The sequence below is a fragment of the Eschscholzia californica genome, unplaced genomic scaffold (assembly GCF_041429995.1).
Source record: "Eschscholzia californica isolate CP2 unplaced genomic scaffold, dmEscCali1.0.p SCAF_2, whole genome shotgun sequence".
In the NCBI taxonomy this organism is placed as follows: Eukaryota; Viridiplantae; Streptophyta; class Magnoliopsida; order Ranunculales; family Papaveraceae; genus Eschscholzia; species Eschscholzia californica.
The window spans coordinates 43865846-43926186 of NW_028238309.1; the positions used below are offsets into that span (position 1 = coordinate 43865846).

The 60341-nt window shown below is 35.9% G+C and overlaps 3 protein-coding genes across 32 annotated transcripts; 1 reads left to right on the plus strand and 2 right to left on the minus strand.

Moving 5' to 3' along the window:
* The first annotated feature begins 11475 nt into the window (after window positions 1–11475).
* Window positions 11476–12611, plus strand: LOC147558174 (aquaporin TIP1-1). Its single transcript, XM_086659722.1, has 2 exons — window positions 11476–11901; window positions 11997–12611. Exons 1-2 carry the CDS (start codon window positions 11518–11520, stop codon window positions 12366–12368), a joined length of 756 nt encoding a protein of 251 aa, XP_086515848.1. The 5' UTR covers window positions 11476–11517; the 3' UTR covers window positions 12369–12611.
* Window positions 12612–25212: 12601 nt separating this feature from the next.
* On the minus strand, window positions 25213–27064 carry LOC147558175 (transcription factor FER-LIKE IRON DEFICIENCY-INDUCED TRANSCRIPTION FACTOR-like). Its single transcript, XM_086664548.1, has 4 exons — window positions 26405–27064; window positions 26110–26316; window positions 25769–25948; window positions 25213–25652 (listed from the first exon to the last, which is right to left on the minus strand). The coding sequence occupies exons 1-4, from the start codon at window positions 27020–27022 to the stop codon at window positions 25551–25553; spliced, it is 1107 nt and encodes a 368-aa protein (XP_086520674.1). The 5' UTR covers window positions 27023–27064; the 3' UTR covers window positions 25213–25550.
* Window positions 27065–33909: 6845 nt separating this feature from the next.
* On the minus strand, window positions 33910–48883 carry LDA (limit dextrinase). Of its 30 annotated transcripts, none has more exons than XR_015234296.1 (29): window positions 48360–48836; window positions 48100–48244; window positions 47953–48005; window positions 47764–47872; window positions 47052–47188; window positions 46761–46960; window positions 46487–46636; window positions 46127–46187; window positions 45726–45846; window positions 45510–45600; window positions 45324–45417; window positions 45134–45229; window positions 44836–44976; window positions 44097–44147; window positions 42428–42498; window positions 42176–42268; window positions 40290–40380; window positions 39544–39615; window positions 38597–38653; window positions 38139–38207; window positions 37793–37849; window positions 37634–37708; window positions 37444–37532; window positions 37180–37257; window positions 36463–36555; window positions 36048–36157; window positions 35843–35942; window positions 35585–35733; window positions 33910–34323 (listed from the first exon to the last, which is right to left on the minus strand). XR_015234296.1 is itself a non-coding variant. In XM_086659730.1 (29 exons), exons 1-28 carry the CDS (start codon window positions 48660–48662, stop codon window positions 35623–35625), a joined length of 2964 nt encoding a protein of 987 aa, XP_086515856.1. In that variant the 5' UTR covers window positions 48663–48883; the 3' UTR covers window positions 33910–34323; window positions 35605–35622. The 30 variants fall into 30 exon arrangements, 19 of the variants coding, with proteins under 19 accessions (XP_086515856.1, XP_086515854.1, XP_086515851.1 ...); XR_015234292.1 differs by having other exon boundaries at window positions 48100–48247; window positions 48360–48796; XR_015234301.1 differs by having other exon boundaries at window positions 47953–48015; window positions 48100–48247; window positions 48360–48756.
* Window positions 48884–60341: the final 11458 nt, after the last annotated feature.

The window sequence follows — 60341 nt, forward strand, 5'->3', positions numbered from 1 at the left end:
AAATGCGCGCGAGAAAGTAAATCAAGCAGACATGGATCCTAGTATGGCCCCTAACCTAGAAGATCTAATCACCCTTGGTTTCTTCTTGTTTCGCCTTTTGGTTCGTCTTAGATCGCCATCTTTGAACCTCCATTGATTTCTCCCACTCGCCTTTGGATTTCATCCTCGAGTTTCTTCAATGGACTCATAGACCCTAAACTCTAATTACAAGACTCTAACGATTCGCAGATCGTATAAACTTGAAATTAAAATTAATTACAAAGCATGCACCCATCCGTGCTTAAAACAAGAATAAAGAAATAAATCTATGGCCATACTAGTTTCCCGCATTCACATCACATGCAATCATATAATATATCAAGGCTAAGAATTATATATGCATGATTATCTTGGGAGATACTTTTGTTGACATCACATGTCACATTACGGACCTTCTACTAGTGGTGCTTTCCGGTTTTATCTTTTATGATTTCTAAAATCATCTTTAAGAAAAACTCCGTTTTGGGCTCGAGAAAGCCCGGGTCAATTTCGGAAAAAATATTGGTTCGATTCTTAATGATTTCATAAATCAATTTAAAGAGAAATCCGTTTTGGGCTATTGGATGGCCCGGATTGATTTTGGAATTATTTGGTTGGAATCGGAAAAAATTTTTGGCAAAAACTCCCACTCGAATGATGGTCCCTTTTCGTGGTCCGAAAAGCCTCGAAAAAGCCCGGGACAAGTCCTAGACAAGTCCCGGCCCAAGCCCAAAAAGGGCTCGGACAAGGTCCGGACATAGCACGGCCCATAGGGCCGGCATGTCCTGGCCGAGGCCTATCAAGGCCTGGTCTCGTCCTGGCCGGAGCCAGGACGCTAGTCCATGTACCAGACGCGTCCTAGACGTGTCTGGTACTGGACCGGACCAGCACTAGGTGTCTCGGACTAGTCCGAGACACCCAGAACCTCCCAGACGCGTCTGGTCGAGTGCTCTGGACGCGTCCAGGAAGCTCCTTCGCAGCTGCTGGTCGCGTCTTAGACGCGACCTGGACGCGTCTTCAAGACGCGTCCTTAGTAGCTGCTCTGGACGCGTCTCAAAGACGCGTCCAGAAGCTTCTGTCGCAGCTGCTGGTCGCGTCTTCAAGACGCGTCTCAGCAGCTGCTCTGGACGCGTCCAGAGGACGCATCCAGGAGCTTCTGGTCCGGCCAGGAAGACACTAGGGTTTTTCAAAACCCTAGTTTCCAAAAAGAATTTTTTTTTTTTTTTTCTTATGCAACTCTAAGTTGCTATTTTCCAATTTTAAAACTTTTCTTAAATTTTTGAAATTCCTTTTAGAACACTTCTAAAAATTTTTTATAACTTTTAGAAACTTTTAAATTTTTCCAAATTTGTTTTGAGAGCTTCCTAAAGTCAAAACTACTCTTTTAGAACACTTCTAAAATTCTAAAATTCCAAAATTTTGTTTTTCAAAAGTTTCCAAAACTTAAAAACAACTCTTAATCAAACCAATTTTGGATCAAAATCTAGGTTTTTGAAATTTTTCAAAGAACAATTTTGAAATCAATTTTGAAAAAACTTTGAATCCAATTCAAAATTAATCAAATTTTATGTTTTAAAATCTTTTTAAACATAACTATCAATTTAATCAAGCATGGATTAGTTTGAAATTCAATCAAATTGAGACTTTTAAAACACTTTTAATCATCAATGTGATTCTCAATTTGAAAATTTATTGAATCCTATCAAATTATGAGTTAAAAATACCTTTTAAAAATACTTTTATAAACTCAATTTTCAAACTATCAAGCATATGAATTAGTTCGATTCTTAGCAAAAACTAGTTAATAGCAAGAGGCTCTGACGCCACTGTAGGGATTTACACCCTTCTACTAGTGTTTATATCGGAAATATGACATCTAATGTCTACACTAGTATTCCCAGGATCACATGCAAAACTAGTAATTAATCTAATGGAGATAGTAGATTACCTTAATCGCTTTTCCCTCGAACTAGTTGAATTGATTGAAGAAGACCAAGAGCTTCAAGTGTAGCTCCTCTACTTGGGACACGAGCAATCAATTTGATCTCCCAACTTGTTGTATAGCTAGCACACCAATGGTGGTTGGAAAAGAAGAACACCTTCTTCTTTGACTAGATTGATAGTTAATGGGAATTAGCTCACTTTCTCCTCTCTACTTGATGTGGTAGAGTAAGAAAGCTTAGAGAGAAATTCCACACCTTATTCTCTGCCCTAAGAGTGTTTATATAGAACCCTAATAAGAATCCACCTCCTTTTAGGTTTCCTAAAACACCCTTTAGAATAAGATTTAGGGAAATAGTCGAAAATAGCAACTATTGGTATTTTCTCAATTCCCTAAGGAGGAGGTGTCCAAACACCACGAAAATTGTCAGATATAATTTTTATTATATCAGCAACTAACCCTCCAAAATTCAGCCCAATCCGAGTCCTAGAAGTACCCTAACCGGTCTAGGCCCAAAAACCCTGTTTTTGGCCTTTTTGTACTATCTTTGCCTAATTCCTTTTTAGGCCTATGAGATATGTTTATGGGACACTCCCATGATTATATCTCACTCCCACTAGTCATATCCTAGATCAATTTGTCACTCTTATGTGTAACCCGTTGTAGGATCCGATCGAAGTTAGCCGCGAATTACTTCGTAATTCGACGATCGTAGTTGGTCTCTAGCTACAACTCTACGATCCCTAAATCAATCGGACTTGATGATCTTCCACATCAATTGTCCTATCCGACAAATTGTTCGCATTGTCACCTTGGTCGAAGGACATCTCCTTCAACTCCTTCAACCAGATGCAATGCTTCACCATTTCCAAAGGCATAAGCAAACGCATAACGACTTCACAAAAGTGCTTCTTGTGGGGAAAATCTAAAGGTATATGTACGAAAGCCTGGTCAGATATATGTCTCCCTAAAAAGTCAGGAGGGTTAGGTATTCATCATCCTCATCTTGACAACACAACCCTTCTTAGTAAATTGGCTTGGAGGCTCAAGACGGAACCAGAGGCTATCTGGTTAAATTTCTCAAAGCTAAATATTTCAATCAGTCTCATTCTCCTGGTCCTGCTAAAACGCGTCATTCGTGGAACTTGAAAGTTAAGGAAGCAAATGGACTTATTGAGAACCTGATCACTTGAAGTTCACACGAGGGAGCAAATCAATATCTGCAAGGGTAATTGGATCTTAAATACTCACGCCTCTCTTTATAACAGTACTAATTCGAATCTTGTTACGGTTTCTCAACTTATTAATAATAACCAGTGGTGTGACGAGACCCTGAGAGACAACTTTGATAATAATACCTGCAATTTGATCAAAATCAGGGCTTTGATCAGATGAAATAGACTCTCACTCAATCTGAAATTTTTTCAGTCAAGTCTGTGTATCAAAATCTTAGTCTTATCCGGAATCCCCACCCCCTCCCTCCATCAACTGGAACTTCATATAGTTTATCCCGACTATCCCCCCGTATTCACCACTTTCTTTGGAAATGTTGCTCGGGAGCCCTACCAGTCCGTAAGCGTATTGTTAAATTCATAGGAAATTTATACACTTGTCCAAATTGTACTGAAATCGAGTCAATTGAACATGCGCTACTTCGTTGTCCTTTTGCTAAAAGCATATGGTTCCACTTTAATATTTTATCCACCAATATTCAATCCATATCCGAATGGATTCTGTCTTGGCAAGATCAATCACAAACCAATTACACCTCCAATGACATTCACTTGGTTACTATTATGTGGCATATATGGAAGGCAAGATGTGATCACTGCTTCCAACACACGATAAATACTACTAGCACAATTATAAAATGTAATATGGCTTTCCCAAAAATGAATAATATACTGAAGAAACCTTTGATGAACATAGTTGGAAAATGGCAACCCCCTCCCCTACCGTTTATAAGAATAAATGTGGATGCTTCTTTTACAAATATTAATAACAATATTGGAACCAGTATGATTATTCATAATAGTTAATCTAAATTCGTGAACGCGAAAGTACAGACGACTTAGGCAAGAAATAGCGAAGAAAGCGAGGCTATAGCGATTCTACAGGGCATCAAGTGGGCAGAGGAACATAATCACAAAGAAATTATCATCGAAAATGACAATCTCAATCTGATACAGCATCTGAAAAATCTTATGCACAAAATCCAATGCCAATCGATGGTCCACATACGAAAAATTAAGGAAATCAGAAACAAGCTTAACAGTATCAAGTTCAACTACATAAATCGCAATCAAAACACTCAAGCGGACAAATTGACGAAATTGACAAAGAAGAAAAATAGGTCGGAACTTTAGAAATATGTACCTCATTTTCCGTCTAATATGTATTGTAATGGTACTCTTGTTAATTTTTTTTTTTGTTGAATAGCTAAGATTATATTAAACAACAAGGGTTCTATTACAGTACATATTAGAAATAAAATAAGGGATATTCTTCCATGTCTGCGTTTTATTCCTCTTCCTCGCCCACTTTGCCAATTTGTCTGCCGCTTGATTCAATTTCCTGTTGACATAAGAAAATTTAACAGATTCCAGCCTGGGTATGATTTCTTTTATTTTTTGTATATTCTTCTTGGTTTGCCATTGTATTTCATTACTATTTTTCTGTAAGTATTGGATCACATTAATATTGTCACTTTCTATTATAATTTTCCTATAATTGTGGGCTAACGCCCATTCCATGCCTTTTAAAATGGCTATTGATTCACATTCCTCTACGTTTCTACTTCTGGTGGTTGATGCATGAGCTTCTATGTATATTGATTCATTGTTGTGTATAATGAGGCCAAAGCCTGCGATTTCATTAATGTTAATGAATGATGCATCTACATTTATTTTTACCCAGCCTTGCAATGGCGGTATCCATTTTTCTTGCGTCTTCTTAGTATTGTTTTCGGTATTCCTCGGGTATTGAGGAAAATTCATTATCATTGAAGTTATCTGTTCTAAGGAATTGATTTCATGCTGAAAGCAATGATCGCATCTAATTTTCCATATATTCCACATTATTGTTGCCAAGTGAATGCCATTGTAGAGTTGACTGGCTTCAGGGGTGTGTTCCCAAGTGAAAATCCAATCTCGAATTGAAGGAATCTTTTCAGAGATGATATTAAAGTAAAACCAAATGTTTTTAGCCAAAGGACAATGTAGAAGTGCATGCTCCAATGTTTCTACGACATTACAGTTAGGGCAATTCAGATTATTATCGATGTATTTTCCTATTCTATCCCGCACTGGAAGGGCTTTGACGCAAATTTTCCAAATAAATAATTTAATTCTAGGCACCACCTGGAGGGACCAGATAAAGTTCCAGTTGGGTGCCAAAGGAAGAGGAGAACTCATGCTGGTGGATAGATTATGGTACATAGATTTGACCGAGGAGTTTCCCGATTTGGTAAGGGACCATCTAAGTTGGTCCTCATTGTTACTGTCTATAGGGATGGACAAGATTAAATTTTTTATTTTTTCTTCGAATGTATTATTCAGAAGATTTATATTCCAATGGTTCCGCTCTATGAGTTGAGAAACCTTAGTAATCTGAGAGTTGTAGATATTTTCCGGGGGGTTGTTAAGTGTTGGAATCCAATTATCTTTCCAAATCTCTATGTTCTTCCCATTTTGAACCTCCCAAAACGAGTGTTTATCAATGTTATGCAAATGTTTACGAATGTTTTTCCAGTGCCACGAGTGATGCGACTTCGCTAAATTCGGGTGATCGCTATTATTATAATATTTAGATTTAAGGAATTGAACCCGTATAGCCTTGGGTTCTGATTTGATCTTCCAAGCTAGTTTACTTAACATCGCTTGGTTATCCAAATCCGTCTTATGAATACCTAGCCCACCCATCTTTTTGGGGGTATAAATGGAAGACCAACTTTTGGTGCAAATGCCCTTGGACCTACCCCACCAGAACGACTTTTGCAAAGTCGAAATGCTTTTGCAAGTGCCTTTAGGAAGGGCAAAGCATTGCATTTGGTATCGGGGTACAGCTGCCGCTATTGTCGAAATGACAACGGTGCGACCAGCCTGAGAGAGGAAATTATAATTCCATTTATCTAATTTGTTTTTAATTTTCTCAATAATATCATTAAATACCTTTTTTTTGTTTGCCCCTATGAAAAGTTGAGCACCTAGGTATTTTTCTGATGTGGAAGCGTATTTGACTTTTAGGGTTCTCGTAATTAATCTCTTGAATTTAGGGTGAGAATTTTTAGAATAAAAGATGTTAGACTTGCTGTAGTTAATCATTTGACCAGAAGAGTCGCAAAACGTCTTAAGAATGGATTTGAGGGTGTGAATATTCTCTAGGGAGTTCCTACCAAAGATGATGCAATCATCCGCGAAAAGGAGGTGAGATATATTAAGATTGGGGTTATTAGTAGGAAAACCTATAAATTTGTTTCCATTATGGTCCGCATTAATAAGTCTACTTAGTGCCTCCATGGCGATGGTAAACAGAAAGGGAGAAAGCGGATCGCCTTGTCTGATGCCTCTTGAAGGGTAGAAAATAGGACCTGGGCGACCATTAACCAGTACCGCCATGGAAGAAGTGGAAATACATTTAGAGATCATGCGAATCCAATGTCTAGAGTACCCCAGATTAGACATAATATCCGTCAGGAATTTTCATTAACCAGTACTCTTGTTAATTAATGTTATGTATCTTTCAACAAAAAATAAAAGTGCTTAAGAATATCTTTATACGACAATGAGGACAAAAGATATTCTAGTGTCCATTGTGTAAAATATTTGTGTTATGTTTATCCGGATAAGATTGTTAGCTTAATTAATCTCTCGCTTGCTAATAATTAAGCTTTTAATATAGTGGACGGTTCAGCTTTGAAGAAGATAACGGAAGAGGGGGCGAGACGAGAAAGGAAAATATTTCTTAATATTGTCACATCAATATGTCTATGACCTAACGTGTCGATGCCGACACGTGGCATGACAAGAGCGTTTTGGAGGCAAAAACCTTAGCTGTATGGGTCTACGTCCAAAAATGAGTGGTATCAACTTGTTAATGTACTGCACGGAGTAAGTTAATAAGCTAATGAAAACCTCAAGATTAGATTCTTCTCATTAATTGCATGAAGATGTGTGAGTCACTAGGGGTGGGAATTTTGTCCATAAGCCCGAACCCGCCCACGGGCACCCGAGCCCAACAAGGACCATGGACGCCCGCGCCCGTCTCGGGCACAACCCGCCCAGCCCGCCAAATTTTGGTGGGCGGGCATGGGTTAAAACCTCTACCCGCGCACCCGCCCATGCCCGCACCCACTTAAGCTCACCCATTGATAACCAACCAAATTACATCAACTTTATGGGTTGATGAAGCCCAACCGTCCATGTTGCTAGGCTTAGTTGAGATGGTAAACAATATGTTTAAGGGCAATCACACGAACCCAATGCATTTCCAGTGGCCCAAGAGAATTCCTAGTTGAATACTGAAGTAGTCTTTGGCTTTGAGGGAACAAAAAGTGGGATAAGTTTTATTATATCTCATGAGAATTCTTCATTAGTTTTCAATGTGAGATTAAATTCCTAAAAGAAACAATACAAATAATGTCTAGTTTTAATCTCACATTGTCTCTTTAGAATCAGGAAAGGCGTTTGGAGATTTTATAAAAGGAGAGGAAAAAGTGAATTTTTTCAAGTCATGAGATTACCCGCTACCCGCCCGCCCATACCCGAATTACCCGAGCTTCTTAATGGGCTTGGGCGGGTAATGGACAAGGCAAATTTTAAAATTGCCCGCCCGATTAACCCGCTTACCCTAATAGCCATTGAAATTTTGTGCCCGACCCGCCCAGCCCGATGCTTCAAGTGCCCATGGGCGCCCATACCCGCCCAATTCCCACCCCTATGTGTGACATAGAATTTTTGCCTTTCAAACATTTTATTCATTCCTCCATTTTGGTCCCTCCTCCTCCTCCAGCCCTCCGTTGTGACGACATATCACTAGAGTATATTTTTCACTATTTTCTCTCCAATTGCTCCACACTCCAGTGATATGTCGTTACATCAGCAGAGGGTTGGAGAAGAGATCAAAATGGAGGGATGAATAGAATTTTTGTCTTTAATTAGCAACCATATTTTGTCTAGCAAGTACTAACCTTTCAGATTGTGCGGGATATCGAGTATCACTTGAAAATTCGAATCGACCATTTGTTTCATTGGGTTCGTCGAGTTAAGATCATCTCTAGGTCTTAGATTCTGCCTGTCGCCTTTCCTCCTAAAATTGATTTTACTTCCTCTTTATCGTGGTCTCTGGATAGGGGTGAGAATTAGGCGGGTACAGGCGTCCATGAGCACTTGAAGCATCGGGTTGGACACAAAATTTAAATGGTTATTAGGGTAAGTGGGTTAATCGGGCGGGCAATTTTGAAACTCGCCTTGTCCATTACCCGCCCAAGCCCATTAAGAAGCTCGGGTAATTCGGGTATGGGCGGGACTGGTAGCGGGTAATCTTATGACTTGAAAAAAAACACTTTTTCCTTTCCTTTTATAAAATCTCTAAACACCTTTCCTGATTCTAAAAAGACAATGTGGGATTAAAATTAGACGTTATTTGTTTTGTTCCTTTTAAGAATTTAATCTCACATTAAAACCTAATGAAGAATTATCATGAGATATAATATAAATTTATCTCACTCTTTGTTCCCTCAAAGCCGGATCGCCCGAGGCCGATTGATATTGTACTGCGAGTAAGCCCGACCTACCAATTCCCATCCCTAAACACCACCATAAAAACATAAAAGGTCTTGACTGATGTGATATGATGACACACTCACCCAAAAAAAAAAGCTGTTTAAATAGACACATTTTGAATTTTTTAGTCTTTTATTGGAAGTTAGTCTTTAAATCAAATTATTTTTTGGGTTATTTCTCATATGGCCCCCAACTTTGTGAACAACTTCATGCCTAGCCCCTTACTTTAGCAAAAATACACATATGAGCCTCTTTTTCAGATTCCTTTATAACACCGTTAGCTAGTCATATTCCCTCTCTCCTCCATCTCATCTCTTCTCTCTACCACCTCATCTTCTCGCCACTTCATCATCTTCTACGGCAAAGTCGCCGGCCGACCAATTTTCCGACCGGCGACCTTCAAATTAAAAAAAAAAACTTTTTTTAAATTTTTTCTCTCTCCTCTCTATCTCTAATTTTTTTTTTAATTCCTCTTATCTCTCTCCCTCTAAATACTACGGCGAAGGGGAAACAACCTTCGCCGAAGAGATCTGATCGACCAGACCTTCAAGGTCTGGTCGAAATCAGATCCGAATAGACCTTCAAGGTCTGTTCGAATCTGGTTTCTGATTCGAAACAGACCTACATATGGTCTGTTCGAATCTAGTTTCTGATTCGAAACAGACCTACATATGGTCTGTTCGAATCTGAACCAGATTCGAAGAACAGACCTTGAGGTCTGTTTCGAATCTGGTTTCAGATTCAAAGAATGGACCTTGAGGTCTGTTTCGAATCTGGTTTCAGATTCGAAGAACGGACCTTGAGGTCTGTTTCGAATCTGGTTTCAGATTCGAAGAATTAGACCTTGAGGTCTGTTTGAATCAGTCGAAGAACAGACCTTGAGGTCTGTTTCGATTATGGTTTCAGATTCGACCAGACCTTGAAGGTCTGGTCGAATCATTCGAAGAACAGACCTTGAGGTCTGTTTCGAATCTGGTTTCAGATTCGACCAGACCTTGAAGGTCTGGTCGATTAGATCTCCGGCGAAGGGGGTTTCCCCTTCGCTGGAGTATTTAGAGAGACTAAGAAGAGAGAGAAAACAAGGGAGAGAAAGAAGAAGAAGAAGAAAGAGAAAACAAGAGAGAGAGAGAGAGGAATTAAAAATAAATAATTTAGAGAGGGAGAGGAGAGAGAAAATTTATAAAAAAAGTTTTTTTTTTTATATTTGAAGGTTGCCGACCGGAAAATTGGTCAGCCGACGACTTTGCCGGAGAAGATGACGAGGTGGCGAGAAGATGAGGTGGCAGACAGAAGAGATGAGATGGAGGAGAGAGAGAACATGACTAGTTAACGGTGTTATAACGGAATCTGAAAAAGGGGGCCATATGGGTATTTTTGCTAAAGTAAGGGGCCAGGCAGGAAGCTGGTCACAAAGTTGGGGGCCATTTGGGAAATAACCATTATTTTTTGGCTTTTGGTATAGGAAGATCAACGTTTAGTAAAGACAGTACATTAGAAAGGTCAATTTATGTGTTTGCTCTTGCTTTACCAAATTAGTTTAAGGAGAGCGTTATAAGGATCATTCAATAAATAGTGCTAAAATACAAGGACTTTGATAAAACTTAATAATAAATTTAATATTCTATTCAGTTGTAGTTTTCTCTCACATAAACAACTCAACCCTAATATCGTCAGTACTATCTACATCACCATTAGTATTAAAAAACTTCCAAAGTTTACCTATCACTATAGTCTTAGTTTCAAGTTTTTAATGATGTCTTAAAATCTCATGGATGGGGAACCACCATTAATGAAGAATAAGGCAACCTACATCAAGAAAGAAAAATCCTTTAACTTAAACGAAGACATCGACTTAAACGAAACTATCGACTTAAACGAGGACATAGACTTAAGCGAAGATATCGACTTAAGCGAAGATATCGACTTAAGCGAAGATATCGACTTAAACAACGACATATAATGAAGATAATATGTCTGAGGTAAAGAAAGATCATTTGAGCCGGCTGAAATTGTTCTGTTTTTTCATCCGCTCTGGATGAAATTTGTTTAAATTTTCAGTTGTTTTGGATGAGGAAGAACTCTTCACTTTCCTTCTTTGTATTCTTCATTGCTATATTGATACTTGAAATCTTCAAAAGTCACTTTAATCAGTGTTAAAACCCTAAAAACCGATGGAGAAATCAAGCAATAACAAGAATTACAAACTCTTTATGGAGATGAGTGTTGTGTTAGTCATCTAGGATTTAGGTTTCCATCTTTATCTCTCTCTCTTTGATTGAAATTAGATTTAGGGTTTTTTCTCTCTTTTGGTTGAACAGGTTCTAAGGGTGTTTGTCTCTCTTCTGTCACTTTGACCGACGAACAGGTTTTTGGTCGAACATGATTTTTTTCTCTTCTTTACTTTTTGGTCGAAAATAGTTTGAGGGGAGAGACTTTAAAGTTAGGATATTTAAGAAAATTGTGTTTATCTGTCCCTATTCTAAAAAGAAAGCCTATTTTTTTACAAATAATACTCCCGTTAGAATAAAATGCTACACGTAGTATCATATCAGGAACCACAAGACGACAATGTCGAGTCTTTTGTAGCTACTCCAAATAATTGATGACTGGTAAACTGGTTATCCCGGTCACAATAACCGTGACTACTTCAGTATATAACTAGACTAGTTAGAGATGTGGAAATCAGATCCTTCTACTAGTTCTAGAGAGACAAAGTTAGATATATCTATATATATATATAGAGAGAGAGAAATTTCTCTGTTGACCTAGAACAAAATGCCGATTAACCGGATAGCAATCGGAACAACCCAAGAAGCAACTCATCCTGACGCTCTAAGAGCAGCGTTAGCCGAGTTCATAAGCACAGTCATCTTCGTCTTCGCCGGAGAAGGTTCTGGTATGGCTTTCAATAAGCTATCAGATGGTGGTGGAAGCACTCCAGCTGGACTTATCTCCGCCGCTATCGCTCATGCTTTCGCACTTTTCGTCGCTGTTTCCGTGGGTGCTAACATCTCCGGCGGTCACGTTAATCCCGCCGTTACTTTCGGTGCTTTCATCGGCGGTAACATCACTCTCTTCCGTGGTATTCTTTACTGGATCGCTCAACTCCTCGGCTCCGTCGTCGCTTGTTTACTCCTTAAGTTCGCCACCGGCGGTTTGGTAATTAATTACCTAAATAGTTCGTTATTGCCGTTAATCAAAATCTTACTAATACATATAATTAACACTAATTAATTATTTTTAATAATTTGTAGGAAACTTCCGCTTTTGCCCTTTCGTCTGGAGTGACAGTATGGAACGCTTTCGTGTTCGAAATAGTGATGACATTTGGATTGGTGTACACCGTGTACGCAACAGCAGTTGACCCAAAGAAGGGTAGTTTGGGAACAATAGCACCAATTGCAATTGGTTTCATAGTTGGAGCTAATATTTTAGCTGGAGGGGCATTTGATGGTGCATCAATGAATCCTGCAGTGTCATTTGGACCAGCTGTGGTTAGTTGGACTTGGACTAACCACTGGGTTTACTGGGCTGGCCCATTGATTGGAGGTGGGCTTGCTGGACTTATTTATGAGTTTGTATTCATCAGTCGCTCTCATGAGCAATTGCCAACCGCTGATTACTAAGAGAATGAGTAGATCTGGTTGGTTGGTTGGGATTTGTTCAATGAAGGAGGTTTTTCTTTTGTTTCATTTGTTGAGGTTTGATGGGGTTATGTTTTAATCAATGAATCATGGTCGTTGATCTATTTTTAGATTAATGGTCGTTGACCATTTGTATTTCCTTGGTTTGTGATGTTTGTGTATGGAGTCTGATTTGTATTATCTCCTTTGAGTTGTTAATTCCATGATCCTAATGCTTCCTTTAAACCTTTTTTTTTTTTAATTATAGAGCATAATGCCCTTACCCACTTTGTTTAAGCATTTTTTAACAAACATTACAGTATCTCTGGTGAAACACTTGAGAAAAACTTTAAAAATCTTAGTTGTCTAGTGTAAAAAAAGATTTGCTTTCTTCGTTAGCAAAATAAAAATAATCAATTTCTTTTTTTTAAGTTTCCAATGGAGATCTTTAAACTAACTCTATTTAATATAATATCACTCTTAAATTTAATTGGAAAAACATAGTTACGAAATAATGTTTTCTCTTGATTTAAATTTTAGAATGCGTGAGGAGGTGACACTTAAAGAACTAAAGAAAATACTTTAATTTTACAATAATTATATTCATTCCTCCATTTTAGTCCATCCCTCAACCCTCCGCTGATGTGGCGACATATCACTAGAGTGTGGTATATTATCTCACCGTTCTCTCTTCAATTGCTCCACACTCTAGTGATATATCGCCATATCAGCGGAGGGCTAGGAAAGGGATCAAAATGGAGGGATGAATAAAATTTTTCTTAATTTTAGGGTGTTTTTCTTGAGAGTCGTCATATAATAAATGTCTTAACAACATCACAAAGTGTTTCATTGGGGAATTTATTTTAACTAAAATTCTAAACATCCTAAGTGACACTCTAAGTTTTAGATTTTGAATGTCCCATTAGAGATACTCTTATATTTAGCAGAGGACATCAACATGCGCCGATCTATCACATGAAACACAAAACTGTCATGAAACCGCTCGAGGGACTTTTATAAAGAACTTATTTAGATATTCTTAAGCAAAGTAATGCATATATTGTTCTGCACCTATCGATTACATGTAACTCTGTGACGAAAATGAGTGTTCCAATACTTGACTGAATGTACTCATACGAGTATAGAGTACAAGGAAAAAGAGCACCTATTACTTACACATAATGCATATTATATAATCCATGACTATATAAGAAGAGTATAGTAGTTCAACAAAAAAAATATAAGAAGAGTATAGTAGAAAGATAGGAAGATGGGTTTAGATGAAAGTATGAAAAGTTTAGAGAACAAATCATTTGGGAAAAAAAATGATCACATTTTCATTTGTTGAAATTAAAATAAATTAAAAGAAACAAAAAATTAAAATAATTAAAAAGTGAGATGTTGACATTATGTTACTTAAAAGAAAGAGACCTTTTGCTCAATAGTTGTATATCTTTTCTAGAATCCTTCCGATCGTCAATTCATTTCCTAATCAGAACAGAGGTACACTATATATCTCGACGGGCTTGTTTAGAGTTGTCTAGCATTTTTTGTTGTTCTATATATTAGGAAGATTTTATAGGGCCCCCTCATTTTTGTTAAAAGGCCTCCCCTCAGTGATAATTTAGCAAGTAAAATGGTTCATGGGGAGGCTTTTAACATAATTGGAGAGGCCTTATAAAATGAAATCATTTTGTACAAGGCTTAATGAATCTTCAAAAGAACACATAATAATTTGAATTCCTTTCCCTCTTTTGGTCTCATGATGAAACAAAGAAATGCTTGTAGAGACACTTGTCTAAATTGTTACTTCATCTCAAACTATTAGGAATTTAGGGTCAAATATTGACATATCTTCCAATCCCCCACAACTTTCTCGATGAACTTTTTTGAGAAACAAGAATCACGTGTAAGAAGTAAGGTCATGAAGTGGATGGGACCAATAGACCAACCGAACCTTCAATTAATAATAGGATGGAGAGTACTAACATGCACTGGATGAGAGAAGGGTAGGTTACTTTTTTTTGTTGTTGTTGAAGAGATAGGGTAGGTTACTTTGATTATCTGACCTTGTTAATACATATAGACACCTACCACCCCTTTCCCTCGTAAATATATTAAATGTGCGAAACTTTTGGCATGCATATGTAGTCGAAACGTTCCTCAATTAGGTATTTGGCATAGTATATTTACCTACTTTTCCGAAAAATAGATTGTCCACTTGTACTGAAACAATTTCTCATTTCGAATCCTATATTTTGTTTAGTGTCTATCATTATAATGGTAATGTATTTGAGTGACAAAACATGTTCGTATTCTCATCATTTCATAACTCAACACAAACAATGGCTCCTTCAACAAAAAAAAAGACACAAACAATTGTTAAATTGACAAGTTATACAAAGAAACAAAGAAGTTACTAGTAAAGGATCTTGGAAAGGAGATATGTGGGGCATTAAACCTAACCCCACCATGTGATTTGAGTGTAGGGTTCCATTATATATCTGGTTAGACAATGACATTTTCCACTCAACTTGTTCTAGTGATTTTGACTAATAGTTCTATTCATGCCACAATTTTACGTCCCACTTTATCACAACTTTATAATCAAATCAAATTTAAATTTACATGATTTTAGATATGTTCAAAATCAATTCAGAACGCTAGGATAAAAGATGATGTTAGTTCACTAGTTGCAGCAAATGGGATTCAAAATTGTGGTATCAGTAGTTTTCTCGTGATAATGACTTTGGTTCAAGATGTTTTTGCCTATTTCTCATTCCTTTCACTGAAACGTTGTAACTTGTCGGACCCGGTGTTTATGTCTTATTAGAAAGTGGCCTTGAAGAAAACATCCTTGTATTTGTGTTTACCTTCCATTTATGATTCTGACCTTAAAAACGTTTTTTTGGCCTAGAAATCTGCAGGTTGGATTAGTGCGGAAAAACGGATGGTGTCCTGTTAATGGATGATTTGCAACCATTGATTGGGTTTTTTTTGGTACTTGAAATGTATCATACAATTTCATAACTACTGGGAGGGGTTAAAATCCTAATTGGAACGGTTATCAAAGGCTCCGACTTTGGGGAATAGAGAAAAAATTTCGAAAAATAAATTTTTTTGACAGAATTGGTCAACTGTGATTGCCTTTTTTATTTCTATTTGTTGCTATAGGGCTACCAATTTTGGGAGTTAGAAAATTAAATTTTTAGAAGATCCCATAAAAATAATTTAGAAGGAATTTTTATAAACTATAAACTTTAACAAAATATTTTTATGGATCTAAACCCTAAACTCCTTCTAAGTGTTTCTTCTTTTCATCATCTTCTTCTCCAAAGCTTTGTTTGCTTCTATTAACTAAACCCTAAAAATATGAATAACAAACGTAATATGTTAAGAAGTGATAAAAAAATATGGTTTGAGGCTCAAAATTAACTGATTTCTAGGGTTTAAAATGTGTTTACCTCTCTTGGAGAGGATTAGTGAATGAAGAAACCTGTTTTGGACGTCCCATTGAAAATGTATTAAGAGCTTTATGAAATTTTGTTTGATGATTTCTAGGATTTAGAATGTTTTTTTCTTTTTTATCTCTCTGACTTTGTTTATGATTTAAGAGAAATAAGGGTAGTAGGGATTGGAGATTTGGGGAAGATAAGTAAGAGAAGTGATGGAGAAGGAAGAACAAAAAATCTAGTTAGAAGTTATGGATGAGTTTTTCTCCAGAGAAGAAGAAAGAGGAGGGGAAGAAGAAAAAGGGGGAAAACACTTAAAATAAAATAAAAACGAATTTTTTTTTTTTTTTACTTAAAGTTAATTTTGTAAATTGTAAATTATTTTTGTATTCCCCATGGGAAGATATTTCCTCGAGATTTTACAAAAAACTATGGATTCCCCTAGAGGATTTATTCCTCCAAAATTTTTCTTTATTCTCCCATAACCTTATCCAATTGATTTCCACCCTTGAAGTCTCCGAATTAGACATGACGTCATACCCCTTAAAATATGTTGATTATTACAAAAAAGAAAAACTGGGAGGGGTGGAAATATCTGGAACAACCCCTTATCTCTAATGGGTCTCGTAGCTACCCCTTCGTTCATAGGAAGGGAGTTCCATCGGCCACATGGCTTTTTACGGTGGGACCCTAGTAAGATTACCCATCCAAATTGGAGGTCTTATTAGTAAAAGAGGCGCTTTTAAAATTCGGGTGAAATTATTTTTGACGCCCAAAGCTTGAAAGACGCCTTTCACCACCATCATCTTCATCTTTATCACTACCTCCGATTACTACCATTTTTCCTATTTGTCATCTCTATCGTTCTCATCAATGTCTCATACTCTCAAACGCCCTCCTCTTAAACTTTTAATCTCTTCTTAATGTTTCAGTGGTTTTTTTCACCCGAATCCCATTCGTCTGAGAAAAGAGACGGATCTCCTTCTCGGGCAAAAGGTTCATTTTCAGACGAAGATGTATCGGTGAAGAAAACTCTTCACTTCACCAGAACATTGAGAAGAGATTTTTAGACGAAGAGAACTCCCACTTTACCCTGAGAAAGAGAGAGAAGAGAGGTTGTAGGAGGTCGTGGCTTTTTTTTTTTGTGAAAATAAATCTTCTATTGATAATGTCGTTTTCTTTTTTTACATTGATAATACAGTTACATATAGTTACAGTAGTCCATAACATAAGAAAAGCAAAATAAGGACTAAATTGTAATTAAAAGAATTTAACTATGAGGTGTTTTGCAGCTCCATAATATCTGTGAGGACTCAAGGTGACGTCCTCAGCATGTGAGCGGTACAATTGCATTCTCGGGGACCGAAAAGTAGCTCAAGCGTGAATAACTAGCAAAAAAAGAAAAGAGAAAGAACACCACTACCATCAATCGCCACCACCGTCACCAACAACAACCATCACAGATCACACCATCTCTTGCTTTCTTTTTTTTGCTTCTCATTTCATCAAACATTAGCTTCAATCTTCATAATACTTTAGTTGGATTTAGAAGAGACATATTGCGTGAGTGGACCAAGTCCAGAAGGTTTAGGGTTGGATGGTGACAACTTGGTCACCTTATAAATTTGGACACACACAATAAGCCCAACACAAAATTTTAATTGCTCAAAAAGGGCAATTCAACTCTATGACTACGGAAATTTTAGACACTCCCAAATCTTCCACCACTCTTAAACGAATCACTACATTAAATCTTCCATATATCACCCTACACTACCACTTGAAGTTCTTTGCTGGTTTTCTTAAAAAAAAAAAAATGTTTTTTGTTGGTGGGTACATCCCAAAATTTAAACCATTATCTTCTTCTAAAACCATATTAGCATTTAAGCTTTTTATTGGTGTTTTAGTGGCGAAAAGCGTTGAAAAGGAGGATGTCCAAATTTTTATTTTGATCCAAACAAAACTATAAAGGCATAAGAGGCCACCTAAGAATGTATAGAAGCATGGTATGAATCTTCATTTTAGTTTTCTCTTTCAATGCAAGCGGTGTTATTCTTGAAAAGCAAAAAACTTTATGACGGTAACTCCATAAGAAGCTACCTATATGTAGTGGAAACGTCTGTACTCATCTTATCGACAAAAAGTTATCAAAATTCTATTCAAACAGAAAACTAATCAACACTTTATTATAATCATGTATTACACATAGGTGGTGTGTTTCTGACCCTTTAAGTACAACATCGATGCTCATCTTACTGACAAATTCTTTTTTTAATTATAATCAAATGTTGCTATCTGTTATTGTGGGCGCCCTGTGCTACACATTGGTAGTATCTTGCTGGCCCTTAAAGGAATACATCTGTACATATCTTACCGATGAAAAACTTATCATAATAGTAGAAACGGGTACCTGAACTCGAAACCCTAGCTTCAAATCTTCATTTTCTGTTCGAGGGGTTTTAGAGAGAGATAGAGATTAAAAAATAAAAGATCTAGATAAGCGTATACTATTGGGGAAGTTTTAGAGGGAGAGAGGGAGCCAAAGAGAAATGAGATTTTTAAAGCTAGTCAAGCCATGCCATCAAAATGTGTGTGTATAGCAGAATTGAGTGTGTAAAGGATAAAATGGGCTAAAACGATAAGTGCTTCAATTAAACCCAATTCAACTCTGTAGCTAGTTCAGTGCTTCAGTTGGACCCAACTCTCTATATTCAATGGTGAAGCCCAATAGATTGATAGGACCAGTTAATGAGGGATAAATCATTCGGCATAAGAACTTTTTGGGCACTTCCGCTTCCATCTAAATATCTAACAAATGGGGTTTACCTCTTCAGGTACAGCACTACTGCACTAGTCTTCTTTATCTTTTCTACTTCCGTTACTTCTTAATTAAATTATGGGTTATTCAAATAGCCCCCAACTTTGTGACCGACTTCCTGCTTAGTCCCCTACTTTATCAAAAATATCCAGATTGCCCCTTTTTCAATTACCGTTATAACACCGTTAACTAGTCATCGCACCTCTTTCATCCAACCCATCGCCTCTCTCTGCCACCTCACCTTCTCGCCACCTCATTGTCTTCACCGGTCGGGCAATTTTCCGGCCAGCGACCTTCAAACATAAAAAAAAGAAATTTGTTTATCTCGCCTCTCTTTTTAAAAACACCATTTTTATTTTAAATCTCTCATCTCTCTCTCTAAAAACTCTGGCGAAGGGAAACCCCTTTGCTGGAGGTGGGTCTGTTCGTTGAACAGACCTTCATCACGAACAGATCTGTTCGTGAACAGACCCTCCAGCGAAGGAGTTTCCCTTCACCGAAGTTTTTAGAGAGAGAGAGAAAGAGAGGAGAGATAAATAAATTTTTATTTTTTTATGTTTGAAGTTCGCCGGCCGGGAAATTGCCCGCGCGGCGATCTTCGCCGCTGAAGACGATGAGGTGGCGAGAAGGTGAGGTGGCAGAGAGAGGCGATGAGTTGGATGAGTGAGAGGTGATGACTAGTTAACGGTGTTATAACGGTAACTGAAAAAAGAAACCATCTGGGTATTTTTGATAAAGTAGGGGGCTAGGCAGGAAGTCGGTCACAAAGTTGGGGGTTATTTGGGAAATAACCCTTAAATTATTATCTTAGTAATGTAAGAACAGAGATTTTGCTCCCGGGCGGAGTCTTTCTATCTCCTGCTTTTTCTTTTATCGGCGCCACCTATAGCGGAAGTTCTCCTTTATTTTAGGTAGTTTTTTAACTGCTTTTAGCAGTTTGAGATCGAAATCTTGGCGGTTCTCCGCCATAAATATCTTGTTTCTCGATTTGGACTTTTCTACGAGTCAATCTTCTCATTCTCGCTCTACAAGGGCATTAATAGTCGAGATTTAGTCTCTTTAATTTCGTTTTCTTTTCAATTGTGTTTTGTTTCTGATCATGGAAGAATCGGAAAATCACTTCATTCATCAATTTGAATCTTTAACCACGGAGAAACAAATACCACCGACGGTGGAAGGAGGGGACATCAATACGGGCGACACAGAAATTATTAAACAAGGAGTAATATGGTTCCAAAGCCCTAAAAAGATTGATATAAGCCAAGCCATGTATCGTCTTTCTAGAATTCTTCATGGACCGAACAAATTCACTATTTCGGAAGTGAAGGATAATCTATTTCTAATCAAATTTCAAACGACTTCAGAAATGGATATAGCGGTTGAAAGTTCTCTTTGCATTATTCAAGAGGAACTTATTGTCTTACAACCATGCGAACCGGAGGTGTCACCGATAGATCATTCATTTGATCATGTATGGTTTTGGATTCAACTTCACGGAATCCCTCCGAGTCATTTGAATAGTACGATTGTAAACAGACTTGCAGGTTCAATTGGTTCTTATATACCAACTACTCAGGAAGATGCATCGAAATGGAGCCTTTTTGGTCGAGTTCGGGTTAATCTCTGTATCACTCGGGCTCTTATGCCTAGAGTTAATCTTAAAATGTCTAACTCTAAATTAATCTCCATAGAAATTAGAGTTGAAAAATTGCCTCGCTTCTGTATATATTGAGGATTGATTGGGCATAATATTAAATTTTGCCCAACTATATTGGCTTTTGGTGATCTTCTAAAACAAAACTTGTCGGATTCGGTTAGATCTAAAATTCTCAAAGAAATGACACCCAAATATCCGGAATCTTTTAAAGTTCATTTTTCTACTCGTAATCCTTTAAAAGAGTTAGGATCATTTGGACAAGATTTAATTCCAAAATTTAACGATTTAAACATTGAAGTAGATACTGAAAATAGGGTTGAATCAGTTTGTGCTAAACATCCAGAAATTCGGGCTAACTATGGTAACTTGATTTCTAGTCTTTTTCAGGCAAAAAGAAGTAAAGTTCAGACTGATAAAGGAATTACATCTGTCATCTCCAATGTGTTGTACAAAGATGATCAACCTCAAGCCAAACCGGGTGGGTCCGATTATCCTAATTGAAGTGGATATTCAGATGAAGACATGCCTCTGGCGGAAGTTCGAATAAGAAAACAATTCAAAAAGACGGCTAAAAACACACATTCAGAACAGATTGAAGATAGGGTCACGGCAACCCAAATGCCGCAGGAGCCATGAGTGTATTGGCTTGGAATTGTCGGGGACTTGAGAACACCCCGACAAAGGATACTTTGTCTCAGTTCCTTGGTGCAACTCGACCTTCTATGGTCTTCCTCTCTGAAACTAGATTTATTAACTATAGTCCTTTATTTTTATCTTCTAAACACAATCTAACTAATTATCATCATGTTCCCTCTGTTGGTCGTAGCAGAGGCTTACTCTTACATTGGTCCCCTGATTGGGACGTTTCTGTTTTATTCCACTCTAATAATTTAATTCATCTTTCTATTATTACTCTTGATAACCCGAATCCATGGGAAATGTTATGTATTTACGGCCCTCCTAGAGTTCAGGATCGGTCGGCCTTTTGGAGATCGGTTTTAAATAGAATCAATAATATTACTAATCCTTTTTGTTTAATCGGTGATATGAATGCTATTTCCTCTAGATCTGAAAAATTTGGAGGTTCTTCTAACATACCTTTCTTGTCGAATTTTCAGAATTTTATTAGAGATGCTAATCTTATTGATCTGGGTTTCAACGGACCAGCTTTTACTTGGACAAACAGTAAAACTATCCACCATTTAACGAAAGAACGGCTAGATAGGGTCCTCTGTAATGATAATTGGCTTCTCGAGTTTCCAGAATCTGGATTGTTTCATTTATCAAGGTATAATAGTGACCATGCACCAATATTACTTAAATTAAAAGTACAAGGTTAAGTCCTTCATACTATTTCGAAGTTCGAACTATTTTGGACCAAGCATGAAGATTATACGGCTACTTTCAAATCGGAATGGGATAGAAGTGTAGGGGATTTACCAGAAAAACTCCAATCTGTTAAAAATTCAATACAATTTTGGAGTAAAAGGGCTTTTGGTTTCATTAAGAATAGATTAAAAATTCTTAGGAAAAGATTGGTAGATATACAAAATCTTAATCCCACTGAGGATTCACTATCATTTGAAAGCACAATTCAGGAACAAATTATTTTTTTGGAAGAGGTTCAGAGAACAAAAGCAGAGCAAAGGGCCAAATCAAACTGGGTAAAAAACGGGGATAGAAATACTAAGGCTTTCCACATTGCGGCTGCTATGAGAAAACAGAAAAACCAGATAAATAATTTGTTGTCGGCTAATGGTCAAAATTTAACAAATGAACAAGATATAGCAAAGGAATTGACGGAGTTTTTTCAGAATTTATTCCAGGTTGAACAAGTTAGTCAACCACCAATTGAGATTTTAAATGCTTATAAGATAATCTCGGCCACGGATCTGGACCACATCTCAAGGGTCCCTACTGTCGAAGAAATTAAAGAGGTAGTGATGGAAATGGGATCGATCAAAAGCCCGGGGCCAGATGGATTACCAACTTTTATCTTTCAGAAACACTGGGACATTATCGGAAACGAACTCGCTACTTACATCCAATCGGCATTCCAATCAGGTTCAATCGATCCTTCTCTCAATCTCACTACTCTTGCTTTAATTCCTAAGTGCAGAAACCCGAGTTTGGCCTCTGACTACAGACCGATTTCTCTTTGCAACTCAATTTATAAATTCATCACTAAAATTATTGCAAATAGACTTCGGCTTTGTCTCGAGGATACCATTATGTGGACTCAAAATGCTTTTGTCCCAAATAGACAGATTATGGACAACATTATTGTGACCCAGGAACTTTTGCACTCTATGAAGAACTCTAAAGCTAAAAAAAGAGCTTTTGCCCTAAAGATGGACATGGGAAAGGCATACGATAGGGTGAATTGGGACTTTCTTCAAAATGTCCTTACTTATATTGGACTTAGTGGTCGTATTCTAAATTTGATCATGTCTTGTGTGACCACCTCCAGATTTAAGATTAAGTTGAATAGTAATTTGGTGGGGGATTTTCAGGCCACTAGAGGCCTGAGGCAGGGTTGTCCCCTGTCCCCTTACCTCTTTATCCTAACCTCTCAATCGCTCTCCCTCCTTATTTCTCATTATGAATATCAGAACAAGTTTACAAGTTATAAGATTAATCAGTCCAGCCCAAGCATTTCACATCTGCTTTTTGCTGATGACTTGATCATCTTTGGAAAAGCTACTAATAAGAATTTAGATGCTATTATACAAATTATGGATGAATATGCAGCTTTTTCAGGCCAAAAAGTGAACTTCAACAAATCTTCTCTGTACTTTAGTAGTGGAGTGCCTCTATCCACAAAAACAACATTTGTTTCTCAGCTTAATGCTCCTATCATGACAGATCAATCGAAGTACCTGGGAGCATTAATCCTCAAGCCAGGAAATCGGATCAAGAGTTACCAATGGTTAGTGGATAAATTCAACAAAAATCTTTCAGGTTGGAAACAAAAAATTATATCCCAAACAGGTAGAACAGTATTAATTAAATCTATTTTGGCTTCTTTTTGCACTTATCCTTTTAGCTACCAAATGATTCCTCATGATACTATTAAGAAGCTTGAAAGAGCCGAAAAAAGTTTCTGGTGGGATCATTCTCATGAGGTCAAGAAGATGCATTTTATCAAGTGGGACATTATTTGTTCTCCTAAAATAAAAGGTGGTCTAGGTATCAGAAACCTCCAACTAGTAAATGAAGCATTAATAGCCAAAATGACATGGAGACTGTTAACCAATTGGAATGATATTTGGGTTCGACTCTTAAAGTCGAAATATGTGAAAAATGATGATTTTTGGTCATCTTATAGACCCAATTCGATATCCCCTTTTTGGCAATCAATTTTGAAAACTAAAGTGACCATGAGAAATAACATATTGTGGATTACAAGAGATGGATCAAATGTAAAGATTAGAACAGACCCGTGGTTACCTTCTCTACCTGATAAAATCCCAAGTTGTATTGTTAATCTTCCTGAAAACATTTTTTGGGTTTCAGATTTAATTTCTAATAGCACTAACACTTGGAATTTAGAACTCCTTAACAGATACTTTGATCAATCAAGTGTGCAGGCTATCATGGAGATTAATATCTCTCGGACTAATCGAAATGATAAATTGGTGTGGTGTCCAACAGACAATGGAAGGTTTAACACCAAATCATATTATACAGAATACAGATCTAACCCTATTCTTAGCCAGGAAGCACAAAATTTTCCTTGGAAAACCTTCTGGAAGATCAAAGGAATGCAACCAAAAATCCAACAATTCATTTGGAAGCTTATACATAATGGAGTAGCAACTTTATATGATATAGGTAAAAGGGTACCAGGATTACCTCAATCTTGCTCCTTATGTAACATAGATGAAGTTGAAAAAAGAGATCATTTGTTCGGTTCTTGTCCGAAGTTCAGAGAGATACTCCACCTCACAGGAATCACAGATCTCCAACAAACAGGAAGTGATTTAGTCTCCAATCTTAAATATTTTCTAGAACAAAAGGATAATGAGAAAAATTAGTTTTTATTTACCTCTCTAATATGGGAATGGTGGAAGGTTCGGAATGAAAAACATTTCCAAAACAAAGATCCAGATCTGAATCGCTGTTGGTGGAGGACGAAGGAGTTATTAAGGTACGCACCTCCTTTTCTCGGTTCTAATCTTTCTATTAACCCTTCTGAATCAGATAACTGGATTCCACCACAACAAGGTCGTATAAAAATCAACTGTGATGGATCATATACTGAATACAAAGCCTCGGCAGCAGCGGTAGCTCGAGATTTTAAGGGAGAGATCATCGGAACGAGAAGCTCTTGCTTCAGACCAAGTTCTCCATTACACAGCGAAACTCTAGGGTTTCGTTTGGGCTGCGAGTTGGCTGAGGAATTAGGTATATGGGATTATATACTTGAAAGTGATTGTATGGTAATAGTGGAGCTTCTAAACACCGTGGATTCGGAGGTTCCTTGGAAACTAACGGACGAGATTGATTGGGTTCGTGGAAAAGTAGATGAAAGACCCGTCACTGTGCTTTTTACTCCTCGTAATTGCAATCAGGTGGCCCATAATTTGGCCATGAACGCTTTTGTCCCCTAACTTGGTGATTTTAGTTTAGTCCTTCTCGGTTAATTGTCATAAGTTTTCTCTCTTTTTTGATGTAAACTTGTGAGTTATTTATGAGATTTCTTTTCCCCTCAAAAAAAAAAGTAATGTAAGAACAGACCTAAGATGAGAGAAAATGTGTTTACACCCAATATTTTAAAATTTTGTTCCTCTCTTTTCTTCCTTGACTTCAAGAAAATGAGAGGAAGAAGATCGATGAAACATGTCGACATCACCTGATAACTTTGAAGCGATTATTTTACTTCTATTATTCCATAACACGCTAATATAATTCACTTAATTACATAACTTATAAAATATGTTTTTCCTCATGTTGAAAATCACAAACATGGTTGACATTTTTGTAAAATTTTAAATAAACTACCATGGTTGACATTATTTTATACAACCTTCTATTTTAAGTTCCAATAGTATTGGATTTCTTAGAAGCTAAAACTAATTTTTTAGTTCTCTATGAAGGAAAAAGATATAAAATCTAAGGTTGAATAATTATTTTCGCCCTACCCCCAATATTTTTCTTCGTAACGCGATGCACACGTAGAGGGCCCAAAGAGACACAACTTGCCAGTCTAATGCTCGAAGACGACGATATTCTTCAAATCCTCTTACCAAAATGAACTATTTTTGTGAAGCTTTGAATTCAAATCCATGGTTAACAAGTGCCTCCTTTACCCATATCTTCAAGTTTGACAAACTTACGTCTTCGAAACATTCTATAACCTGTATGTTCATCAATAAATAGTAAATGAATATGGATGAATCAGTATCTTCGAAATTCATCAATGAATAGATAAGCGAACAAGAATTATAAGTGAAAATATAGAAGATTAGCTTACATGAATTGAAGATGTCAAAATGAATCTTTGATCAGAAACTGTTGAGAAATTAGAGTTTTGAATGTCAAAACATGTTAGTAAGGACTCAAGAACCTTGTACAAAGATATTGCTACTCCTTCTCCATTGTTGCTCTCTAGTCTTACATAAAATCCTCTTTTTTCTACTTGAAATACATCCATCTACAAAACAATCACATTTTAGTTAGTTGGTATTGTACATAGTAGGTATAACCCGTGCCTCCGGCACAGAATAATCAGTGGTGAACTACCAATAAGAACCGGTGACATGACACTAAAACCGTTCTGATTCAAATATATATTTTATGAGATTTTGAACAAACCTGCAGTATGATTTTGTTAGTAACTTGGTTTTTAGATTCTTTTGCAACTTGGGTCTTCTTTTGATTCTGAAAAAAACTACCAAACTCTTTTGCCCCTCCTTTAAGTGGTGATTCGAGGCCCGCAATTTCATCTTTTAGCTTCTTTGCTTGTTTCTGCAACTTTTGAACATAAACAATGGCATCTGCAATGATTGAAGCCTTATCCATCTGTAGAAGTAAACATATTCAAGATAAGAAACCATTATTTACATGACAAGAAGATGCATAGACTTATATGTATGTATGAAAGATTGACCTTGGTTATATTAGGAACCAATGAACGCAACGAGTAGAGATTCTCCTTCATTCGACCTCTTCTCCATTTTTCGTATATTAATGTCCTCGGCCTATCATCTTCTGTTATGGATGTTATTTTTGAATTAGTGGTAGTAGTATATAGAGATGACTTGATATCTCCATGTTCATTCTGGTCTACACCTTCAACACCTTCACTATAAAAGATTGGAGGCAAAGGATTATTGGGTATTAAGTAGTTTAGATGATTATCGGAACTACTATCACTAGTTGCAGTAGTACTCGAAAATTCGAAGTAATCTAGTGGTGGAGGTGGTGGTGGAGGAGGCTGAGGAAATTGGTGGTGATCTTGATCAACAACTAATCCAACATTGGACATAAGGTTATCATAAACAGGAAGAAAATTGTTGCAGCAATTTGGGCTAGTAGGAAAGTAGCTGCTAGTGCTGCTAATAATGGGTATTTCTTTTGTTGCAAAAAGATCCAAATCAAAATCAAAGATATTTTGATGTTCTTGCTCTTGTTGTTGCTCAAAGATGCCAAAATCACATGAGTGGGAGAATAGGCCACTGTCATTGTACATCAATTGATAAGTACTACTATGGAGTGCTAAATCCATTATTGCTAAACTTAGAGTATTCCAGACACCAAACAGATCATATATATACTTGACATTTTGTTATTTTTTTTTATGAACACCCATATTATATTATATTATTGATTTGACCTATAACTTTTTTTTTATTTGTATATGTTAGAGTCACACCACCAGCTATGTTGACTAAGCACTAAAAAGTTACTAGTTATTATTTCTGACTAAGTCGGTAGAAAATTTCAGTTCTGCTTTTCAGTCATGCATTCCTAGGCTTTAGGAGTTAGTTAGTCAAGAGCTTCGTCTTACTTTTATGTTAGTAATCTCTATTTAAGAAGCATAACTATGCAATCGTAAACCATCTTCTCAATAAGAAAAACTAGTATTTCAGTAGAGAGTTTGTTGTCTACCTATACTTCTCTAGTTAACAGTATATTCTTTTGAGAGAGAAGGTGTAAAACTTTCCAATTTTTTTTTACTAATAATAACAATCTAACATCCAAGTACAAATTATAATAATTTCTTGTTTAGAAATTGGGAGAGTTATGAAATAATTATAATTAAGGTTCTTGAAACTTGGAAAATATATCAAGTTACAGTTTTCAAAGTTCAGAGGTATCTGAATTTGGGAGAATTTGATTTAGGTTTTTAACATTGGGATTCTAGGGGGTTTGAAATTAATATTGAAATAGGGAAGATTAGAGTTTCTGAATTTCACATCCAAATTCTTCCGGCACCAACACTAACATTTGAACATTGGTTTTCTTCTCCATCAGAAAAAAATGAATGTCACACCTATATATTTTCAAACGAATCAAACAGACACAATGTACAAAAATATCCATTGTTTTCTTTTTCTGTTTTTCAGCAATTATTGTTTCGTAATTTTTCAAGGCAAAATAATTGAAAATTCAACAAATTCGAATAGACTGTTTAACTTCATTTTATTTCACTTTTAAGAATCTGATTTTTTCTCTTCGGTAGTATTTAATAGTTTACAGTCGATGTTTTTGGTAGTCTTTTAGTACTTAATTTTGTCGGTAGTTTAACAGAGTTAAACGTGGTGGTTATACTGTAGCACCCAGAGAGTTGAGGACATCCGTCTCAAAAATGGAAGTGTTGTTACGGACCTGATCTTATCAAGACAAAATATGGTAGGTTTCCAAGTCCTAAATACATTGGTAGGCCAACCTCGGGATATGCAAGACAATTAGGAGCGAGGGAATAAAATTTGAAGAAGATATTTAATCAAAACTCTCTAAATTTTTTTGTTTTAGTGAAAAAGGATCATATAAATTTTTTTAGTCTTCATCTCCCTAAGTACTGTCGTTAGCAGCTATGTAAAAAGTATGCAGTAGCTTACAACAGCTTTGCAACAACTTACGAAAAAATTGCAAACGATATTGAGTTTTTAACTACTAAACAAAATACAAATTTTGGGGATTTAACCAAACAAAGCACAAATTTTGGACTTTTAAGGAAACAAAATATAACTTGTCTTTTTAACTTAAAAAATTTAAAAGTTATTTCCTTTTTGGCCCCTTACTTTGTGACCAGCTTCATTTTTGACCCCTTATTTTTCATAAATTCAAATTTGACTCCCTTTTTTAAAGTAAATGCCATAACTACCCTTCCTATAAATATATTTTAAAATAAAATCAATTAGAAAATATCTCTGTCCACCTCACTTCCACATCACCTCTCTCTCCACCTCACCACTTTCTTCTCTGACGAAGGTCGCCGGCCGGAAAATTACATATTAAAAAATATATTCACTCTTCTTCTTCCCTCTCTCTCTCTTCTTTCTTCTATCTCTCCTTTCTTCTCTCCATCTCTCTTCTTTCTTCTCTCTATACTCTCTCTCTCTAAAGCTCCGACGAAGTAGAGGGGCCCCTTCGGCGGAGCCCCTGGTTTCCAGACGAAACCAGGTGTGGTTTCGTCTAGAAACCAGGGGCTCTGGCGACCCTTCGCCTGAGTGTTTAGAAAGAGATAAGAGAGAAATTTTTTCATGTTTGAAGGTCGCCGGACGAAAATTTTTCCGGTCGACGACCTTGGCCGGAGAAGAGAGAGGTGAGGTGGAGAGAGATGTTTTCTAATTAATTTTATTTTGAAAATATATTTATAGGAAGGGTAGTTATGGCATTTACATTAAAAAGTGAGCCAAATTTGAATTTATGAAAAATAGGGGGCCAAAAAGGAAGCTGGTCACAAAGTAGAGAGCCAAAAAGAAAGTAACTCAATTTAAAATTGTGTATTCGGCCCAATTTCCTGAATCAAAAAATACAAGCTCTCTCTCTTGATAACTATTTCTACAGACAGAATCACTCAGGCGATTTACGTTTTTTGGTAAAGGGGTGATTCCCTTTGCCGGAATCCCCTTTTTAATTGAGGGAGTTATGCAATTGAGGGATAGTAGCTCAGTTGGTAAGTTGTTCAAACTTGGCACAATTGGTCATGGTCTAAATAAGTGTAATATTTGATTAGAAGATACTCCCTCCGTCCCATTTTGTTCGGTTGTTATTCCTTCTATGGATATCCCAAATGTTTGGTCAATTTCCTTTTATAATATTCATTTAATTATTAAAATGGTGAAACTTCCAAGACTACCCTTTAGTTTGAATACCATTCAAAGGTTCTAATTGGTTATACGCTTCTACTAATGTTGTATTTAATGAAATACTATATACTAAATGAGGGTAGTTTAGGAAAAGTCTTTATATTTGTCAACAATAAATAACATTCCTTAAAAAGTTGAATTCTCCAAAACTACAAACAAAATGGGACGGAGCGAGTAGTATATTTGTTGGGTGTTGGTGTCACCTAGTGTTCTAAGCGGAATCTCAGACGTCTAAAACGTCTAACACTAGTTTCTAGAATCACATGAAAGAACTAAAGATGAACTAGAACGGGATAGAGATTTACCTGAATCGCTTTCCCTCGAACTAAATCTTATATCTTTATCCCGACGACGAGAACTTCAAAGTGCAACTCCTCTACTTGAGACACTCGAGCAAGTGAGTTGATCTTCTGCCATTGGAGTCAAGTAGGACCTTATTAGGAGTTTGAGATGAAGAACTCTTCTTCTTTGACTAAATAGATAGGTTGCGAGCCATTTCTATAAAATCCCCCTTTTCACTTGATGTTGTAGAGATAGATTTTCTCTAGAGAAAATTCCACTCTTTTTCTGTTCGATAATGGTCCTTATATAGAGAACCCTAAAGTTAGAATAATATTCCGGTTAGGATTCAATTAAGAACTCTAGAAAAGATAAGTCTCGCAATCTTATTCTGAGTGGGATTTCTAGATGGGATTTCAGTTCCATCTGGGACTCCTCTTATGTGGTCGGCCAGGACAGCCCCTTTAGTGGGCTGGGCTTAGCCTCCCATATCTATGACCGCCATAACATGGGCGGCTTCTTTCTCTATGATCCGAGCCCCTTTTTGGGCTAGTTCTTCCTATCTTTGTCGTATTTCTCCGATCAAGCCACCACTATTTGGGCCTATCATATTAAATCTAATCTCATCCTTTACCCGGTTCTCTCTTGTCGTATTTCTCCGATCAAGCCACCACTATTTGGTGTAACCCGTTGTAGGATCTAGTCGATGTTAGTCGCGAATCACCGAATCCGACAATGGTAGTTGGCTTCTAGCTAACCATTACGACCCATAATTCGACTGGACTAGATGATCTTCAAGATAAAGTCATCATAATCCTATTCGACAAATTGAGCGCATTGTCATCTTGGTCGAAGGACACTCATTTAAAAGGAAATCTCCTTCAGACGGAAAGGAAATATCCTTCAACATTAACATATACCGAACTGTGTTTCTTCATTCTATCCGGATCTTCTTTCTGCCTCCCTCTCTCTCTCTAGTATGCCTCATCTCTCCGCTACCACTTGCAAATCGCCATCTAATTTTTTCCTCATCTCTATCTCTCCATATCCTAATTTTGGATTGTCAGAATTCTGATTTTGAGTTAAAGCCTTACAAAGTAGAGAAGTTTTAATTGAAAAACTAGTCAGCAAAATAGAACATGCATAATCGTTCATTAAGTTTATGTTCATCAACCAAATATAATTTTTTAAAGGTGTATTTTATAAATATTTGTGTTTATTACTCTATGTGTAACAAACTTTTATATCGTTTATTTTTTGTATAAAAGGTTTCTGATTTAAATTTTGGCACTGAGTCCCTAAATTGCCAGTCGCAGTTCTGGGTAGTTCTTCATCAATTGTGTGGAATCACGATTTGTGTGTTGATGAAGATCGACGGTTCCTTGTTTAAGTAACTATGCAAAATATAACGAATAAGCATCTAACCATCGATCCAAAGTCTACTATCCAACTATTTCAAGAGTAAGAAAGAAGATTTAGTGGTCGCTTCTACACAATTCAAAGCATGCAACTATAGACCGGTTTCATCGTTTTTCTCCTCCTTTGGCAAACTAATTTCATTTTCAGTTTCATCTTGGAGAAAGAGATACTGCGTATTGATAGTGTGTGCCAACAAGATGGCTTAGCAAAATATTAACTTGTATTGTTCGAATTCGGCAGCAAGATGATTCAAAGCAAATACTAAATTAAGAAGAGAATATCGTATTCGATGAACAACCTCAATCCACAGACTCATTTAATGTCTAAATTCTCTACAAATTGCAATGTCAGGTGTGTAGTATTCTGAAATCAAAGAAGTCAGGAATTCGATTCATTAGGTGCGACATTCGTTCAGGGTCGTGCCTGAGAATTTAGGAGCCCAGTGCCAAATTTCAAACAGAGCCGTTTTGTATGCAAAACACGAAGGGTTTAAAGAACCTTTTGTGTAAGTTTTTTTTATTTTGCAATGACCTAAGTATAAAAGAAATATTATAACATTGATAAATATAAACACAAAGTATGAACACAATATATGGTTGACTTTTTTTTTCGATGAGATATATATGATTGACTTAACATTTTTTATGTAAAACATTTCTCGTTTGATGAGTCTTTAATTTTCATAAATATAATCATGGAATTTAAGAGATGAAAGTTAAACTATGAGAATAAGGAATCCACATTCGGGGTTGTTTGACTTTCCATAATGAATTTTTTTAATTTTTCTAGATAATCCAATATTAGTGTCTTGTAAGATTTTTGAGAGATTGAACTATCGTATTCTCATGCGTAACTATCTAAAAAATTAAGATTTTGACTTGAAACGGATTTGAAAGATAGGTTATGTGAAAGAGAAAAAAAAATAAGACAAATTTTGGAGAGAAATATACGCTAGAGAGCGAAGAGAAATTTGTGATTTTCTATCTTTATTTCTTATTTGAAGCGCAAATATTATACGAATTAAAATGAGTATTAAAATCAAACTACAAAACTTAATATGACACAATTGGTTAAAAGAGACAAGTATTGTGCTTTTGAAAAAAAATGGAAGGAAAAATCCTAACACCAAGTCTCAAACTCTTGTAATTTTTTGGTACTTAATTCGTTTAGTTCTACAACTTTGAGCTAAATTGGGGGCCCTTTGTGGTGGGGGGGCCTGTGCGGGCGCACGGCCCTCACCCCCCACCACACGGCCCTGCATTCGTTACTCAAATGAAAAAAATTCTGTGATTATATAATATAAATAAAATACCTTTGCGAGGACTTGTAGTGGCCTTTAAGAGTCCTAGTATCCTATGACCTTTAAAAATCCAAATATATGTAATTGTGGTAGTAAAAACACTCTCTCAAGTTTTTTTTTTTTTTTTTGTTGAGGTACAACCGGAAAAACTAAAAAACCTTATACAATTCTTGCGGAAGATCTAATAAAGAAAGCCACATCCATGTTCCTTTATTTCTTCTACTCCATTTTGCCAAATGATCCGCTTTATAGTTGCCAAATGATCCGCTTTATCGTGATAGCTACTAACTTATGAGATTCTCCTTTCATATCAAATTTACATTTACCTTCTGTTCTTTTTAAGAAAGAAACTTTTTATTTCATTTATGATAGAGTAAAACTCAAACATGGACTTTGATTATATAATGTGAATAGCAAAGCAAATAACATCATGATAACTTTTTTTTTTTTTTTGGTTGAAGAAACATCATGATAACTTGAGAGAGTTATCATGATGTGGCCCCACACACTTATCTGGCACTTAGATTCTTCACAGCACCCAATCCATGGAGACCGAAGTGCCGGTTCTCGATCTGGCCCTATTGGCACACAGCAATGCACATCGGCCATCATAAGACTAGTTGACTATTTCCATTAGAAAAAACGTTGTTGACTTATTCATATTCCACCCTTAAGGAGTTCTAGAATGTACCTTCAACAAAAAAAAAAAAGTCATACAATTTCGACTTTAATTATCTAGGGATTTTGAGCAAGCCAAATCCAAAGACCGGAATCCTTTAAATAATTTCTTTTATGAAAAAAAAGTACCAAGTGTACATTACAATTTTCTTCCCAAAGAACACGTCCAAAACAAAACTCAATAAAAGTTTCGTTAGTTGTAAGTCTCAATTAAAATTCACACTTTTACGTTACAAAATATAAATCTTTCAACTTCGTGTCTGTACCATGATTATTTTTGTAAACAAATATAAAGATTTCATTTCTAACGCTATAATTGAAATGACTTTTTAACAAAAACTCTAAATATCCTACAACGCTCTCAATTTCGGATAGCATCCCATTGGAGATGCTCTAGTGTTGGACATGTTGAAATGGGGATTTTATTATTATTATTATAGGTCCCTCAACTTAGTCTTTATTATTCTCCATTTTATAATGTTATGTTGTTTCTATTATTCAATTTCAACTAATATGATATAAATTATCCCTCGGAGGAATCGAACAATGTAATATAATAAACTTTGAAAATGTATCTCATCAAAAAAAAAAAAAACTTTGAAAATGTAACTGCGCGAAGGAGAGACCAAATGTCAAACTTTATAAAAAAAAATAAGAGTCAAAACCCAAATTACATTTTGAAGATATTTGATATATATTCTCCTATCTCAAATTGAAAAATTAACAGCGACAGTACGACAGAGACTGAGCCAGAGGTGCCCAAGCCTAAGCCTGAGATTGATGCGACGCAGATGTGCCACACAAGTGCTATCGCAATCTTAAGTGAAAAAGAAAGAGGCATGAATCCGAAGAGAAAACTTATACATGTCCCGCCAACCATCTTTATTTATCAAATTTGGACGGTTGAATATATTTGAAGATCGAGATCTAATTCTAATTCTAATATATATAAAAATCCCTCTTTAACCTATAGAAACCAGCCATAGTAGCGCTGTCCGTCTGTCCAGGAGTTGAACTCATGCAACTCACCAGATCCTGTGGAAAGATAAAAAATAAGGATGTTAGTTTAACTTCAATTGTTAAAACACTTATTATCAAAAAAGAATTTCAACAAAAAAATAAATATTATCAAAAAAGAAAAAAAAGATTTTTTTTTTTTTGGTTAAAATACTTAAATCGGGTGGTTGACAAGATAAATATAGGTTTTCCCAATGGGCTTACATATAAAATTCCGCTTTCCCATTTAACATTATGTAAGCACTGAATTCGGCCCAATAGCATTTTTGTAGATGTAATTTCTTTACTCGTGTCTGTCGGGGCATATGCCAGATACTTTCCTAATGACTTTTTTTTAGGTTTACGTTTTCTTCTCAAATCCCCATTAGAGGAACAGGATATTATTCGATACGGTGACATCAAGCTAAGATAGATGACTAAAAATATAATGTTCAATAAGATAATTAGAGTAAATCATTTCTTTAAAGAATTATTAGCTCTAGTGCTTTCTGGCTAAACTACCGACCATAAGTGACCTAATGGGGACCACAACAAATCTTGTTCATTTCATATATAAAATACAACAAAATATAAAAGGTAAAATATAATTTGGTCAGACAATTATTAGAGAGAGGGAGAGAGAAGTTAGGTTTCTAATGAGATGTGTGAGTTAATCAAACAGAGCTCTTATCATATGATGTTATATGTAAGATAATTAGGTAACTAGAATAGACTGAACTATTACTCTACTGATAAAACATGAGCTATGTTATCAGCATAACCTTCTCAAACTACTAAACTCTACTATTTTATACAATGTTTGTCGGAGTAGGTCTTATCATAGCTTTTCATCAATCTATCGAAAAGAAGTTCGTTATATGATTTCATTAACCTTATTCAGTGCTTTCTCGACATCAAGGACCCATGGTTATTATATAATCTTTTCGTCAGATAAAAAAATTATTTCATTCACCAAGAAAATGATGGGTCATTTTTCCATATTACGAATTTAAAGTAAATTTTGGAAACCCAGTACTGAGTCTACTGATCGGGTAAGAAACTACCAATCTGTAAACTGAAAGACTACATCAAAATTGTGAATGTTCCATGTACGGATTTATGGTCGCATAAATATTGTGAATTTGGTCACGTTTTAAATCCATGGGCACATAGTTTGTGTTCTCATACTGTCAGACGCTGCAGGTTATAGCCAAAGCATAAATAGAGGAATATGTGGCTCATAGGCTAAAGAGATGATAGTATGAGAGCATTTTTAAACAGGGTTGATACATGAACTAACCTTCTAGCTAAAGAACCCACCGTCACAAGGAGAACCACTTAGGTTACCCGAGATTCGACGAAAACTGAAGTTGTCCTTGGAGGCACGGTGAAGCTCCCAGAGGATGCATCGTAATTTGAACATTTTACTATCTCATCATGTGAGATCAACTGCACGGAGTCCAGAGAGAAAAATAGAAAACCTTTACATGCAGAAAAAACGTCTTCCCTTCCATAATTTCTCTACAAAGAAAAAAATGATCTTTTGCGAAAAAAAAACCTGTGCAGGATGCAGCTGCAGTGATCTCGCCCGTAATGCAATGCTCGTAAATGTTACTTTGTCCGGGCGTGCATTGAAGACAACAACGATACGAGAGAAGCTATTACACAAAGAATAAAAACATAGTCAATTTCATAACCATTAGTTTGTCCTGCCAGTAACAAATAGTATTGTTGTTACTAAACGAAAAGTTACTGTTACTCACGTAGGGTCCAGTTGAGTTAAACCTGGTCTGCCTTCGAAACCATCCTCGATACTCATCACTATGACACCAGGAGTAGATGATGGACCAGTATTATGGAAACGAACTCTTTCCTGAACAAACAAAGACAGCAACAAAGTACATCATTGAGGAACTAGTTCCAATTCATAGGTTTCACTCTTATCGCCTCCAAATTATTTCGGAGTTTAGACAAATAAAGTAGCACAAAAAAAGAAACGGTAAGATACGATTGGAACATTAAGTTGGACAGTTGAAGGATCAAAGAAATTCTGTGTGTGTCCTTGTGTCATTTAGTGGCTTGGAACCCAAAGGACGCATAAACTATTAAACTGATTATTTGCAAGATCTAACCTGGATGGAATTTGCAGTCCTCAAGCGGAAAAGTGGCGAAGAGTACCTAATCTTCAACACATTCAAAAAATTTTCTAAGGCAGCAAGGATGTGACTCTTTTTAGGCTTGAATGAAGGATCAGCCAACCTTGGTTTAATCCTGAAAGGAAATAACTTAATCAAACATAGTAATATGTGGCCACCCTCCCCTAGCCGTTTCATAGAAGATAGAAGGGAGAATTTAGTTTCTAAACTCTAGTGTTTCATTTTCAAAAATATGTTGTATTATCTTTCATATACAAACCCTAACGTAACTCTCTTTATATATTCGTTCTTAAAGATCAATGAAGTCCTTTCTGATCACTGTTGTTTCGTCATTATTCTTGTCACAAACTTGATATCCTCACATGGTATCACTAGCACAAGGTTACTTTTTGTGCGGGAGCTATTATCTTCTTCAAGAACGGTTGGATCTTCACCATCTTCTGCTTCTTCATTGCCTCTTTAGCATCATCAAGGTCAAATTCTAGAACGTTTTATTTTCTTTTTTACGATAAAACACTATTATTTTCTTAGACTCTTAACCTTCACAGGTTTTATATCTATAGTTTCTTCATTTTTTCTCCATCATTCTTGTTGCAAGCTTGATATTCTCACACAGAAAGCCAAATGTATAGCGGATATTAAGCAAAACCTTTGATGAAAAATGAAATTCAAACAAGTTTGATAAATGATGAAAAGTAAACAAGCTAAACAGAAGTATTGAGTCAGTGCAACTGCTTACAGTGGCCAGTTGTGCTCGTTTTTTCCCTTTGGAGGAAGGCCTATACCCCAATTGTTTGTCTCGTAGCTGAAGTCCAGCCTGAAATGGACAAGTGATAACTAATCAAAGCCAAAGCAAACAAACACCTCCATTGGCAAAGAAGGCCAATATGTTATGGTTAATCTTCGACTAAAACTAGGTTTTTATATTACCAATGACTACTTCAAGAAGATCGATATCATTAAATTCCTTAGAAGTATTTCAAGACTAAGCATATGAGGATACCTATTGAACCAATCGCCTGAGTTGTAGGAGTCACGGTCAAGTGATTTTGAACGTAGCATCTCATCGCCACAATGGAAAAATGGTATTCCCTGGAAGAGGAACATTTTCAGTTTGTTTTGGTGATAGAATAAAGTGATTCCCTTCTCTTTCTGGATGTCCACTAGTAACTTTAGCAGAAATTAGATGGAACCTGTGAAAGTGCTATTATACTCGTAGCAACATGATTTAACCTGCACCTTTCATCTACAGAAATTTTCATTGGGGTCTGCAAGAACACAAGAACAATAACAATTACAATTTGTACTAATGTTATGCTTGAAAGAGCACAATAAACGATTGGCAGGAATACCTTCAAACTGATGATGTCAAATAGTGTTTCATTGTCATGAGCAGAGATGTAATTAACCTGGAAAGCATAAAAAGGTTTTTAACTTCACAAGTTCTAAAAGTTGCAGTAAATGACATTCAGTATTTGCTCCAAACGAGAGACAAATCTAACATGGACAGATCGTAAAAATAAAAACTAAAGCTCAAGAAAAATGAATCCTCGTAGCAATAAGCATTGAATATATGAATAAGATTGATATTCAGTTGTTTAAGTAAATGTAGAATATTTTCAACAAATATTACAGTAAATGTAGTATAAGCATATTACACAGATGCACAAGATTAACAAATATTACAGTGATACTTACAGTTTCAATTGGGCATGAAGCATATGCAACTGGTAGGCGGTCATGAGTTAAAACTTCAAATCCCTTAACCTGAAAAAAGACATCAAAGATTTCATGAATTAATATTATTTCATCTTCTAGTCTCTATATCGAAATTAAAATGTCTTGTCAAACATTTCAAGTGTAGGAAAACTAAATAATTGTATGCCTCTTATGAAGAGCAAGGAATAAATGGGGGGTCACAACTCACAAGTTTCCACAGAGGTATATGCAGAAATGGAAACAAAGGCTAGGGAGATAACATATGCTCTTGAAAGTAGTAATAGGAATATATAATTCTTAACTCTTCAGTAAGATTTAATTTCAATGTTCTTAAGTTTCAAAATTAAATGATAGCCAAATGATAAGTATCGTCTTGTACTCTTTTATAACTTCCAGAAATTGCTATACATATCATTTAGTGCAGCTTGTGTGCTTACCTCTTCCCCTTGATGACTGGTTAACACAAAGTCCTTCAAGTTTGCAGCCATAGCAACCTTTATATAAGTAAACTCCAAAAAATCAGATGTCAAATGCAACCAAACATTTGAGCATAACAAAACAACACGAGTCAGAACACATGTACAGGATAAGTATGTTTGGTTACTCAACTTAGTAGAACTCATCATGGAAAGCAGCAGATCAATTATTTATTAATCAATAAGAAAGTCATTAGATATTTCCTGCCTCCTCCGCCAAGGAGAATTAAAGTAAACCTATCTAGAAAATATTGAATAGCAAACCAAACAAGACTGACAAGTTGCAGTTTTTTCTGTCTAAGTTCATTTTGGGAGTCAGTTTCAAAACCCCACTGGGAGTTGTTCGCGTTAAGATATGTAAAGAACATTACAAGGACATGCAGCCATAGGCTCATTAAAACGAGAGTGGTCGTGAACTTTGGGACATTACCTACAACAGGTGACTAACAGTACGAACAAAACAAGATTTTCTAGCAGACATTCCAAGATCATTGTTGTATTGAGAACATCATTACTTAACCCTTTAGTAGAATACTGGGTCACAACTGTCTTTAAGTCTCATATATATAGACATTTTTCAAAAAGTCGGCATACTATGAGAAGAATATATTTAGTGATATGTTTGTTGTTTCATTGATCTCTAGTGTTTGATGATCAAGCATCTCCAACAACTAGAGCAAACCGGTACAACTGTTCTCTCACCTGGGCAACTTATTAGCATTGAACATATATATTGGGTCTGTGTCTCTATGCTCCTAGAATTAAAAGAACAGAATTATAGAGAAAACAATACATTTTCAAAAAAAGCTTTTATAAATTGCGAGGTTAGGTTATCAACATATTATCTCCAATCCTACTATGAGTGACGAGTACTTGTCTGAAGGTGAACTATGGGGTAAGATCGGCACCTGAATGTGGTCTTGCGATGCAGCAAGCATATTTTCCACAACAATCTCCGAACCATGGTCGTGTCCATTAGGCTACAAAAGAAACAAGAGAGAGCTATCTTAGTCGCATTCTAACTTATACATCATGTACTGATGTAAAACAACAAAATCAAAAGCACAAAGAGGTGTAGTTTGTTCAAAGAACTGAAACAATCCTACTAATTGCACCATCACTACAAATTTTACTATGAAGTCTAAAGCAGTAATTGCTCTCAAAAGTGAGTTAAGGTATGGTTTAACCAAAGTCACAACTCACAAATTAAGCTGAATGTTACAAATACAAACAGAAATTGGCATAAGTAGGGTAAATGGGAATAATAACTTGTTGAGCATATCAAGTGAAATCATCAATCAGAACACTAAACCTGCGAAATAATAGTACAATCCGAATAAAACATGAACCTAACAATAAATCTGCCAAATGACACCTCTTGTAGTTGAACTTGAAATCTTACTTCTGCTGCGAAGGTACAAGAATTTCCTAACCTATGCAGGTGGCTGGCACACCTGAAAATTATTAAAGTTACAACTATTTCGATCATTCTAGGGTTGCGTTTCTCCAAGAAGCTCATGCCTAATTTTAGCTAATATATCACAACATTGTACCAACGTTTCCAACACAATAGCATCCAACGAGTAGGACACTATTCTTCTTGTCTTTGTTCCTTAAAAGAAAACAGACAAGGACATTAGTCAAAAGCCAGTACCTGAAAAGATAAACCGGTAATGAAACCTTGTTGTAGTGGGTGACCGAAAGGAGATCCACCAAGTACTGCATCTCGCATGCGATCATTGAAGCTGAAAATACATTTGTAAAAGAACCCTGAGCTTATTAGGTATGCTAAGTAGTAAGTTTTTAGGAGATTTAGTAATTTTTGGAGTATTTTTCGTGCAGTTATATAATTTATCTTGAGTAGTAAATTTTAGGTATCCTCAAGTTAACAACGATTGGTTTAGAAGTTAAAAACTGAGGGCCTATAGAAGGTCACGCGGGAATGATGAAGATCATTGATTCACGTATGAGTGACTGACTGACTTCCTATGACATAATAAGATTGAAGAGAGGAAGCATCATTGGGTGGCATGGGACTCTATTTGTAAACCTATGCAAGGGGGAGGCTTGAGAATGAAAAACATGAAGGTGATAAATGCAGCTCTCCTTTCGAAGTGGTTACGGACTTATGGCGTTTTGGGAAAGAATGAAAGATGAAGAGGCTTATGGAAGGGGATTATTAAGGACAAATATAGAGAGCAATGGAGAGTTTGGGAAACTGAAAAACCTAGACAACAATATGGATGCACTGTGCGGAGGGGTATTTATTATCATATGGAAACAATTTAGGGTCCAGCGTCATTTGAGGTAGGGTATGGAAGAAGAATCGAAGGATGGACAGATGTTTGGTGTGCGAGGACTTTTCAGGGAGGGTGACCAACATTGTTCTCTTTATCTAGAAAACAAGATTCGTCTTGTTTAAGGCAGCCAAGGAATCCACTAAGCATATTTTTATGCACTGTCCTTTTACATGGAAGATTTGGAGCTTGTTTCTTGATGCAAGATCTTTATCACCCCTCAGACAAGGTCATAGCACAAAAACAGAAGAAAAGTTTGTGGAGTTTAATTCCCCATTCGATTGTCTAGGGTATACGGAAAGCACGCAATGAAGCAATTTTTTAAGAAAAGAAAAATAATTTTGATAAATGGCAAAATTTCAATATTGCACTTATTATATCTGTGGGGAAAAGGAAACATTGGGCATCATCATCGTCGTATAGAGATTTCATCCTTCGTTGGGAGGCAATGTGATGCGAATCGTATCCACAAGGAAACTTCTCTTTTTCTAGTTTCTATGTTGCTAAAATTCTCCATATATTTTTTTTAGTTGTTAATTTAGATATGTTTCTAAACTACTTATTTCCTTTTCCTAGTTGATTCAGGATTTAACAAGTTCCTTAGAGTAAAAGAAACCTGTTTAAAGTGTCTTGAATATGAGTCGATATCCAACCCGGTTTATGACCCGTGAAATTGCTTTTAGGGCAATTTTTGGCCCGACCCGTTTAGCTTATGTTTACCCTAATCTTATTAGAGCAGTTATCAATGTAATGGGTATCCATGTCTTTTCAGAATTAGCAAGAGAGGTGGTGAGGCGGTGGGATTAGCGTTTCCAGTGAGTTATATCAACTGAACTTAGAGATGTCTTTCTAACTTGTTCTTCATTTATAGTGGAAATCATCGCGCCATTGTTCGCCGTGGAGTAGGCTTAATAAACCATACCACGTAAAACTCTTTTGTTCTGTGTGATTGTTTACTTTCTTTATTGTTTTTCTTGGTAGCTTGTTCTTTGTCACAAAACCCATGCCTACAAATTATATAGTGCAGCTAAACGAAATGGTGAATGTCATCCATGTTAGAGTTTGTTTCCTCTTTTTAAGATATTTGTTGTTTCTGGAGAGATAAAATAGAGTTTCCGTTTATTTTCCAGCATTAATAAATTGTTTATTTCAGCTTGTACCATTGTTTGAGCAAACTCTCTCATCTTTTGTATTCTCGTTAATGTTAGTATATTTTCAACAATAGTAACCTCAGACATATTACCTTCCAATCCCAGTCCCAGAGATATTAAACTGTGATGCATTTACCCCCCGCCCATTTTTAGCAACTTCACCGAAGTCCCATCCTTCCCCATATCTAAGACAATAGAACATTATTAACTTAAGCTTCACTATTCAAATCACCAAGGTAAGAAACAATGAATAGAGTCAAACGGGCAAAATCAAGAATATGGTAAAGACAATATTAGAGAGGCAGTTTCTTGGAAATAACAGTACTTAATGGATGTACTCTTACATATATATCTTCGGACCATCTACTCCATTTTGATCCTTCGAGAGGCTGTGGAGAGCAAAGTTTGCCTTTTGCTGTAATAGCCACCAGTACATCCACACAGACAATTAATGTATATTTTCAAGTTGCATGCAGGCTGCAACAAGGTTTTTCTCTATGTTATATAGCAAAGTAACTGGTTGGCAACTCCAACATTTAGTCCTACTAGAGGCGAAGCCACAGGTGGGCCGACCCGAGCTGCAGCTCAGGTCTTTCCACTTGTGATTTCTAAATTGCATGTGCTCATTAACCAAATGACTTCACTCTAGTGGTAGGACACTTAGTCTAAGACGTGATCACGTGAAGGTCTTGACTCCTTCATGCCTCCACTTCTTAATTACTAACACTTAAAATGAAGTCCTCCTACCTTCTAATTTATATTTGAACCTTTTCATACTAACATCTCTTTTAATCTTTTTAAAGAGGTTTTTTTATCACACTTAATCGCAAATCTTGTATTTTTTGTTCCAAACTTTTCAATCTGATTAAATACAATCATTTTTCAATTTGACTTAATAAAGTTGCATTACTTACAGGGTCGGTCCTACATTAATAAGAGGCCCAAAGCGATCACGAATTTGGGGCCCTATCAAGCAAAAGATTTTCTTTAAACTATAGTGGGTTGAATTTATACAAAAACTGCAATAATCCAATTACAATATAATAACAAATAATTAACTAAATTTCATATAAGTTTTTGAGTTAGAAACTTTCTTTATCTTGTGGTTGGACTTGTTTCCTTAATTTCTTTACCACGTCAGTAACAGATTCATGAATAAATATATTTTTAGGTTTATAATACATTATGAGCAGATAATGTGTTTTTCTATCAAATGAAGTTTGCTTCCTGACCTACAACTATTGTTTGCCTAGATCTTATTTCTTTTCAACAAAATAGATAAATTATAGTTTGCCCGGGAAAAACTAAAACATTGCAAAATGGATAACTTTTAGTTCATGTGAACCAATTATGAAATTTATAGATGGCAAATAAATAAAGAAAAGAAGAGGCAATTACTAAATTAAATAATCTAAGGACAAAACACTAAGGTCCTGTATGGCGTAAAGAAATTAGAATCATAAATTAAATAATCTAAGGACAAAATTTTTTTTTTTTTTTTTTGAAAATTTGATTCAATTCATTAAGGGAAACAAACAAGACCAACACTGAAGTAAAGTATTACAAATACTAAAATCACATTATCCGGTCATTATTCTTGGTAGTCAAATTCTTTTTTTACACATCAAACATTATCTTAGTGTTCTTAACAAAAGTTGTAAGTCTAAGGGTGTAAACTTAATTACCAATGATTGAGGTCAAACCGGGGCATCATTTTTCTCCTTCAGCTTTTAGACTATGTCAACATAAATTCGGGGCTCCGCCCCCGAGTCTTGTGTCCTACTCCTACATACTACCTCACTATCTGTTTTTTTGTTACTATAAAATCTTTACCTATATATATATATACATATATTGTTAAACTGTAACTTAGATAGGACGTAGACACTAGACAGTTCATTTTGTTTATTAAAAAGCTTGGCAAAATGTTTTGCATCTAACTGAAAGAAGATAATTTTAACAGTGGCTCACAGATTTCTCCAGTAGTTACTGAATAGTCAGAGATATTCATACCATCGTTCTTTTCATTAAATGACCCATGAGATCAAACCGGAACCCATCAACCTGATAATGTGGTCATAAAAATCAATCAAAACATAATGCTTGGAATTGTACAGTATTACATTCAGAAATATACACGAAACACAAAGAGCTCAAGATATCAAAAGTAATGTGCAAAAGGAGAGCTCCATTACTAGTACCATCTATTCCCTCTAACATAGTGAACACATTAAAACCTCAATTCCGAATAACAATATCAAACTACAAGACTTTGACCACCATGAGTTTTTAAATTTAGTCTCAACTGAATCTATCTTCTAGCACACCAAATACTCTTAAGGTTGCAGAGTTGTCATTCTATAGTCTCAAACATCATTTCACTGTTTCCTTTTATATAAGCAAGAATCTTATTGATTGCTCGACAAAATAGCTCCGGAGGGCGGAGACAACCAACTGTATGTTTAACTGGACAGCTGTTAACATAACTTCCACCCAAAAAGCAAAAAATATTTAAAGGGTTTATGCAGAACAGGAAGAATCTGAGAGCAAGTAGAAGTATGTAGAGAAAGATAGAGAAGAGGAAGATACAGATAGAACTCTTAAACAAAAAAAACTTTCCTGTGCAGTTGCAGTCTAGAGAGATATTTTAGCGGCTAGTATAAACTTTAACAATCATGCGCATGGAGAAAGTAACCCAAAACATAACCCAGTCCTTTCAAAACAAAAACAATAAATTGTAACAAGTAATCACCTTATAATCAACTGCCCAGCATACAATGTCATCAAGAATCAAGCGCTCTACCATAAAATGCTCGCTTGCAGTATTATTTACACATGTGCTATTCTCAATGCATCCATCGGAGTTCCTTCTTAGATAATATCCTGGAACTACCTATAAAACGTACCAGGGGGATCACACCACAGTAATAGCTAACATGGATATATGCAAAGAAATATAATCAATGTCAACAAATCTCTTGACAAAAGCACAGAAAGAAGATACTCTTGTGCAATATGCCTTGTGCAAGGAATATAAGAAAAAGTGTGACCTTGTCCAGCACAGAGTTGTCACCATGTGGCCCATTTCCATGCAAATGGTTATAGACAACATCCAAAACAACCCGAAGACCGATGCGATTAAGTGACTGCAAATAAGATAAAAACAGACAAATAGAGAGTTATAAAACAGTAACAAATCAATAGATTCATGACAGAGAACATACTAAACAAAGACAGTACCTGAACCATCTTTCGGAACTCAAGAGTACGGCATGATCCATTTGGATTACTAGCATAGCTACCCTTAGGAACACCCCAAAGAACAGGATTGTACCTTATTATAGGAAAGGTGAATCCAATTAGCAGATGCAAGTCTTCATCGTTCACAATTTACGCTCGAGAATAATCAGATGTGAACCCTCTTACCCCCAGTTGTATCCATCCTCATCTTGGATGGCTGTTACTTGAGCTTGTTGCTCATCAGAATCTGGTGGTAAAGTTGTGAGGCTATCGGTATCTATAAGATGTCAAAGACAGTTAGATTAACCAGAACTTTTATATGACAAAGTGACACCAGGAGGAATTTTCAGACATTGCGCAGAACTAATCAGTAAGAGACTAAGAAATGGGAATATATCATACCTACACACTTCCATTTCTCCTTGTCATCAGATACATCAGCAAATTGGAAAGTTGGCAGCAGATGCACATGGGAAAGACCAGCACTTTGCAGTTTCTTCAGATGATGTATACCGGCTGAATCCTGAAAGCAAAATGAGCTTGAACTATCATTCATTTTATAGTACCAAAGCATAGAATGAACTTCTCTATCAAAACTACATCCTCGAAAAAGATAACTGACATTTAATGGTTTCAAATTCGAGTGCAACTTTGAACATAACTGACATAAGTGCATGCAATTGTATCTTTATATAGAGAAAGAATACAAGTTAGAAATTTACTAATGAAGTAATGAGGCAATTAGCAACAAAATATTCTTGGTCTTGTTAAAAAAAAACAATGAAACAATTAGAAAATTTTACCTCTGCCGTAAAAGCAAGATAACCACCACGGAAGTCAGGATTCACAGTGTGATCATACGTACTGCAATTCCAATAGTTGAATATTAATAGGAAAATAGAAAAACTACATTGTTCAAACTGAATATAAGAAAGAAAAAAATGTACCCAATAAAAGCATACTCTCTCTATGGACCACATTCCTTTCACATATATATGCCCCAAATAGAGTACAAAATCCAAGAGGAATTCACTAACAACAAGTTATACGCAACAAGTTATATTAATGTGTCACAGTTGGGCATTTAAGATGAAATCTATAGATAGAATATACTGTCACATTAAAGATCAGGGGGAACCCCCAAAATGGGCTAAAGTAACAACCTGAAATCTCTTATATGCAACTCATAAATACTGATGTCGGAAAAAGAAGAAAGCTCTGGCTTCTCATCTGCCAGTGTATTCCATCCATCTGGTTTTAAAGTGTCGCAATCAAGATTGACTAGCAACGTCCGCTTTGCATCTGATGAGAGCCTGTTCAAGAAAAGGACATGAAAAGTATTCATGCAATCAAAATGTATGAGAGAAAAACTGCATATTAGTTCATACTTAGTAACAGATTGTGCAAAAATGTTGGCTGACTGAGACGCATACATACCCTCTGGCATATGGATCATTAGCGATACACTTTTCGACAAGTGAAGTGCTAGGATGGTAGACAGAGACTTCATACACATAATAACAGCCTTCCCAACTTCTTGGCCCGTGAACACTCCAAACACCATTTACTTCTTCAAGCTGAACGATTTCTATGGGACTGCCACCAGATGGATCCCTGTATATGCAAGCACGCACAACCTGTTTTCACAAATAATATTCTTGAATAATAAATAATACAAAAATGTTCTACTAACTGAACCAGTTAAATTCAAAAACCATGATTATTTACTTGAGCAGTTGGAGCCCAAAGATAAAGAGACACGATTTCATTAGAAAATATAGCACCAAGTGGACCAGTGTAAGAAAACAAGTCATCTAGGACACCAGGGAGCTGCAACCCAGTAGCATCACTGCACTGTCCATCAGCTGTATAAAAGAAACCAAAGAAACAGCTTAGGCACATTCCTTATATGTTTATAGTTGTTACACACACTAAATATATGTTTAGGATTGTATGAAAGATGTACATGGACATTAGTCTAGAAAAGCAATGAAAAGCAAATAAACAGATTGTCGCAGACTCGCAGATGCTTCTTCTTCATCAAAGCATATTTAGGCACTTACGTCGGACAAAATGAACACCAAACCAACAAAGATGTAGTCCAAACTTTTCTTAGTAACTAGGTATAGACAAGTATCATTCATATGCCCACAGCCCTTAATTGATATAAAATGAAACATACAGAAGCTCCCAAAAAATTCAGTGGTTTTTGTAGCAAGTTCTTAATTTTTCTTACAGAAAGTTTATGAAATAAAGGAATCTGAATACAGTGATGAGAGCGCTTCGAAAGGAGAACTCCTCTGTTACCCAATCTCCGAAAGCCTCGATTCTCAAACAATTTTAAAGTAAAAGCATAAAGTAGTTGATATTCTTTCACGGTAAAATGGAAATTCGATGTTGATTACAGTTGAAGAACATCATGTAACAATTCTAGTTATACCTTTCAAAGCGACAATTGCCAACTGGCATTTGAGTAGGCTCTTTGCATCCACGTCATCCGGGATTTTAAGAGCATTATAATCTTGAATATGAGGGAACTTTTCAATTACCTTAAATATAAAGAAATATACCAAGTCAAATACAATTATTAGATATCAATCAACGAAACAAACTTCAAAAAGTGACTCACATTTGAAGGAAGACCATTATTATCTGGTTCAAGCTTAATTTTAACATCATGACCTGTGAAAAACTTAAATCAAACTAGTTCAATGAGTGACTCAGAAATTAAAACGTTGTTATAATCAGCAAATAAAAAGTCGATTGAGTTTCAAACCTTGAATTCCATTGTTAGTAAGGACTAAATTGGCAGTTTTACTGGCAAACAAGTAGTAAGAAGAATCATCTTCATTGTCGAAATTCCAAGCAATCAAAGATCTAGTTACCCAGAAAGCTCTCGAGAATGACAAGCTACCATTAAACTGCTACAAATTGTCCAATTCAGTGAACATTTTAACTCAGATTGTAAATTCATCGATAAAATGAAATACGAATAGTTAGAGAGAGAAAAAAAAAAGAAAAGGGGGGAAACTAAACCTGTGGCGATGGAAGTTTCTCGGCAGCAGGCATGGAGAGGCAGCAACGAGCTATTGACCGGCGCTGCAGAGAAATTGTGGTGGTAGAAGGTCTGCTTATGAGTTTGGATGAGGGAAACGGGAAGTGCGGTCGACTCCACTGAATGCGGCGGTTGGAGATAGAATTGCGGTTGAGAGAATGGGGAAATGAATGGAAATGAGAGTGAGAGGAGATCGGTTTGTTAGAAGGAATAGAGGCAGCGGCGGAGGTGGTGGTGGTGGAGAGGAGGGAAAGTGGTGGCGAGAGGGCTGAAAGAGGAAACATCACCCCACCTTTTACACAAAAGAAGAAGACTCTATAGTTTCCTGCTTTCTGTTTACGCGCGGTTGCAAATGCGGTACCCGCTTTTATCTCAGTTGCGTCTCAAAGCCTCTTCTATTCACCACTAGATTTTGTTCATTCACCACTAGATTTTGTTCTACACCACTTTACCAATACGAAAATGCTACATTGACCCATCGGGTGACCTAACCAACCCCATATCCAGTCAGCAAGGTGATGTGAATTTTGTTGAATATTTGACTTGAGAGTCTGGAGCGTTGAAAGCGAACGGTCCAGATCAAATCCCTTAAAAGTTCAAACACTTCCAATCCCCGTTAGAAATTTGTCTCTCTAGGTTTTCAACCAGTATTATGTCGCCCTCTCACTCTATCCATCGTGTCGGAGTTATCTTGCCCTCTCATCGTCTTTATCTCAACCCTCAACAAGACCCCACTTTATAATTAAGGTGATTCTGATTAACAAAACCCTACATTTTTTTTATGACGGAGATCATTTCAATATTTTAGGGTTTTGTTAATTTTTTATTGATTTGTGACTAAGATGTGTTAATAAAGCGAATATATGCTTAGTTGTGTTCATTTCAGAGTTGTAAACCTCTTTAGGATTCTGATTTTCTTAAGTTTGTTATCTAGAAGTTACCCTCTTAAAAAATGCCTTGAAAATAGAAGACTTCGAAGGTGAAACCAACCTGAACTATTCAAAGTTTAGGAGCCAGTATGGATGTGGAACTGAAGCAAATTTATCTCTCGGATGCGAAACCCAAAGACAAACCTCTGAATCTGGAGGTAAGTAAACAAATTTTTCCTTTTAACCATTGTAATTCTCCGTAAAATTGTAGGTTATAATTTGCTTTTTCTAATAAATTTAGGCCGCGGTTTTGGGGCATAAAGAATAATCTCCGGGGAATTAATTCTCTAGGGAATCCATGTTTTTTGGTACACTCTCATGGGCATATTTTATTTTAGTCCAAAAATTCACTTAATCAAACATGGCCCCTTAATCTTCATCTTCTTTATCACCTTCACCACCACAACTTCCCACCACCACCATTTCGACCACCATTGCCACCTCTTCTCTCTCATCTCTTTTCTTCTCTCCCTCACTGTTACCTTATCTCTGTCTATCTTGTTGCTTTCGTTCTCTATCTCTCTCTCTCCATATTTTTTTCTCTGTCTCTCTCTCTTTCTCTCTCTCTCTCTCTCTTATACACACACAGTTTTTTATTTCGGCACTGATTTAGCACAGACAAATAGCCTTTTGAATTTGCAGATTTAAGGTTCTTCACTGTATTCATCCAAGTACCCAACCCTCATTCTTCCAATCCCACTTTTACTATTGTCAATCCACTTGGTATGTTACTAGGGTCATTTTGAGTGACCAGAGAAAAAACCTAACATACCCGTATATTTTATTTCTTTGGAGCAAAGATGAAGGCAAGCCTTCTTTGTAAATCCACTTACCTTTTGTAGTCTTCATATCAGCAAAGGCTAATCTTGATACACATTCTTCACTTGTACTCGTATATTTTATTTCTTTGTACTGAACAAAGGTGTAGGTAATTAAAATTGCTATTATTAGAGAGACTGATATAATAAATGTTGTGGGTATGGCTAATAAAAGCGACAGGTGATGATTCTGGTGATTGTACCTCTTGTTTCTAAGAGTGTTTAATGTTTATCAGTTCATTAAATCTTAGAAAGCATAATTCATAGATGCCAAAGAGATCATAGTGCATGTCTTACCAGTAGGAGAGATAGAGAAAATGAGAAAGAAGAAGATAAGAGAGAGAGAGGAAGTGGCAATGATGGTGAAGGTGACGAGAATATGAAGATTAGAGGGCAAAGTTCGATCAAGTAAATGTTTTGACTTAAAAATAAATATGCCCCTCTAAGTCAATCATTATCGACTAAGGTCTCATTTGGACAAGCTGAAATTTTCGCCAGCAACTTTTTTAAGTAGCACTTAATCTTAAGTGCTTAAAAAATCTAATTGTGATTGTTTGGCAATATATTGAAAAAGTGTTTTTCAACTCATAAAAATTAGTAGCGCGTGTTTGGTAAAAATAAACTAAAACTGTTTTTCTGTAAATACATGTCTAGCCTTCCTCAAAATAAATCTACCATATTATTAAATTTAACACATCATTGTATAATCTAATCGATAAAATGATCATAATATTTAAATGAAACAGTAAAATTAAATATGTAGACTACAAGTTAGTAACTTAATTAGACACTGCCCCTTTTTCGGTAGCTATATCACTTGCAGTTGAACTGCGAATGAAGTCAATTTGAACTTGATTTTGTTCATTAAATAATTGTGGTTCTTCGTGTTATTCCACAATATGTATATATATAGATTACAATAAATACCATATATAATGGAGTATGTTAGAAAATTGTAAAAAGAAGATGATCTAGTTTGAGAAATACATAAAAGATAGCCGAGAGAGAAAGAGGCTTAAAAGAGCCTAGAGAGAGAAAGTAGTTTAAACAATAATAAAAGAACTAGACTAGAGAGGGAAAGAAGATTTGAATTCTCAAAAGAGAAACTGATATAAATTTAGTAAAGAACTAGAGAGAAAGAAGAAGAAAGAATTAGAGAGAGAAAGAATTTCATTTGTAAAGTTATTGTTTTTCAAATTCCTACTTGACTATTGAATGTTTAATTGATTATAGGGATGGAGGGATTCCTTATTAAATGAGGGGAAGGGAAATTCACGGTGAATTGATAGCTTCCCCGGAAAGCAATAAGCGGGAGCTCCATTTTGCCGCTTATGTGTTTTAGAGAAAAAAGTGATTTTGTAGCTTTTTAAAAAGTGCTTTTCTTTTTGTACCAAACGTTACCTAGACTATAAGCACTTATAAAATAGCTAAAATCCAGCTTTTTTTGTAGATTTTAAGCTTACCTGAACGTGGTCTAAGTCTTTATTCCCAGTAGATTTTTCTTTATTTCCCAAAGTCGCGGCCTAAATTTATTGTAGCTGAAGGAGAGTCAGTCAATGAACAAAATGTAGGAAAATCTGCCATAGATAGAGAAGAATTAGTTGAGCCTAAATTAGGCGTGAAATTTAGTACAGACAAAGATGTGTTTGATTTTTTCAAGAACTACGCTAAGAAAAAAAGTTTTCCTGTTAGCAAAAGAACAAAGGATACAAACTTAAACGGAAATGCCTTTTATGTAACATTGGTGTTTTTTAGGGCGGGCAAAATGGTTCTCAGGGTAAATCTTTGAGACCCAAGACCAAGTTGTCGGACTGGTTGTTTGGTTAGGATATTTGCAAAACTTGAATTAGATGGACAATGGATGATTTCAAAGGTTCACCTCGACCACAACCATGACATTAGTCCTACAAGGTCCCGACTCTTTCGGCGCAATAGGGTCATAAGTAAACATGTGAGGAGAGAACTAGAGTTATGATAAAGCAGGTATCAAGGTGAATAAGAATTTTAATAGACTAGTCATTGATGCTTGGGGATATGAAAAAGTTACCTTTTACGAAAAAGGATTGTCGTAATTACTTAGATGAATCAATAAGACTGCGACTAGGAAAAAGAGATACTTAAGCATTAAATAGTTATCTTTTTGCAAATGAATGAACAAAACAACGAAATCTTCTTTAAAACTGATTTGGATAAAGATAATCGTTTGTCAAAAATATTTTGGACAGATGGTTGATGAGTCATGAAAATGCCTCATTTGAATCTCTTAACCCGGGTTAGTTAATCCATTTCGAGCAATTACTTTGATGAATTGCTTGTTTCTCTTACTCAGGTGGTTTCTATGGAATTGAACACGGAAAATGGTTAAAAACGAGAGAAAGGGAGTAATTTGTAGAGAGAGAAATTCAGTGAAATCAAAGTGATAAATCGATTGTGAATTAAACAGAGAAGATTATTACAGTGATTCTCATCTTCTTTATTCTATTTCTGTATTGTTGTTAGTTTTATGAGAGAGATAGATTAAAAGAGAGAGAAAAACAGAAAGTTTGATTTAGAGAACATAGCTTATCATCTCGGTTTTGTTTTGATCATCACTCATATTATTTATTTTTCTTTTTCTTTTTGTTTCTTCTTCTTTGTGAGAGAGAGGGAGATTACAGAGAAATAGAGAGAGATTGTAGAGAGAGAGAGAGATCAGAAAACAGTAGAGAAAAGAGAGAAAACAGTGGAGAAAAAACCGTGGGAAATTTATTTTCCCACGGAGAAAATACTTCCGAGAAGACGAGAAAATCGTTTTCCCTAAGGGTCTGTTTGGCGGAATTTTGGGAAAAACAGAAGGAAATCATTTCCCCAAGGCCCTGTTTGGTTTGGAAATAGCGAAAAAGTTAAGTTTTCTTCCATTCTCTTTTATTATTCATATTTATTTAAATCTCGATCATGATTAGCTAAGACTCTCCATCTAGGGTTTTACGATGAAACCCATTTTTGATCTTTTAGAGATATAATTTTTATTGATTAACTCTTGATTAATGCTTCATAGTTTAATTCGTTTTAGTTTGATAAATAGATTTTCTTTTCACTATTTATACTTTTCGATTTGATGCATCGTGCTTATATTAAATCATTTGACGGTTCATACTTATTAATTGATAAATAGTAGTTTAGAGATTTATTTATTTAAAATAAAATGATTACATTGTTATGTTTTATTCGGTTTTAACGAAAACATCTCCCGGAATTAGGATAGTTCATTATCCGAAATTCTGAGTTATAAAAAAGAGAATTAACCATTTTAAGCATTTGTTTCTAAAAGTGATTTTATGTGGTGGAATCCTAAACCCTAGACTCCTCTCCCCAATTGAGTTCATTTTCATTCCCGTAATTTTATTTTAATATTTTATTTATTTTATTTTAAAAACCAAAACCAAATCATTTTACAATCTTATTACTTCCTAATTTTAGAATAGGTTTAACTAGTCTCTGAGGAACGAACCGGTCTTACCGGAATTATCACTTGACGCCCGTATACTTGCGGGTGGTGACCTATTTAGGAAACTTTCTAGGCCCATCAAGTTTTTGGCGCCGCTGCCGGGGACTATGTTTTAAATTTATTCTAATTTTGGAAAGTTTTTATTTTTGGTAAGTTTTGAATTTTGGATACTTTGACTTGCTTCTCTGTTTTTGGTGTGCAGAACACTAAGGAGCTGAAGAGAAGGCGCAACAAGGAGGAGGACCTCAAAAGAAGAAATTTACTGTTTTTATTTATTTATTTATTTATTTATTTTTTATTTTTTTTGTATTTATTTTGGTGAGGAGAGACTTAGACTTTTTAGTACTTTCTTTTGTTTTGACCCTAAATTGGAGGGCTTTTATAAATTGTAACCGAAAATCCAACGAAGCCTCGGGTTCGAACACTTGAGGGAAGAGTGGCCCGGGTCGTCTACAAAGGTCGTCGCCCGTCTTGAACGGGAGGTAATTTTTCTAATCACCCACGAATCCCCTGTTAGTGGGTACTTTTCTATAGGATCTTCGTAGTGCTTCCTCGGTTTTCGATTTCAAAAAAAATAAAAAAAATAACAAAAAAAAAATAAAAAAAATTTGAAAGAGAGATGGATAGATCGTGGTCCCATCATGAAGAGGTTGTTGATTTGAAGTCGTCTGACTCGCTTAAGGACGATGAATCATGGTTGATAAATGTGTTAAATGAGACCATTGTCTCGCTTGACTTTGGTGAGGATATAGAATTCTTTAAGGACCCTGAGTACATCGCTATCAAAAAGAGTATAGAAGGTTTATCTAAACCGACTTCTAGGGGCTGTGAGTCTGATAGTAGGGTTTCTCCATTGAAGGAACCCGAAATGCCTGTTTTAGAGAACCCTAGTTTAAGTCCGGGTGTCATTGATAGTCATCTAGATTGCTTTGTATTTTGTCCCTCGAAACCATGTGTAGATTTTGAAACACTCACTCCCTCTATCGATCATCCATATGAAGACCCATTTTATCCGGTCTGTACTCTCTCTAGTGCGGTGCCAAACTTAACGACTTTATTGTCGTCTAAGTTTGGGGATTGCCCTTTTTTCTTGATAGTCTCACTTGCACTATCACCAAGTTACGAAAATGTGAGACTATCATTCACTGAAAACTTTGTGTTTTGGGTGGACCCACAGATGTATCGAATATTGGTTTACAGTTAGTTACACTTCTGTAATCCAGTAGGTATAATTCTTTCTATTTTCGAGTCATCTGTTTCGTCTGGCTGAAGACGTTAAACTTAGCGCTTTCTGGGAGGCAACCCATGCAGAGGACGCTGAACCGGGTAATATCTCTCCCTTCACCCTGTTATTTTTTGCATAGTCTTCAGAACATTGAGGACAATGTTCGGTTTAAGGTTGGGGATAGGGGATTGAAATTTTTTGCTAAGTCCTTATTTCAAAATTTAAAAGGGTTTAAAATTTTTCAAAATTTTTAATTTTTGGATTGAAAATGCGAGTCTAGCTGTTTTTGCTTGTTAATAGTTATAGAGTCTAGTTGGTCGAACTATCCGTTTGCTAAAGGTTTTTCCATGAATTTCGAGTCTTGAGGTTGTCTGTGCACTAGCCATGTGAGTGTTAGATAGGTGAAGAGTTGACTTTTCTGAGACAACTTAATCGATCATTAGTGGAGACTTAACCTATGTGAGATTCTGAGCCTTTCTTGTTGTTTTGAGTGATCTCTTCTGAGCTAATTCTGAGTAGAATGAAGAGCTACTCAACCTCGCAATATTGAAAGAAGAACTCATTTGATCTCTTGAGTTCAAACTTTACAACCACTAGGGATGTCATCAGGAAGTAAACCTTTCTCTTGTAGTCTGAGAAACTTGAAAACAGTGTCAACTAGAGGAAGATAGGAACCTCATCATTTAGAACCCTGAGAATAAGGCATGAAACAAAATGGAGAGAATTTTACCCAAGGAAAGTGTTAAGAAAGTATGTTGTGTATTTTGAGTTTTATTACCAGAAGCGTATTGAAAAAAAAAAAAAAAAAAAAAAAAAAAAAAAAAAGAAAAAAAAAAAAAAAAAAAAAGAAATAGAAAAAAAAAAAAAAAAAGTGTGTTTGTTTAGTTTAAGTGTTTATCCCTTGAATTAGTTCTTGAAGATTTGAAGACGTCGAGTTCTCAGGGGTTCTAGTCGTATCATCACTAGTGTCTATCGACCTCTAGGAAGCATTGTTAAAAAGTATATCAGGTGAGAAGAGTTGGTAAGCTTCCTCATTCCATATTAGTGGTTGTTTCCTTTCTATGAGATCAGTCGTTCACCAAACTTTTAGTCCATCTTTTGTAATGTGTTGAGTTTCCGTCACACTCATACTCGCACATTGAGTGAACCATTTCTGAGTGACTTTAATTTTTGAGTGTATGACCGTGAGGCAACAGTCGAGGCGAAATGTATCGAGACGGTAATCGAGGTCTTGTCTTTTCAGAACCGAAATGATACTCATATTGGCTTGTCACGTGCACTTTAGGTCTTGATTACTAGTGAAGGGATTTTTAGCATTTGTATGGTTTGAGTGACTTGGATTTAATTTCCATTAACTTTCGAAAATCTACCGGATAAACATTTTTAGTCCATATCATATTTAGACCCTTTTGGACTTTTGAGGTTTTTGAATTTTGTGGGTATATTCACTGCAAACCCTCACGAGACAAAACTCGTCCTCTAGGGTAACCTAGAGGTTTAACGGCTTGTTGCACGTGCTAAGTGCAATCGTGATTCCCTACGAAAGTGGTGAAGTGGGTTTAATTTTATTTTTCTGTTTTGCTCGAGGACTAGCAAAATCTAAGTTTGGGGATGTTTGATGAGTCATGAAAATGCCTCATTTGAATCTCTTAACCCGGGTTAGTTAATCCATTTCGAGCAATTACTTTGATGAATTGCTTGTTTCTCTTACTCAGGTGGTTTCTATGGAATTGAACACGGAAAATGGTTAAAAACGAGAGAAAGGGAGTAATTTGTAGAGAGAGAAATTCAGTGAAATCAAAGTGATAAATCGATTGTGAATTAAACAGAGAAGATTATTACAGTGATTCTCATCTTCTTTATTCTATTTCTGTATTGTTGTTAGTTTTATGAGAGAGATAGATTAAAAGAGAGAGAAAAACAGAAAGTTTGATTTAGAGAACATAGCTTATCATCTCGGTTTTGTTTTGATCATCACTCATATTATTTATTTTTCTTTTTCTTTTTGTTTCTTCTTCTTTGTGAGAGAGAGAGGGAGATTACAGAGAAATAGAGAGAGATTGTAGAGAGAGAGAGAGATCAGAAAACAGTAGAGAAAAGAGAGAAAAGAGAGAAAACAGTGGAGAAAAAACCGTGGGAAATTTATTTTCCCACGGAGAAAATACTTCCGAGAAGACGAGAAAATCGTTTTCCCTAAGGGTCTGTTTGGCGGAATTTTGGGAAAAACAGAAGGAAATCATTTCCCCAAGGCCCTGTTTGGTTTGGAAATAGCGAAAAAGTTAAGTTTTCTTCCATTCTCTTTTATTATTCATATTTATTTAAATCTCGATCATGATTAGCTAAGACTCTCCATCTAGGGTTTTACGATGAAACCCATTTTTGATCTTTTAGAGATATAATTTTTATTGATTAACTCTTGATTAATGCTTCATAGTTTAATTCGTTTTAGTTTGATAAATAGATTTTCTTTTCACTATTTATACTTTTCGATTTGATGCATCGTGCTTATATTAAATCATTTGACGGTTCATACTTATTAATTGATAAATAGTAGTTTAGAGATTTATTTATTTAAAATAAAATGATTACATTGTTATGTTTTATTCGGTTTTAACGAAAACATCTCCCGGAATTAGGATAGTTCATTATCCGAAATTCTGAGTTATAAAAAAGAGAATTAACCATTTTAAGCATTTGTTTCTAAAAGTGATTTTATGTGGTGGAATCCTAAACCCTAGACTCCTCTCCCCATTTGAGTTCATTTTCATTCCCGTAATTTTATTTTAATATTTTATTTATTTTATTTTAAAAACCAAAACCAAATCATTTTACAATCTTATTACTTCCTAATTTTAGAATAGGTTTAACTAGTCTCTGAGGAACGAACCGGTCTTACCGGAATTATCACTTGACGCCCGTATACTTGCGGGTGGTGACCTATTTAGGAAACTTTCTAGGCCCATCAATGGTCGAAATAGAAAAGCCTACACAGGATTTGGTGAGGTTGTCACATTTGACACCACTTACTTGACAAATAGATATGAGATGCCATTTGCACCATTTGTAGGTGTTAATCACCATGGTCAATTAACGCTCTTTGGTTTTGGTTTGATCTCTGGTGAAGATACTTAGTCATTTGTTTGGCTATTTCAAGCTTTTCTTGAATGCATGGATAATGTGTCCCCTAAAGGTATAATTACATATCAGGATCAAGTAATGGCAAATGCGATTGTACAAGTATTCCCCAATACTAGACATTGTTTGTGTTTGTGGCATATTATGAAAAAGATACCTCAAAAGCTAGGTAGTCAAACCCATTATGAAAAAATACGTACTACTTTACAAATACTGGTATATGACACACAAAATGAGTTAGATGTTGAGAACAATTGGTATGCAGCGATTGAAACTTATGACTTGCATGAGCATGAATGGTTGAGTGGGTTATACTTAGATAGATATCGATGGGTTTCATGTTACGTAAAACCCTACTTTTGGGCTGGTATGTCTAGCACTCAACGTAGTGAGGGTATCAATGTTTTTTTTATGGGTACGTAAATTCAAAGACGACTTAGAAATAATTTATAGAGCAATGTGAGAATGCTTCAAAGAAAAAAAAAAATTAAAAACAGAGTAATGATGATGAGACATGAAAATGTCTCATCTGAATCTCTTAACTCGGGTTAGTTAGCCCAATTCGAGCAGTTACTCTGATGATTTGATTGTTTCTCTTAATAGGTGTCTTCTACGGAATTAAGCGCGAAAAACGAGTAAAATTGGGAGAAAGACATACTAAGGGCATCTTGGTCATTTTAATGACAAGGGCACTCTGGTCAATATTAGTGCTCGTGTGAAAGTAGAGTCCAGAACGAACTCAACGTCGAAATCAGAAGTCAAAGTTGAGTCAAAATCAGTTGACCAATGTGGGCATATGGTGGTCAGTGACATGTGGCGCGCAGAAGTGAGACGAATCTGATGGCTCGGAGCAGGAGCAGGCTCTTTTTGGTAAGACGTGTTTGTGTATCGGGACGAGACGGAGTTCATGATTTAGTACAGTCAAAGCAACAGTTGCATCCGTACTCCTCGTTTATTCAAGTACATCTAACGGTTGGCTTCACTCCTACGTCAGGCGGCTTCGTCTAAGAGAGTTCCACAAGTTACTAACTTATTTCGCGAAGCATTGAATCGCGTCTCTTCCAGCCAACGCATCAGCACACGATTGGTGACCCAAAATTATTGGAATTTCCTTTATCTTCTCCAACGTTAGAGAGAGAAAGGAGAAAGTTTTCAAAACAGAAGTTAGAGAGAGAGAGAGAGACAGGGAAATCATGAGGATTTTAGATTCTGTTAGAAGATACTAGAAAGAGAACAAGGATTGATGGAGATCTCTTGGCTACTGACTTTTTCTCCGTATATTGATAAGATCAGAAAAGAAAAAGTTGGAGATTTTCGAAGATAGGAATAAAGAAATTTCGGTTGAGATTATTAAGAGAAGAAAGAGATTTCTTCTCTCTCTCTGTATCTTACCTCCTCCCGTCTCTCTATAAACAGAGCAGAGAATACAGAAGGATCATCTCGGTTGGGGGGATCAGACCATCTCTCGAGCTCAGCAAAAACCAGAAATATTAGAGAGAGATTAGAGATAGATCACCATTATCATTATCTCTCGGCTTGGACAACAACAATAGAAAAACCGAAAGCCATCATCATCATCATCTTCTAATCCTTCTTATTTTGTTTTCTATCTTTTAGTGAGAGAGAGGGAGAAACAGAGTGTAGAGAGAGATTTGTAGACAGAGACAGTAGAGAGAGAAGTATTTGTAGAGAGAGAAAGTTATCAATCACAGAGAGTATCTATCATCTATCTTTTCCTGTTATTTGTATTTTCCTTTTTAGTGAGAAGAAAAAGAAATTACAGAGAGAGAGAGAGAGAGAAATCAGGTGAGGAAGATGAGAAAAATACTTGGAGAATGATTTTCCCAGAGAGAAAATACTTTCGAGAAGACGAGAAAATTATTTTCCTTAGGGGTGCGTTTGGCTTCCAGTGGAAAAACAGTGAGAAAAGTTCTGTTTTCCTCCCTATTTCTCTTTTATTCTTTATATGTACTTTAATCTCGTATTATAATTATCTAATCGTCTAATCTAGGGTTAGGATGAAACCACGTGCAATCTTTTCATCGGGTTTTTAACGAAAACATCTTCCGAAATTCGGGTAGTTCATTACCTTGAATTTTGAGTTATAAAAAAGAAAGATTTGATTCAATTAATTATTGGTTCTTAAACTGATTGTAAGTGGTGAATTTAGAAATCCTAGGCTCTCTCCCCATTTGACTTCTCCCCATTTTAATTCACCTTTTTAATCGTTTTACTTTATTTATTTTATTTTAAAACCAAAACCAAAATCAAAACCAAAAACTGTATTAATTATAAGTTTTAGAATAGATTTGGCTAGTCTCTGCGGATCGACCCCGACTTACCGGGATACAACTTGACACCCGTGCACT

Bases quoted from the DNA above. Each gene is read 5' to 3' on its own strand.
- LOC147558175 (XM_086664548.1), bottom strand. From the start codon at position 27,022: ATGGATTTAGCACTCCATAGTAGTACTTATCAATTGATGTACAATGAC. The intron at 25,949-26,109 runs GTTTGTTCAAAA...ATTGTTTTGTAG, and splicing joins CTAACAAAATCATACTGCAG to ATGGATGTATTTCAAGTAGA. The intron at 25,653-25,768 runs GTAAGCTAATCT...ATGAACATACAG, and splicing joins TTTTGACATCTTCAATTCAT to GTTATAGAATGTTTCGAAGA.
- LOC147558174 (XM_086659722.1), top strand. From the start codon at position 11,518: ATGCCGATTAACCGGATAGCAATCGGAACAACCCAAGAAGCAACTCAT. The intron at 11,902-11,996 runs GTAATTAATTAC...AATAATTTGTAG, and splicing joins AGTTCGCCACCGGCGGTTTG to GAAACTTCCGCTTTTGCCCT.
- LDA (XM_086659725.1), bottom strand. From the start codon at position 48,662: ATGTTTCCTCTTTCAGCCCTCTCGCCACCACTTTCCCTCCTCTCCACC. The intron at 47,873-47,952 runs GTGAGTCACTTT...TTTATATTTAAG, and splicing joins ATAATGGTCTTCCTTCAAAT to GTAATTGAAAAGTTCCCTCA. The intron at 42,499-44,096 runs GTATGAATATCT...TGGCTATTACAG, and splicing joins ATTTAATGAAAAGAACGATG to CAAAAGGCAAACTTTGCTCT.